Source organism: Idiotropiscis lumnitzeri, chromosome 10 (assembly GCF_059441095.1).
Source record: "Idiotropiscis lumnitzeri isolate Australia: NSW breed Sydney's pygmy pipehorse chromosome 10, RoL_Ilum_1.0, whole genome shotgun sequence".
Lineage (NCBI taxonomy): Eukaryota > Metazoa > Chordata > Actinopteri > Syngnathiformes > Syngnathidae > Idiotropiscis > Idiotropiscis lumnitzeri.
Window position 1 is genome coordinate 19,299,414 of NC_142400.1, and position 72,089 is coordinate 19,371,502.

General features: G+C 41.2%; 2 protein-coding genes across 3 annotated transcripts; one reads left to right on the forward strand and one right to left on the reverse strand.

The window, feature by feature from the left end:
- Positions 1 to 2,948: 2,948 nt before the first annotated feature.
- On the reverse strand, positions 2,949 to 43,408 carry LOC148329591 (teashirt homolog 1-like). Of its 2 annotated transcripts, none has more exons than XM_088306615.1 (3): positions 43,273 to 43,408; positions 40,773 to 41,321; positions 2,949 to 7,858 (listed from the first exon to the last, which is right to left on the reverse strand). In XM_088306615.1, the coding sequence occupies exons 2-3, from the start codon at positions 40,810 to 40,812 to the stop codon at positions 4,314 to 4,316; spliced, it is 3,585 nt and encodes a 1,194-aa protein (XP_088162741.1). In that variant the 5' UTR covers positions 40,813 to 41,321; positions 43,273 to 43,408; the 3' UTR covers positions 2,949 to 4,313. The 2 variants fall into 2 exon arrangements, with proteins under 2 accessions (XP_088162741.1, XP_088162739.1); XM_088306613.1 differs by lacking the exon at positions 43,273 to 43,408 and adding an exon at positions 41,516 to 42,479.
- On the forward strand, positions 42,266 to 46,073 carry LOC148329592 (prostaglandin reductase 3-like). The gene is made up of 2 exons (XM_088306616.1): positions 42,266 to 43,159; positions 44,966 to 46,073. Exons 1-2 carry the CDS (start codon positions 42,870 to 42,872, stop codon positions 45,894 to 45,896), a joined length of 1,221 nt encoding a protein of 406 aa, XP_088162742.1. The 5' UTR covers positions 42,266 to 42,869; the 3' UTR covers positions 45,897 to 46,073.
- The last annotated feature ends 26,016 nt before the right edge of the window (positions 46,074 to 72,089 follow it).

Genomic DNA, 72,089 nt, shown 5'->3' on the forward strand with positions numbered 1-72,089 from the left:
AAGCGGATAGTAAACAACTATGTTCAGAAGCTGTGAAGAGAGCGTGCTCAGCCATTCGACAAGCACAAAGAAACATCAAAAATAAAATGTTAAAGTTCGTCTTAAAAGATCTTACCTTAACTAGAATCCTGTGTTGCATTTTATCCAAAAGGTACTTGTTGACGTTATTGTGCAAAGCGTAAATTAAGCCATGACGACTTCTGTGGACTGTTTGTCTTCTTTGTGGGTTTAAGAGTGCATTAATCGACCAGGATTGTACCTTTGGCTAAAATGTACCGCAAGATTCTAATTAAGGTAAGGCAATTTTAGGATAGCAATTAAAACTTTTAATGTATTTATTAGCTAACGTGCCGCTGTGATCGTCAGCTGAGACTTGTAGGTCACATTCCTCTCACAGGATCGTTCTCTCCCCATTAACTGCGAAAAACGAGGGATGACTGGATACGGGACTGTAAATCAGGGTTGGGCAACTTAAATGATGGAGGGGGCCACAAAGTACGAGTGGGGGGCCACACACCGTAGGACCATGCACTTTCGAACCAGAATTTAAATATGGACAAAATATGTGCGCGTCTGTTTTTTTATTGAACCAATGTATCTTATATTTCATGCTCACTGCATTTATAAAAGATCTAGCTTTTGACAACCGAGTTTTGACAACCCGAAAATAACCACACACTAGGATTTTTTCCGGTGCAAAGGGCTCTTGTGCATGTAACAGATCATTAAAGAAAGGCAGAAAAATAAAACATAAAAATCACTGAATAGCAAACAAACATTAAGTGCAACAACTCATTTTGTGCATTTCTTCCACAAAAGTCAACAGACTTAAAATTTTAATATTTGGGTATTATGTTTAACTTGCATGTCATTCAAACTCTGCAAACAATTTGGCCTGCTTATGTTCATATTTAAAAATAAATAAATATATAAGTAAAAATTAATCAAGGGGCCATTTAGTGTGCGGGCGGGGCAGAATACGGCCAGCAAGGTCAGTTGACCATTCCTGCTATAAATGATATACTTAAGATGTCTGATTAATGATGAAGGTGAAGGATTTGGGATTTGAGGGATCCCCGGGGGAAATCTCTCACTCCTGACATGAGAAACTTGCACAGCTGTGCAAATTTTAGACTTTGTCTTAAAACTCACTTATTGAAACAGACTCATTCACTTATTTACTCTACATTGTTTCAGTATTTTTACACACTTTGTCCAACACATACGATGATGAGTTTTGTATTTGAATTTCAATATTGTTTGAATTTTTATTGAATTTTGAACAGCTACTTGTCCTGATTAGGCTGCTGACAATGGGTTACAACTGGTCGCCAGTCAATCACAGGGCACAAACTTACCTGTAGAGTCAAACAACCATTCACACCTATGGACAAATTAGAGTCTTAACCTGCACGTTTTTTGTAGCGTGGGAAGAAGGCAGAGGAAGCACTGCTGGACATGTAACCTCAACATTTCCAGCCTAAACCTCAAAACTGTGAGGCACGCATGCTAATCAATATGCCACAGTGCTTCACACAGTAAATAAAAGTGTCTCGGCCTATTTTGTATTACTTATTATTTTGTTGTTATTTTATCGTGACTTCTTGATGGGAAAATGAAGCTTCAAATTTGCTTCATGAATCATTTGTATTTTTTGACACCTCTTGGTGGTCCTCTCTGTTAAACATTGGATTGAAAGTACATTGACTTGCTATTTGTTTTCTTTAAAGCAACAATTCTGGATCATGACACAAATTTGAAGCTTTAGTTTCACTAATGTGCCTGTAAGCAGCTACGTAATACTAACCAAAGATGGAAGCAGTATCATAAAAAGCACTCAGAGAGCAGAAATACCATAGCTTAAATGTTTGTCACCGGTGAAGTTAACAACTTTGACTGTGACAATGATTTGTTCTGGAGGGATGAGTTGGGAATTTATCTTCTTTAAGCTCTTCAAAGCTTTCATAAACGCAACAAATTCCAACCTGACCAGAAATGCATGGCAATGGACGGCCATCCATCTCAGGAGATTTATGATATCCATATGTACCATACTGTAAACGTCCAACAATGGTTCTTATATATATATATATATATATATATATATATAAATAATATATATATATATAATATATATTTATTATATATATATATTATATATATATATATATATAGAGAGAGAGAGAGAGAGAGAGAGAGAGAGAGAGATTTTTATAGTTACCTTGTTTAGGTAGACCTGCTAGTTCTCAGCAATAGTTATGAACTTGTTAAATTCAATTTTAATTAACATTAATTGTAAATTTACTGCCAAATAAACAGTTTTACTCTATATGATCACATTTATAAGAATACCGATGGTACTTATACAGATTTCAAGTTGATATATCAAAAAACATGGCTTAAGTTGCACAAAAAACAACAAACGAAAAGAAACAGTAATTCTTTGGTGTCAACCCTAATCGCTACCTGTTTTTGATGTTTTGAATACCAAATGATTGTATCATTAAGTTTATTTAGTACAGTTCACGAGACACGTTATGTATCCTAATCCATTTGTTCAACAAAAAAAAAGTTCTCTGTGTAACATAAAGAGTATGTTTTTTAGTTGGTTTTGCATCATCAGTCAAGATGTTGACAGAGACACCCATCTGATCGGATCACAGGCTGAAGCACACTGCTGTCATTAATAAATCTAACAGTGGCTCTTCAGAGCAGACCCTCCAAAGGCCAGTCACAAGCCGAGCATGAGTTTCTGCAGCACAATCGCCACACTGACTGGCTTATCATTCCTGTCATCATCATTATTATAATTGTTGGTGGGATGATGCAGCTCTGTCATCAGTTATTTTTCTCTTAAATGTTAACAGAAAAGTAGATGTGTTGCACAACAAATTTGTGAAGAATTGAAAATGGAGGCAGTGAACAAATGTATTACACTGGGCTAAGACTGAATTTTGCTGTGATTGCTTTAATGTGCAGCAAAAGGGATGCTACAGAGCATTGTAATATACATTTGGAATTTGATGCACCATTATGACAAATGAATACACAACCACAAATGTATGACTGTTAACAACTGCTTTGGGGTTTATTTTACAACTGAGAAAGAAAAGAAACAATCTAACCGGCGCTAAAAATGTTTCTTTGTTGTTTTTACAACATTGTTCATAAAACATTGAAATGTATAGTCATTGTGCATCGCTTATTTATTTTCCACACCATTTCATGCATCAAATCGGATGCAAGTATAATTAAAATCATTTCTGTAAACCAAGCCAAAGAAGCTGAATTTGTTTTTTCTTAAAAAAAAAAAAAGAAAAAGAAACTTTGTAACTCTAAAGCATATATCTATGTACACAATGAGTCTTTTTTTGTTTTTGTTTTTTTAAATCATTTTAGTACATAAAATGACAATATAAAAATTAGAGAATGCACACGCCTTAAGATACAAAGACTGCAGAGTCATTTCAAATGATGAGATATGTCTTATGGGAGTACTGACATTTCACTGGTAATCATTTACAACTGTTCTCTCTACAGCTGAAAGCAACACCGGTAAAAAGAGGAAATTTGAGAAAACAAAACAAAACAATCATAGTAAGTAAATTCAACAATAGGTGATACTTCACGATAAGGTTTTTTTTTTATTTTAGTTTTTTTTAAGCAAACTTGCATAAAATGGCCACATTTGACTTACTGGAAGCAGCATCTGAGTCTTTCCAAATGTTCATATAATCTTTTTTAGTACAATAAAGCAGGCCATTCTTCTTCAAAACATTTCAATAACAGGAACCCATAATTATTATTCTTTTCATAAATGCAAAATTCAAAAGTCTAAGGTGCTACTTCAGTCTTTCGGGGTATCATTAATTATTTTTGGTGTGTACATTAAATTTTCTTCTTCATATCAAGTATAGCACAGATTTCCAATGCATTTTTACTTTTTATCATTGACAGTAGTTGTACTTTTGCCATGAGAATATTAAAATCATTTTGTTTCACCTTGATTCACTAAAATACATGCACAGATCAGACAAACAGCATATAAATATCTTAAGAAATGTGTAAAAAAAAAAATAAAAATAAAAAAAAATAACGAAATAAAATAAATTTGGCAAAAATAAAAACAAATCAACATGGTCCAGTCAGGCAATCAATACAACAGAAAATAAGTCTTTTTTTTTCCTTTTTTCTTTTTCTGTTGGCTCAGTTCGGCCCAGTGCAGTAACTGTGAACAATGTTGTTTTAGTGCAATGAAATTTTAGTCAGTTCCATACTGTAGCTGTCAACGTGGCTTCTCATTGACACCCTCCTTAAACTGACTCCATTTTGTCTAGTTTCTCTAGTTTCTCCAAAGCTGTAACAAACACCAGGTGGTCCTCGGGAGACTTGCCATGGGTTTTACTGAGGTGCAACTTGACTGCGTGTTTGCTGACGAATGTCCGATTGCAAAGTCTGCACTGGTACACAGAGCCAATGTCGTCCTCTGGCGTAGTCAAGGCTGACAGGGAACTGCCGAATGTCATTTTGTCCGTGATCACCTTTGAGGCAGCCTGCTGCTCCCGTAGGTGTTCAGCTGACAGTTTGGACAGGTCCTTCAAGCTGAATCCCAAGTGAGACTCCAGGTGGCCGATATAGGAGGAGGGAGTCCTGAACTGGGAAGCGCAGTCACCACAGAGGAACACAGGCTGGCACGAGTCCATGTTTTTAAGAAACTTGGTGCCACCAGTCCGTCTCAGCTGATACTTGACATTTGCTAGCCAGTGGGATATGGTTGTCATGGAGAGGCCAGTGAACTTACAGATGTGGACCCTTTCCTGAGGCCCCAGGTCAGTCATAGCGTAGCGGCCTTCTGGGGTCTCCCGTAAGCTGGAGGCAAACTGCGCCTGCAGAATAAGGAGGTGCTGGGGATTCCAGTTGGATTGCCTCCCTTTTCTCTTCTGCACTGGGGAGAGATCCTCAAGGGCGTCCTCAAATGCACTGCCATCGGCATCTGATTTCTCTGAGATAGAGGAGGGCGTTGACGATTTGGGAGTCAGTCTCCCGGTGAGGTTCTTTACCATATCAGAGATGTCCATTAGAGCGTTCTCTCTCAAAGGAGAGGAAACTGTCTCCGGCATGCTAATAATAGGTTTGTTACCATTTACAATATTGTTGACCAAACTACTGCTGTTATTATTGTTAGTATTACTGTTAGTACTAGACTTGCTTTTACTCAGGTCTATGGGTTGGTCATTGTTTTCATACAAAGGAAAGTGGTTGATGGGCTCAGAGGCTTTGCCCTGAGGTGTTGGGTTGAAGGCTGGCTTTTTATCCATCACGCTGTTACTGATTTTGTAAAGCATGGACAGTGGGTCTGCTGCTGGGCTCACCGCTTTGGAGGCCTTACCCAGGTGTGTGTTCATGATTGACTGGAGTGCACTGAGAGGATTGATAAAAGGACTTTCCGGTGAGTGATCAGTGATGATGCCGAGACTGTTGCCATTAGTCACCGGCGATTGGCAGGCCTCTGGGCCATTCTTTGAATTGTTGTTGAAGACATCCACCAGACTTTCTTTAGGCTCCTTCTTGCAGATAAGCTCGGATTCTGCACTGGCCGGGCTGGTACTTCTCATACCAGATGTTTTACCTGCAATTATGTCATTTGGAGAGGTCAGTTGCTCTCTCTGCTCCCTCAGTGCAGGAGAAGGGGACTTTACTAGCGAAGGAGGTCTGGCTCGCTCCATGCTCACCATCTTCTCCTCCTTTTCTTTCTTTACAGCGGCTGCTTTTCCTGTCACTTTCTCGACCAGCTCCTCCATGGCAGTGACATTGCTCCTGAGTGGAGTAGGAGAAGTCGGGCTCCGAGGCGAGTGGATGACAGAATTGGGGTCACCGACAAGCCCTCGAAGTCCACTGTTAAACATTGGCTGCATCTGGACACTCTGGATGGTGGGGGGCAGAACAGTAGTCGAGCTCTTTAAAGCACCTTGCAGCTGATAAGCTGCATGAATGCTCGGATATCCACCCCAAGTGGGAGTGCCTGTCTGAGCCTTGCTAATGGCGCTTGACACTGTGTTTTCAAGGGATTTAAGAATATCAAGACCACCTTTGGGAGTTTCTTCCAAATCTTCTTCTCGAAGATATTTATACGATGTGGTGTCAGTCTCAACTTTCTCACCCAAGTCGTCTCGCTCCTCCTTGATTTTTTTCTCCGCGTGCTCCACACTTTCAACTTTCTCATCCTCACTCACTTCCCTCTTTTCCTCTGAGCCTGAGGAGAGGGCAGGGGACACTGGCTGAGACTTAATACTTCCCGGTACAGGGAGTCTGGTGGTGGTAGGCGGCAGTGGGATAGACTGAATCTTCTCTTCCACCACAGGATCAAACACCAGTTGTTTCCCTTTCTTGGATGCAGAATTTGTGACCTTCAAAAAGTGACCTGTGACCATCATGTGAGCAGTTAGCTGTTGCAGCGTATCATGAGAGCTACCACACTCCATGCATTTGAGGATTTGAGCTTTTCGTGCTTCAAACTGCCATGTATAGCTGGCACCATTCTGGTAGCCATATCGGTTGTTTGCTGTTACATAGGGATTAGCTGCTAATTTTGCATCTTTGCTAATATCACCAAGTGATAAATTGCTTCCCCCACCACCAGTATGGATAGACTCAGGAGAGCAAGGGGAAATGATCGGATCTTGCATTGCTCGTTTTTTAGTGGCTGTGGGAACCAGTTTGGCGGCCAAGGCTGGCACTGGTTCTTTGAGAGGCACTTTCTGGTAATGCTTGGTCTTGATCATATGAACGCTGAGATCCTGCAGAGATTCAAACGAGTGGCCACAATACATGCACTTAAGCACCTTCTGAGCATCCTCTTTGCCTTCCATCTCCATCAGGGAGCGTTTGCGGGGTTTGGACCAGCGCTTTCCCTGATCCTCTTCTTTGTCCTTGTTGTCATCTCGATAGTGGCCAGTCTCATTCATATGAACTGTCAAACCAACCAGGGTGTCATACGCAGCGCTGCAGTCTTTACAACGGAATTTACTTGCACCTGTGAAGACGGAGCCATACAGCTTATTGTTTTGACGGTAGAGCTGCACTGTGCTGAAAAGGCTAGGCTCTGGTAAAAGATGGTAGGGGGTCTGCTGAAGAGTCTTTGCAAGTGCTGCCTGGTGCCAGTCATAGGCCACACCACTGCCGTTATTAGTCCCGCCACTGCTGCTCCCACTGCTGCTGGTTGCATTTTGGATGCTAACAGAGCTAGCTGCTGTGCCATTCGTGTTAACAGTTGTGGTGCCAGTGTGGCTGACGGTAGTGCTGGAGCCCCTGCCATTGTGATGACTGGTGACTATGTTGACCCCATTGCTCTTGTTTGTCGTCGTCGTCGTCGTCGTTGCTGTTGAAACCGGGGCAGAGGAGGCGGCTTCTGAGGTGATGAGGGAACTGTTTACACTGCCAGCTGCAGCAGACTTGGATTTCATGATATCCATTGTAATGCTGGACCAAGAGGAATCTGAAATGAGGTTTGCATAGACGGCTTTCATCTGAGCCAAGCTATCTTGGAAAGATAGGCCGTTGTTGGGTGAGAAGGGCATGGTTGTACCTTCCTTCTCGTGACCATCTCGCGAGGAGGTACTTTTGAAGTCTGTAAGTCTGTCACTGGCGTCACTAAGCGGGGACCCATAGCCAGCATCAGGGTTGGTGCCATTACTGAGAGGAGAGTCTCTGTAACTCAATGGTTGACCTCCTTCCACATCATCCTCTTCCTCGTTGCACAGAAATTCAGTGTCCTGGCCATCTAATGAGAGGCCGTCATCCTGGAGGTGCTCTTCCTCCTCTTGAGTGGACGCCTTAAGTTCATCTTCGGGCATGTACGCTGAAACACAGAAAGATGACAAAAAGCGGAGAAAATAAATTATATTAGCAAAGTGAAATTAAAGATTCACAGCATACTATCCCTAACAGAGACAAAAATTACACAAACCTCAGACTCAATGGAAAATGTGGCTCTTTTATTCTGACCAACTGCAATTGTACGTTTGGGTCTCCTTGTATGCATGCATGACTTTATATTTTACACACATGTGGTTCTAAAAGCGTGTGGTGAAAAAAGCCTCCGAGGGAACTATAAATCATTGCGCTTCTGACAGTTGTCCTTTTCCTACCCAACTCCCTATTCCTTCACACATGCCTCATGTTTCCTGGGAAATGACTGGCTGTTTGGCCTTGTTAGTCAGCTGCATGCTTGCATGTCCAACTCCCTTTTTTATTCTCTGTTTTTCTATTCTCTAAGCTTTATTGCCTCTCAATCATCCAGTCCGTGAAGTTCAACTCCTCAAATGTTAAGATTATGCAACTGATCTGGTGACAGAAAAAAGAACACTAATTGGAAGGTATTGCAGCTTTTCCTAACCCAGTCAACCAATGTGAAGGTCACTCCCATTTGAGATAATAAGCACAGAAACTGACAAAAATTTTTTATTTTGGAATAAGACTGCTAGTGATTGTTAAGAAGACACGTATGGGGTGGACAGACAGTGCATGGTAAAAATGAACAAATATCGAAGCACATAAAGTAGAGGGCAAGATGTGTGTGTGTTCGTGCATTCACTGTATAGGGAACACAGAGCAAGCAACCATAAGGAAGAACACCACATTAAGTGGTTTGCGGAAAATGTGAATGAAAATTAGACACGGGTAGCGAAGAACAAGTAAGCACGAGGTGTTGTGTTTTTTTTCTATGCGAGAAGGGGGGAGTAAGTAGAAATGGGAGAAAGAAAAAAAGAGAGGGTGAGAGAGGCAGGGAGACAGGAAAGACAGCCCCCTAGCTTCTTCCTTTATCTCCTTCCTGCATGGTGAGATGTGTGTCCTAGATGCCAGTATCAATCTTTCCTGATGAAACAGATGTGCTGTCAGCTTCAAACGGCACGCTAACCTGTCATATCATAATCTAAGTGGACATAATACCTGATATATATACACTGGCACCATTTACTGCTGCCTGAGAGGAGATGGGTGGATGAGGTGGGGGAAGTGAGCAGCTGCACCATGCACTGTGACTATGTGATGATGTGCATTTGAGCGCATCGGTTTGGGAATGCACGTTAGCCTGCACGCTCACCTTCACAATGCAGCGCATACTTAGCTGCTCTTACAGTGCAACCATAATATTGTCTATAAATCGAGAGTGTGCTGTGTGCTGCTGATACACCCTTCTCCAAATGAGCAACTTACCTCCCCCCCTCTCCCCACCTCAATGCCTGACAGGATTTCAGTGAAATGAGAGCACTACAGGAGAACCTGGCTGCGCTTCAATCCCACTGACAGACTGAGACCGAGACAGTTTCTAAAACTCCTGAAAATCCCTAACACAGCAGATTAGCATTATGTGATGTACTCTCTACAACACATCTGCAGAATGTCTCCTGTTAGGGTGTCTTCCTGCACCAACCGACTTCCAGAGCATGAGGATGTCAATGCATATCAGCCATTTAATATACAGTACGATACAACCGGCAGAATGGCTAGCCATTCTTCACGAGCCCCATTGTACAGTAGGAACAACCGAGCTGAGTCACTCACGTCTGCTGCACAACAAAAATAGCTAAAACCCCAATAGTTGGAAATACAGAAATCACATTGTCAGGAAGAGAAAGAGAGAAATACTGTATGTGGATGAGTGACAAAACACAGACTGCAATAAGGAGGGGCTTTGAGCGATGAGCAGGTCGCCAGGGAACCCTTTGACGATGCCTGTCAATCAATTTCTGCCCTGCCATGTTGTCATGGAAACAACAAAGAGGGAGCTATCAAAAGCACAGAGACAAAAGAGTGGCAGAGAGAGACATCTGTAAAAATCATAGGCAGTATCCAGATTGTTTTGCAAACCATAAATGTACATTAGTGATGAAACGCAGTTAAAGTTAGCCTGAAATAAATGATCTCCGCCTCGCCTTTGAAATGCTTGTCTGACAGGATGCTGAAATCTGAATTGGCAATGAGGAGGTAAAAATATTAAGAGCTACACATCAAACGTGTACACATCAATCAGTGCTACTTGAAGATGTGTGATTGTATCTTGCAATCTTATTAACCCCCTTCCCTTGCCCCTCTACACCACCAGCGTGGATTTTTGTCCTGGATCCACGTATTCAATGTCACCGCAATAGGAAGGGGCGGGCTACGGGTGGACTACGGGTGGGCTACGGCTGGCATCCCTGGCGGTTTGGGTTGCAGAGAGGGTGATGGCTGTGAGCAGGGCCATCTGCACGGGCACCAAAGCGCTTGTCACTTTTACTCTTGAACGTGCCGCGATCAAGGAGACAGGCGGCAGCGTGGCCAAGAGAGTGCCACGACTCACTGTCACAAAGTGCAGCGATCAAGCCCCGCCACCAGCCACTCTCGCAACAACGGCAAGATATTAGCATCTAAGTGTATCTCTCACCTACAGTGTTCAATGCATTTGGGTTGCACACTCTTAATAAAAAGTAAGATATTAAATATGTTAAGGACTAAAAAGGTTTAGGAGCCCCGCTGGATGTAATAAACTACCCATTGAAAAACACCACATGCTATAAAGCGATCACGTAGGCTCTCCTGTCTCATGTTACAAAAAAATGGACAAAAGGCTGAATGAGTGTGACTTTTCTCAACTGCCTGATTTGTACTCAAACTAAAAGGAAAGAAAATACTCCTCTTATGTACTGTTTATTTACAACATGATGTATCATGAATTTGTCATTGCAGTCTGTGCTCTGCATGTAAAAACTTCTTAAAGAGTAGACTAGGAAAGAGAGCATGCAGTCAAGCCGTTCAGAGAGGACAGAGACAGAAACTTGATTATATTTGGCAGTGAACACCCTTCATCCTGTGTCAATATAAAATTGGGCCTCACAGTGTGACAACATGGTTGACCTAAGCCGAGCGCATCTTTAAAACATTCTCCCCCATACACAGTGACTTTTTTATAACTTGATTTCTGTAAACGATACCAGATTGAATCCAACCAGAGTACACGTCTGCAATTTGGCAAGGAGTGGAGCGGCAACACATCACTCCTTTTCAAAACTTTGCTATCTCTTTCCCACCCATCCGTTTTTTCCTGCTCTCTCCCTTCTTTGCAGAGTCTGCTTGGTTGTTAAATCAATAACACTCTCTGTCAGGCTCACAGAGCTTCACCATTTGGCCGCTGTCAAAGCCAAACAAACCAGATAAGAAAGGCAGAAAGGCGATGAAACGAGAGTGAAAAGAAAGAGATGAAACCAGTCAGCCTCTCCTCACCAGCCCTTCTTCTATTTATTTGCACACATTTCTTTATTTATTTGATGTGCGTTTGAGAAGAGGGGGCAATCACAGCAGTCATTTGCAGCACTAATGTCCAATCACAGGCCCCTTCACTCATGTGATTTAGGCAGTGCAAGAGTGGGTTTGCGGAAAAGAAGGCTGGTGGAGGTGGTTGTTGTGTGGCGGGATGGGGGGGCTTGCGGGTCGGGGGCGTTTAGGCTGGCCCCTAATAGGAAACTGGCAGTCTTATTCCTTCCCCAGATTCTGTTTGTCACCCTGCTCTCCATTACGTGCCTCTCAACACTGATGGCTTTGGACAGGAGCTGATCAAAAAGCCATCGCTTGACCTACACGCTGTGGCAGAATGAGACGCATGTTGCACGGAGAGAATAGTGGGGTGAGGGTGAGAGGGAGATGAGATTAAAAAAAAAAAAAAAAAAAAAAGAGGAGGAGTTTTGCATGGCAGATAGAAGAGAGTGCAGCAGTGAGGAGGGTTGGAGGGGAGGGGTGATTGCTCTCGGACCGGGACAAGAGGGCTGTAAATAAAATGACATTATTATTTCCTCTGTCCCGTCATGTAGAAAAGCCAATTATGGTAATGCTGCTGCCGGCGTGTCAGGGGGAATGTTTGGATGTGCTTCCCGTGAAGCGGCCAACATGAGAGCCATGGCCTGCTGAGGAACACAGGCCTAATTTTGACAGGAGACTGCAAAGAAAAGGCAGAGGACAGAGAGAAGAGGACAGGGACATGGAGAACATAAAACTGTACCTGAGCTTTGTTATGTTTTGTACAATAAGAGATCATCAGGTGTGGCACGGTTAAGTATCCAATTTCACCTAATTGGTCCGAAAACAACTTCTTTATGTATCTTTATTTCTACATCTATGCCGGTGACATAATATAGAATTGCCAGACAGAACCATTAAATGCTCTTACATTAGCGGCAATTAACAGATCAACTTGTTCTCATTAGTACACCAGAAAGATTTCACATTGAGTCAGTATTTTTTTTAGGAACAAATTGAGACACAATCATCATTATTTCTTATTTATTTTTGTTTGTGCTGTGCATAACATTTTTTTTAATGTAAAATACAGGACTTAACCAGCTCATAAACCTTGGGAAATGCTGCCCTAAAGTGACAAATATTTGCAAAGCATTCAGGTGCTGCATGGCAAATACGCTGCAGGAGAATTTATGCTATGAGTTTTCAACAGCTATACATGACAATAAATTGTATAATGAAAATAATCAATGAGGTGCAAATGTGTCACATGCACTTATGGATATGATTGAGCTACACCAACCTCAGAGAAGCTCTCAAGATAAAGTTCAGGAGTTCAGAAGTTCTACTCTGTCACACCTGAACATTAGATGAGTTGAATTATGCAAAGATGTCAGGGAAAGAGCCGGATATTGAGGGTGAAGGCGATCATTTACTAATTCGCTCTCATCTGATTGTAATTGTCTCCTTTTGTCCCGTGCCTCCAGTGTGCCATAGGGGGGCTCACCTTCAAGTAACACCTCTGATACATTCCCCTTTGACTCCCAACACCCTCCTCTTTTTTGTTTAATACCATCAACCTCTTCCGCTCCCCCAGACGCGCTCACATGAGCCTCCCCCCAAGTGGAATAATGGGAGCATATGGCCTAGGCAGCACCTACAGGGCCTTAAATAACTGCTGCAGCATTCCAACTGGATGTACCAATTTATCTCTCACCCCTCTCGCCAGCCCATTTCAAAACACCTCTAGTCTGAGTTGAGCTCAGCAGATAGCAGCAGATGGGACATGTTATTCTGCAGGTACACATAAGGCTGCATAATGGACCTAAGCAGAAAGTGGTGTGTGAATGTGAATAAGCGCTGTGCAAATAGGATTATGGCAGAAATTCTGCATTACTTGCAGATATTTAGTCAAGCACCGGTAACAACCGTTTGCTAACAGAACCGTGTAAAAGTCTGTTTTAGAAAGCAAAGAAAAGCAGAAGTACAAAAATCTCCCTGGGTGGCTCGGGTTCAATGTCTTCACCAGCTGCCATAATCGTTCTATGGGAAAGTCCTCCATCAGCTACTTGCTCACCTTGAATAAAAGCATCATGCCTAAATGTATCCATTGGGGCTTAATGTTGGGAATATATGACTGTAGGTCAAGCAGAAAGGATCAGAGGTCAGACAGGTAGTCGGTGCAAAGCTTGTAGAGGTCACGCTCCCATGTAAATACATCAATATGTCCCACAGACACCCTTCCACCTGACCTCTAAAAAGTGAGCGATGGATTAACGAAAGCTCCGTCTTTGTACATATGATCGTGTGTGTGTATATATACAGGTGTGGAATCCGTGTCAGCCTGGTTAGTATGTGTGTGTATATGTTTATGCGTGAGTGTGAGTGCGCGGGAGAGAGAGCGAGTCAAGAGAAAAGAAGTGTGAAAGGTACTGCTGTTTTATTTATAGAGTAAGCACTATTTATACTCAACTCAAAGATCGGTTCAGAGAAGCAGCTTGTGGGCCATTGCCAAGATCACTCTCAATTACAGAGGGCGCATGCACACAAACACACGCACGAGCATGCACGCTAGGAGATGAATGACGAAAGATTATTTTTAATTTTTTTTGTAGTTGACTAAAATGTGATAAATGTTGATTAGCAAATGTCATTGATATCCAATCGGGAACCTTTATTTTTATTTTTTGCCACGGACCGGAAGACACATTTGAACGGACTGGCATTGTCACAAATAAAAATAAATTATAATAATAAAAATATGTCTTTTTCACAGGGCATTTTGTTGCTCCACTGAACGTTACTGTACACCAATGACATCAGACGGTAAACTTAAAAATCCACCGTAAATTGAATTATTGGAAGACAAGATACCAAAAACAAGATTAGACAATTCCAAGTTTTAAATGTTAATGCGGCATAGTGAAGATAAAACACTAACATGCACACAAAGGCGAGGCTGCAACTTACATTGGCTCTTTTTTTTTTACTCATAGAGTTCAGTTTTTTTTTTGTTTTTTTCAGCCCACACTGAGTGTTCTTCACGGAGTACAGGAGGGTTTAACATGCTGGGGATCAATACCGTGAACCAGCAGCAATCGATAGTAATTCATCTGTCTTTTTTTTTTTTTTTTTTACATGTTCATTCTCAGTCACGCTTGCTATGTACAGAACCACAGCAGCGCAATACGTAAATAAACACAAAGACATATCCATAACCGCAGAAAGGCAGTAACATACACCTGCAGTCTCTATGCGAACACAGGTTCAATAAAACCGTGAGGAATTTATTTATTTTTATTGAGCATATCAGCCCATCCTGGTCTTCTCTGCATAACAAGGCTTGTATAATTAAACCATAAATTTAAGGGCACGCCTTTAATTACCACGAACAATGTCAGAAGGTAGCAGAATACACAAATGGTTTGAAGTGAACTAAAAAAATATATAAAATAAAATAAACAAAGCAGTATGACAGACCAATGGAGATATTTGATTTGGTGGGCTTGTTGATGCACTTGAAAAGGAAGAATTTCTAAGTGTAAAGGGAGTATGATATGTATGTCCGCCCTCCTTCCTCCAACAAAGGTTTTGAGTAATGCAGGCTTTCTGTAAAGTGAAAGGAGGAATAACCAGTGTAAGCTTATCACTGGGAGCACGACTATGTGTAAATCTGTATATCTGCCTGAAGAAGGAGGGAGAATGTTTAAATGTGTGTTTAAGTATTTTTCTCTCTTATGGGTTAAACAGTCAGTGTGAATTTGTGTGTAGGTGCACAAATGGATAGATCTACGGGTGTGCGAGCATGCGTGCACACGGGCACATTTCAGGTCAATGTCAACATGCAGACCCGCTTCCCAGCAACTCAGCTAATTACGCAAGAGCCCCGAAGGCCACTTAGAACAGGTTAGCTAATTAACAAACAGACTGATTGCAGATTAATTGAGAGGTGTTCCTAATCTTCCCCCCCTAAACACAATGACAAATGCTAACTGGTGCTAATTAGGTCGGTATGGAAGAGCGGATGTTGTATTTACAGTTGTAGTGGCTCATATGACTCAGGTGCCTTTCAAATCCATCCATCCATTCTGTGTAGCCCTTATATGCACGTGACTAAACTCATTGGCACCCAATCGCACTTATAGTCACACCTAGGGACAATTTGGAGTATTCAATTCACCTTCCATGCATGTTTGTGGACTCTTGGTCAAAATCAAATCACCTGGAGAAAAATTCATGCATACAGGGGGGATCAAACTCAACACAGCAAGGGACAGAGACCGTATTTTATTCCACAACCTTACATCTGTAATAATAATAATAATAATTCAATAAAGTGAATTACAACCCAAAAACCTACTGGCTTGCATGCCTCTGACCTTTCTGTGTCTTATATGCCTGAGTTCATGCCTGCTTCCTTGTACTAGTATTGGTCATGAAACCTGAAACAGGTTCAACACAATGGACTGTGGCGGATTACTGCAGCAAATGGAAGCAATGGGTCCCTCAGGGGACCTGATCCAGCACCCATCTGAGGTGAGGGCTTCTTGTGGGAAATGCACAGTGCTTTATTTTCTCTCCCTCTTTCTCTCTCTCTGTCTCTTTCTCCCCCTCTACCCAAAAACAACTCCTTATTCATTTGGACACTTCATTAGGAACAATTGCACAACTGAAAGCAGTACAATACAACCAATAAACTGGTATTGCGTTGGTTATAGTTGGGAGCAATCATCTTCATGGCATGGGTGAACTCGAGACTATCCCAGCTGGCTTTCAATGAGAGGGGTGCACTATGGGCAATTTAGAGACTTCAATCAAGCTAACGTGCATATTTTGTCATTTGTTAGAAGGAGACTCAATACGCTGGTGCATGATGCAAACTCCACATAAGAAGGCCCAAGATGAGATTCCGACCTAGAACTTTCTAACTGTGGCAGGCAGGCTAATTGCATACTCCACGTGAATTTGTCTAAAAAGCAGAATCGACAGCTCATAGTTGGGGGTGGCCAGTGATTGTATAGCTTGTATTTCTTTGCTGGTCTCTTCAAATAAAAGTAGCAGAATTTCTTGTTTCCAGTTGCTCTTGCTCTGACTTGTAGCACATGCGTGGTGATATGCCAAACTGCAGTTGCTGTGCTGTTGCTCTCCGTTCTGGTTGGATCATGGTAGCCTATCAACAGTTAGTGTCATGTTTGTAACTGTGCTGTGATCTTTTATGAACCACATTGTATTGTTATTAAGACGTGAATTGTGTTCCGCCTTCTCAGCCCGATTGCACTTGAGAAAGAGAGCTTGGTTTGAGTGGGTTTCTATTTTCTGATATAAAGATTTTGATTTATTCATTCCGTGATTTCTATCGCTCAAGGGCACATAGACACAATAGTCACACACCTCTGTGTTTTTTTTTAAACTGCCCCCGCTAAATACACCCACTCATATTTCACCTTTCAACCTCTGGCCTCGATCATCACCTAGGTCGCCCTCCTTTTAATAATCTTCCCTTTTGTCTACGTATTCCTTTTTTCACAACCACCTGCACCTTTTTAAATCCTGCATCACCTGATCACACACACAAACAACGAATAAACCCTCAAGCATACCCAAATCTCATGGGACAAACACATTCATTAAGTGCACACACATGTACACTCACACACCATCCATGACAAGACAACAGCTAGCAGCAGCTGCTTCCATCTCCTAGCAACGGCCAGCCTGATACATGACCCAACGATGGATAATTACCGTAAATCACCACAGCTCACACACTAACAGGGAGGTAGAGGTAGGAGAGCCGGCGAAAGAATGGAAAACAAGGACATGGGAGGGAGGAGAGCAAAGAGGCGGGGTTGGGGGTGGGGGGATCCGAAATACTGGGCCTGGACTGCTCATGTGTGCACTAATGCACCTTGAATAGCTCAAATTCATTTGCTTTCTGAAGCGCACGCTCATTCCTTCTTTGGTGTGCAAATGGACTTTGTCATCAACAATATTAACACACACTCCAGCAAAGGGCAAAATAAATCCATGCATGACGACTATTGAAAATACATCACTGAGTTTCAATAGTGTGCAAAACACGGGGGGAAGCCCACCTGCAGCGGCAATGGGGGTATTATCACTGTAATCTGAAACTGTAGGCCACGCCTCCTACTGACGATTCAGCTCTTTCATAAGCAGGTGCCAATCAGACGGTGCTGAAGGGTGGGTCGTGATGACAAGAGAAAACAGCTCCATTGCTAAAAAATAAATTACCATGAACATGGTATAGTTTCATTTATCAGTTTAATTGATCTACATTTTACAAGACGTGTTTATTTGATACACTTCAAATTTCCTCTAATGTAACTGTATTTAATTAATCTAAACTGGAGCCTGCCATTTTCATTTTGCAAATAGGGCTCTATGTTGCAAACTTTAATTTAAAAATTGCCCATGTAAAAATGATTTTGTTTACTTCATTATCTTTGTCTTTCCTTCCTCCCTTCATCACTGTCGCTCCCTTTACTTTTCCCATCCCGTGCAAGTCTTGGCTTCCACAGACATTTGATCTGGCTGCCTTGTGATAGATTGACAGGTAATGAGGAGGTTGAAGGGGCGTCAAAGACAGGAGCAGGTGTTCAGCACAGTCTTTTTGGCCAGCGCTAAGCTGCCATGTCCTTCACTGCTACACCTCACTGCGCCACTCTGCTTCCTTGCTCACTTACTGAATTCTTCCTCTCCTTTCCTACCTTCTCATCCCTTCCACCATCCCCCTCTCCCTTCCTAAGCAAAGAGGACTATGCAATCCATCACACAATGACACGTTCGGACATGGACTGTCTTTATATGAAGGGAAAAGAGAACAGCGCTGTGGAAATAAATAGATAAATGAACACTGAGTCCCATGGCAAAGGGAAACTAGGACTTCGACTGGTTCATTCAAACTATTTCAAGGAGACGATGAGACTGATTTGTAGCATCAACTGTAGATGAAAAACTTTTTTTAATCTAAAGAAATGTCTGAAGACAAATGTGCAACAAGGTCAGCAAAGTTACATCCGTTTTCACTTTTGCATGTCACATGGTATATGTAGTGTAAATAGAGATGGGCACTTCGGCCTATTATGTCGATGCACACACATACAAAAAAAAAAAAAAAAAAGCCACAAGAGAGACTAATACCGTGGGAGAGAGGCTAACCGTAGAGGTTATCCTAATTCCTGCTTGGGCTTCCAGTCTTGGAGGCATACAACACAGTCAGCTTTCTTAACCGGCTAGGAGTATCTTGTCAGTGGATTGAATCGTCTACAACTGTTGAAGTGTCACCCAAGATAGCATTTCGCTGCTAACATAGCCACCGTCGGTCACCAGACTGATTGGCGATGTGTAAAGTTTTTTTTCAAGGAGGACGAATGAATGCTCCTCCTCTTTTCGGCTTGAAGCAAAAGTAAGTCACTTCCTCTCGCATGCAACATGCATGAGACAAGCGCCGCGGTGTAATATTTCACATTCGGTCTGAATTAGTGTATTGGTGGATTACACACACAAGAAAGGCTAGGTCTGTTTCTGTCAGTGAAATGGGCATCCGTGGGTACTTGACCCAGTTAGGGACAATTTAAGGGACGGACGAAAACCCACTTCCGTCCTTGCTTAGTCTATCCTTGTTAAAAAACTTCTCATCCCCTGTCCACAAATGTGTATGTGTCTGGTAAACAGTGGTGTTCCGTTTGATCGTCCAATGATCGTGATTGGCCAATTTCTGTGGAAAGGTGCGTGACCAGCATAGAGTATGTCTATCAGTGACTTTCGGTGTCAACCGTAGTTTGCTAGTTCCTGCAGCCAACTAGAGACCAGCCAGTGAGCAGTGTAGCCAAAGCAGTAACTGAATGATAATATATGAACTATATATTGAAATAATTTCCTGTTTTTGTATAATAAAGGATTGAAATGAATTAATCCCCAAAAATAATTGACAGATTAATCGCTAAACAGCCAGCAACACTAAATTTCAGATATTCCATGAGATCATTAACGGACAATCTCATTCAAGGGGTATCATATCTGAATTGGCATCATAAAACCCAAATTGGAATGCTTAATATCTCGTGATTAATAGTATAAAATAACTTTTTCCTCATTTTGAGGGGTATTAATTAAATTGTTGTTTGTAGTCTGCAGTGGTCTAGAACTGAAGGAGTTTTCTCACCTTGATTAGTCACATGAAGAGTTTAAAAATACTACAAACAGCTCGCTCTGATACTGACCATGATTCAGAGCACTTCTACATCAGTGCAAATTGCAAGGCATATTATACATATAGTATGTTCTCAAATATGTTTCTGACAGCATGAATCAAAATAGAGCATTAATATCTTTTTACCGTTACAACTTAGCACACAACTCTTGTATTGGATCTTAAGCAATTGTGTGTTGTCTCAGTTGCAGCTCCTCTACTACAGACCTGTTTCAGTCCTGCTGACTCTGCACTGCTGAGTGTCATAGCTCACCAACTAGGCATGCAGGTGGAGTACAGAAGAAGATTTAGTGAGAGCAGATTTCTGACAAGAATGAAAAGGAACGATAGATGCAAAGAAAAGGACAAACAAGGGAAAACGTGTTTTCAAAGCGTAATCTCATTCAGGTTTGCTGTTCTGTATTTCAAGGTGAAGTCAACACAAAACAATTCTTTGCAATAGTAAGTTGTGCCTTCACAGTGTGGAAATTGCATTCTGATTAATATTGTGTTTGTGGAATACAACTTCAAAAGTTGCTCATTGCAGGGTATCAACCAATCACGGCTCAACTGTTTTCTGATTGGTCTTTATCTGAGCCCTGACAAACTGGGATGTCATTTTCGGTTGCGAGTGAGTGGCAAAATGGCTGCCCTGAGAGGGACAAAAACTGGTGGATTTTGCTGCTTAACTCATTTTCCACAAAATAATATTAATCAGAATCTGTATTAATGAGTTTTGACTAGTGGGGCTGCTTAGAACATATGTTAAGATTTTTTTGTGGTTGACTTCCCTTTAACCACAGTAGCAAGAATATATCTTGAAGGCAGGAAAGGAGGAGCTTGTTCTGTTGTCAAAAGTGCAGAGACGGGAGAATTGAAAAAAAAAAAAGGTTTAGGCTTATAAATCTATCTCTCTGGTTTACAACCAACACTAAAGGGCAAGTCACCCTCCTAAATCAGCAGGCCAGAGGAGACACTAAGGCTCAAATGAGAAGCATTTGCATGTTTCTCCAAGCATTCCTGAGACGTGAACAAAGTAAGCAGTTATATCAACATTTTAGTTCAAACACTTCAGATAAATGAAGAATGTTGATTACACTCAACATGACTGATGCCATGGACTCACGGTCAAAAAGGACTTTTATAAAACAAAGTGTGAGTTTGTATACAAATACAGATTTGAATCAACCTTTTCCTTTTAATCTGGGTATCCACAAATGAATATAATGTTGAAATCCAGCACCTGGGCGGCTTTCTTTCTTATTCAGAGTTACATAAATGTTGCATCACCTGGACAGTCTTACAGGCACTTTAATTATTAAAAAGAAAGCCCGATAAGAGTGTGTAGAATTAAAGAGGAAGCCACCAAGCTTAAAACGAGCCTTCCCCGATTGTCAGCGTTCTCAAAAAGAACCTGCCATGTGAAAAAAAGTATAAAAAAAATGTCACAATCGCATTCAAACACACTTTGCCATCATTTAATAACTCTAATAGCCACACATATGTGCACAAACTTGCACGCGGACACACACACACACATACAGACTAAACACACAAACAGACACCCACATTTACGCACTTTTTAAGCCCTCGCTTGGCATCAGCTGTCACGCAACCTGTCTCAGAAAACTAAGCAGAGACAGACGCTGTCAACTTAGAGTGCCTCAAATGCCCACACTGAGAAAGGCAGAGGAGAAATCAGGCCTGTCTCCCGGTATAATTTGCACTAATCCTTCATGGGAGATAGTAAAGTCTATGGCATATCTGCCTAATAGCATCAGTCAGCGGCAGGTTCTAATCTCATATTTAGACCCGTTTCCATCACGGACTGACGACAAAAGCACCAGAACACAGTGTGATTACCTTCTTCTCCTTCTTTTACATTTCTGCTTGACTTGACTTCTGATAATGGTGGAGTTTTGGGAAAAAAATAGAAGCAAAACTTCATCTCTTAGTGGAGGTGGAAAGAAAGTCATTCCAGGAAACTATAAAACTCAGATGAGGTAGACTGAGGGAAAAGGAATAAAGTCGCTGGTTATGTACTGAAAGGGTAAACCTGCTGAAGGCAGCACACACACACGCACCGCCACCCCCCCCCTCCACACACACACACATGCATGCACACATTTACATTCACAAAAACACAGAGTATTTGCGTGCAACCGCCAACACAGCAACAGCCACACATACACACCTTTTCATAGCATTTACAACCTGTGGTGTTTGTCCTGCTCTGCTGGCTGCTTTACCACGTGCATTTGAATGTGGACTGGAGTGCATCCCTCTCTTTCAGACAGCACCATAAAAGAAGACACACACAATGAGGGCTCTTTTCAGTCGAGTGGGGCTGCCTGGGGGTAGGGAAGCACCTCCAAAACTGCCACAGTGCTTTAACTTGCGTCACAATGAGGTGCTAAGCCTTTCTGAATAATAAGAGATTACTCATAAAGATGACAAACAGAACAGAAACAAACTATACAAATGCCCTTTAGTAGTAGGTTTTTCCTACAACTGTGTGTGGGTGTGGATTTGGGGTTGTGTGTGTCTGCCGAAAGAAGGGAGACAAAAAGTAGGGGCAGTAGTGCAAGGATCCTAATGAAGCTATAAATCAGAGTCCGATGAGAACAGACTTTGAAGGGAGATCACATCACAGGAGATCAATGCAGACAGCCGTACACACACAAACAGACAGACCAGGATAAAGATGCCAGACGCAAACATATGCCAGAATTCCCAAGCGAGGTCGACTTACGGATGTACAAGTGAGTACGTGTGCATAAACGCAAGGAGACCAAAGCGCCCGCTGTCATCTCCAAGCTATTAAAGTGTATCCATGCTGTCCCACTAGAACCCACCCATGGGTTCACGAGTCCCACCTTTTTTGTTCAATCCAGCTCGTCTGAATCACATCGGCGGTGATGTATGGTGCCATAACTCTGATAGCCACAATCAATCTCTGCTTTAAAGACACATCCATCTTGTGAAATGCTGATGGTGGGTAGTGGGGTAGGAGAAGGAGAAGCAAGAGGAAAGGGGGTGCTGGTCTGACCTTATTGTGGGAGGGTGGGATGTGTTTGGGCTTCTTATAGGTCATGTGGGATCCACTGAGTGACGCCTGTCAGCTCCCATTTGGCTTCAAGAATGAATAAGACTCATGAAGATAAATGACAATGGTGTCTTCCAAAACCCAAACCGTTACACCGACATACACACATGAACATAAAATAAATTACTTTAGATCAAATTACCCGGACAAACTCATTGTAAAACATCTTCAGGGTTGAGTGGAAGTGGTTATAATTGCAAATACTGTCTCCGCCTTCAATTGTTTAAGGCCATTTCCAATAAAAAGCTACAATCAAATAAATTGAGTACAGTACATCGAGTTTTGCATTTTGCTGGCATCTGGCAGAATCGTATCTCCTAAATCATCGCTTGTCAGAAGATCCCAAAAACAGCATGTTTGTTCAAACATCATCATTGTATCGTCAATGAGAGCAAGCCATTTCACACACGTTACATTGGTCAATAATTTGTACAAATAACACCCACACGTGTGGACTGTCCAATGCTATAAATTTTTGAAAAAATATAGAACTGACCAAATTGTAACATGGGAGGTTTGGGCCTGATGCCAGCGTGTCTAGTTTCACTATTGAATACAACACTTAGCTTTGCTCTGGACCAAAAGCTTTTCTTGGCCATTGTACGGCTAAAACACTCAGCACTGGAACTCCCACACGACACACTACCTTGGGCTGTGTGTACAGAGGAGGGGGCGGGAAGGATTTAGTAGACTGAGAAGGGAGAGTTTAAAGGAATGAACTATTCATGACCTCGAGGAAGGGTCAACACTCTGTGATACTGCGGCCGAATATTCGCCTCAGTGACATATAACGGCTTTTAACCCCCATAGACAAAGAAGGGAAACATTTACACTGCCAGGAAGGTTCCCTTAATTTTCTTCATTTTGAGTTTCGCCCCTTTTTTGTTCCTCACCATGTCATGCTGCCCAAAGTTAGATTTTTCATTATTAGACAAAGACTCGAACAAGGTTTCTGAAGAAGCCCTTTGAAATTTCTGTCCTGTCGGCCAGGTATCAACAATTAAAATAATTAAAGTATGTTTAGAAGTTGTTTTATGATTTGTATAAAACTGACTAGGGATGGTCCGATCTTATCCATGATATCGAGTCCGATACCGGCCAAAATGACCGGTATCGGTAACAAATTCTTTTTATTAAAACCAGTCTGATCCAGTCCATAAGTGCATACTTGGCACAGGCGAGCGAGTGGCTACGTTTTCATTATACCGGAAGTACACCTAGTTCCTGTTTCTGTGTCTAAAAATCATGGGAAATGTAGTCCTACTTGTGTATTACTTTGGGCAGACAAACACAAGCCCAGCGTTTATGGCTTACATTTTTGATCTTAGAAGAATGTTCTAACAAGCGCAAGGTAAACGAAACAGCCAGCTTCCAATAGCTACCACGTTGCATAACGGAGGGTTTGTGCATTGACTTCTTTACAGCTGTTGAACTGTCAAACAAGATAGCTCAGCATTAACCACAGCAACAACCACCGGTTGTCTCGAGCAATGTTCAAACTTTTTATTTTCGGCACGTCCCCCTCAGCTCCACTCGACGTAGCTCCCGCAAGTTAAACAACGTACAAAAAAGAAGCAAGCCATGCGGTCTGCAAGCGACCCTACCTGATATTTCGTGTCTGGTCTGAATCTTGCATAATAGCCCAAATCTTACAAAAAAAAAAACATAGTATACAATTTGAAAAAAACTTATAGAGTGCGGCAATTGATATAAGCCAGAGTGCTGTGTGCATTTAGTCAGTTAGTAGAGGTTGGGACAGGGAAGGGTCAAAGTTGTGTGAGGGGTGTCATTCAAGATTCTGTGAGCGGAGGATAAAGTTTGAAGGTTGCGAAAGCAGACAGAGCTCTAATACGGTGTCCAAAAAATTTTTAGTTGACTTTATGAGTAGGCAAGTGATATTGCGCCTAATAAGGCTGTGCGCCTAATGGCCTGTAAAATACGGTAATAGAACGTCTGTGTGTTTTCCTTCTTTCTTTAGGGGACCAGAATAGTTGTTGTACAGTGAGCGTGGTGTTTTTAGATGTCAATATCAAGTAGGGCTGCCAAGATCAATCGACTAATCACGACAAGGTCGACGATCAAAGTAGTGGAGAAATTGTTTATTTATATATTTAATTATTTGCCGCTGTGTTTTTCTACCGAAAATTCCTCATCTTCTGCTTCTCCCGCAGGCTGTATGTATGTATATTATCAATATAATGATTTCTAAAAATTTTCAATAGTGAAAGCTCTAGGGTTCATTTAAATATGATATGTAATGTCTAATGTTATAAATGTTCATGAAAACTAATTTTACAACTCACCGTGAATCACAGATGATCACAGAAAACACCATTTGATATCTGTTATCAATCAGTTGCTACCATGTCTACTTTATGTAACATGGAATTATATTTTGCGCTTTCAGTTATGAGACATACAAAAATGCTCACTTGTGAATTTGTAATACACATTGCGCACACATGCAATTATATTGCATGGATTAAATAACGGATGTGTCAATGTCATCATCAAGGCAATCAATTTCCGCTTTCAATTATTTTGACGCATGCACAATGTATCCAGTTTACCATACTTCAGAGAACTTTCTTTGAAATATCTAATAAAATACAAATTACTATCAGGATAACACTTTCAATTTTTTTTTTGTCATGAATTGCATGTGGTATTGGAATAGCCTGTGACAGCTATTTCTGTAATTTTTTAACGCTGACCTGGTGACACGAAGAACCCGAAAGAAGGAAGTGTGTGACAGAGTTAAGAGAAGTGTGCAAGTGAACGAGGGGCGAAGACATAGAAGACAACTTCCCACAAGTTCATCAGTGTGCTGCTGAAGGATGGAATAAAGCCCTCCATTTTAATGGCCGTGACAATATTTTGTCTATTCTTCCACACCTTTGAAGTCACTGAACTAAGAGAAGCAAGAGAAGTTAAAGCAGGACAAAACGCATGATGGCCCATTGTGAGCTAACAAACTCACTTTATATATTATTTGATCAGGAAACTGAAATTAGTTATTTTCCTTTTTATATAATCATTTTGGAGAAACGGCAACTTGAAAAACGGCTACTTTTAAAGAGGAATAAGGCTGTGCCCCCCTCTGCTCTCCCTATGGTAGTCATTACAGGTACCGATTACAAACTCTCCATTGGAAATCATTGTCCTTTCATTGCTTATAACGTCCAAAAACGGTGATCAATTAGCACCAACATTCATGTGGACAGCCCTACCGATGACCACTTCAACATATCAAAAGGATTAACCTCTCTGTGGCTGATTTATATGACAATAAGGAACTGTGTGTACGTGAGCACACATACGTACTGCTTCTTTGCTGATTACGGTGAGGGCGCACTGCATATTTACAGAGACTGAACTGGAAATGAGTAGACATGCACATTTATTTGGATGAGGATTGGCCCCAGTTTTTCAACCTACAACACGCCGTCCAATTTGAAACATAACATACAAACATGATACATTCTAATGTGGACACACATGGTTCTAGAGTCGGCCTCATCGCTGGAATTTATTTTTTTCACCCTTGCTGGAACATTATGTTCGCTGAACATTGATGCTCCCGAAGCGGCCCCGTCTAAAAGCACATGCCGCTCCGTGATGCGGACCGTTCGATAAGACCACCTCCAGGATTCATTGAAGAGGGGTTTATCCGAAATTGACCCCAACCCGCGCCGCGACGCAAACTGCTTCATGAATTGGCTGCAAGTGGTGGTGGATACAAACGTGCATGAGTGGTAACAGCCAGGCATACCCGGCACCAAGTCGCCAGTAAGAAGCTAATTTTGTGGCGCTAACATCGTTGTGACCAAAAGCTAATTGCTGCCCTAATAGCACTGCTATTAATTTTTACACAACCGAAGAACGTCCTGTTGGGGGTGGGAGGTGTAAACATCTATTCCTGGCTATCTCCTCACACTTAACAAAATGTTAGCGTAGGTAAATGTCCGAAATATAACCAGTCTGGGTTTGTGTGCACTTTCTTGCTCTTGTCCGCTTCAGCCTGTGTAAGTGGAGAATCGATGGCCACGGTATTTTTTATTTTATGGAGGTGATCACATGAGCGCTTTGAAGTCAATAAATCCCAACTGTGCAGAACACTTTTATACTTTCACATGTTAAAATGTACAAGAGTAGTATTGTGCATTTGCCGTTTTATACAACAGAACTGACAATTCGACCAATATTACTTTGTCTGCTGAGACGTAGAAGCTGAAATCGGAAAAAAGGGACGTGCCAATTTGACGTAAATCTCATTACAAAAAACTAACTTAAATCACTCCAGAGTCTTTTAGGGGGGAGCATTTTAGTACTGATGTCATTTTATATGGAAACCTAATTGACAACCAACAAATCAAGGGAGCGTTTTGCTTTTGAAGGGTGATTTTGAAAAATTACGGTAAAGCCACTTCATAAGGGACAGTGGATGTAAAAAGTCTCCACACCATTGTTAAAAAAATGCCCAATATACATTATTTTCAAACTTCTCCCACCAGTGATTTCACCTATACGGTGCATTATTAAAGAATTAAAAGCATGAAAAAATTTAAAGAGGGGAAAGTAAAAATAAAGAACTTAATGATTGGACAAGTGTGCACATCATGTTCCAACTGGGGATGTGGCTGTGTTCTAATTCAACAAGTCATATTCAAACTTGTGTAGGACTCACACACTGCCACCATTAAAACTGCCTGTGGTTAACTTCAAATAAAGTTAGTTTGTAGTTTGTAGTCATCTTACAGTACAAGCCACAATCCTCTGAAAACATTTTGCACTGCCTATTTAAAATAATGTCCTGATTTTTTTTAATTGATTAATGGAAAAAAATAATGCACCGATATATTGCTCATCAAAATAATTGTTTGTTGTATACTTGGTTTTAAACTCATGTTGCATTCAACAACTTGTGTGCTAATGTGAAGCCTTCAAAAAATGTGTACACTTCTCCTGACTGCTCCCTCAAAACAATCACATACCTCTAATGCTGTGGAAGTTCTCCGTAAAACATGACTTAAGCTGTGAGATGTAACTACACCCGAACTTTATTTTGAGTTAATCAGAGGAACTTCAAATGGTGGCAGCTGTGTGCTCACTCTCAATTAACACAAGTTCAAATGTTATTGGTCAATTCAGAACACAGCCACAACCCCAGTTACGCATGAGGGTGTGCAGACTTGAGCAAACATATTTTATTTTTAGTTTTAGTTTTCCTCTCAAAATGACTTACAAAAATCTCTCTCTCTCACACACACACACGCACACGCACACTAAAATCTCTGTTGACCAATCTGCGACTGGTAAAACATTAAATGAGATTGGATGTCATGACGGGAAAACTACGGAGGAAGCCATTGCAGTCCAAGAACGCATTGCTATAGGTTGGAAGTTTGAAAAAGAGGACCAAGATATTCCAAAGTGCTAATGGCAAACTATCTGTGAAGAAATGAAAGCAAAGTTACGTTGTTTGGAAGCAACATGACATGCTCTATGTAGAAACAAACAAAAAAATAAAAAATGAAAAAATTCTCCTGACCTTTGTGTACGTTTGAGCCGCAACTACAGGAAACATATTGTTGTAGTTATTGCTGCAAAATAAGGCTCAACGAGTAATTAAATCAAAAGATTCAGGTACTGTACTTTTTTCACTGTGTCCCCTGATGTTTACATATTGTGTTCAATCAGAATATAGAACGTTGTTTTTTTTGTCTATTGTTGTCATTCAGATCAAATTTCAAGACCAATTTTCACAGAAACCCACGTAATTTACAATGTATTCACATTATGTGCTTTCCTTGCAACTATATGAACAGTATGCATGCAAATGTGAAACAAACAGCAACAAAGCAAGCATTTCCAGGATAGTAAACAAAAGGAAGGACATCGAGGTGAGATGCTTTCATGATTCTGGAACTGGCTCGGATGAAGTTAACCCTGGCTAGGACTGACAATGTGGATTGATGAAGGGTGCCAATGAAAGGTGAGCCGGTGATGGATGAGAGGAAGCTGGAAGAGGTGCAAATGCACGCTGCTAAGACATTAACTCAAAATGTTGTACAAAGCTGACCGTGACTGAACTGACATAACTTGCTATTGTCATAGTTAGCTGCAACGGGTGTTCCTGTATGCAAGATGTTTTGCAAGCTAATATTTTCTTTAACTGGCCATCCAGTGCTCGGTTTAATGCCCCTCCAGGCCTCCAACGGAGGCCCAACCAGCCAGGAAAGCAGTAAACTCCTTGTCAAATGACACTTTTGTGGCAAGTATGCAGAATGTCAATGTAAGCGAAGAATGCTATAAGGAGAGTGTAACCAGAAGGCAGCCAATAAAAACGTCTTCAAGCAGACGTGTTGAGTTAACCCCTACAATAAAGTGATGTGATGTGCTGTTGGGAGTAAATTAACAAATTGCTGCTGAAAAGTATACACTAGTTAGCCAAAGTTTAATTATTCTCACTTTGGGGTAGGACTGACGGGCAATTTCTTACATAATCATGAGGTCACACTGTAGTCACTGACTAACAATACACAGGTACACACCATTGTAGTGAATACAGAGTAGAAGAATACATAAGAGCGCCTTTTTTGGGGGGCACCAGGCAAAGTGAACTGGGAGGGTCGAGGTAGTCGGTGGGAAGGAGGGGGGGTGCAGCAAGAGAAAATGAGGAGAGTGAACGGCGGGGGCGGGCTGAGGGTGTAGAGATGAGGGAGGAAGGGAACAAGGGAGAGAGGGAGGGTTGAGTGTTGGAATGAACTCTCTCAGGCTTTGTGGTGCGCGTTTCCCAAGGCCCCCGCCTGGCCCCTTTGATAAATGACACATGTCATTCTGTCAGCTTGTGACACTGCAGCTGGGAGGCCCTGTGATGTATGGCTCTGCTGAAAAAGGAAATCAACTTTTTTCCCCCCCTCTCTCTCCTTATCCCAATGTCTGTCGGCCTCTCTCGTCCCTTCTCCCTCTGCTCTCTCCCTCCTCCCCTCAGCCCGGGCTGAGTGCATGGCCTTTTTATATGAGGATTTAGGTTTCCCCTGGTCGAGTGAGCTCCCACCTCTCTCTTCCTACAGCAATAGAGAGGCATGCACGAAGCCAGGTTGAAGCTAGTTCATTCTCACTGGCACACATGTGCATGAATTGATCTTATCATGCCATGCGAGGCTCAAACTTCAGGAAAGGGGTCAACATTGCATCTGAGTTTTGAACCCAGGATTTATGACTAAAACAGAGGAAGTAAACAAAGTTTCTTTTTCAGAAAAGAGGTGAATAGTAAAGGAGGGCGACAAGTGTTAGGGGGTTCAAAATTCCAGTTAAGCAGGATGACTAGTGTCTCCCACTGGGTCATCTGTCATCCATGTGTTTGACTGGAGGATGAGCGCATGCAGCTTAACTGTACATGCACACACACGCACGCACGCACACACAGTCCCACAGGAACTGGCAATGAACTTTGAAAAGTAAGCAACGCACACACACATGCAAGTATAAACATAAGCACTTGAAAAGCAAGAAGCCTGCGCCATCAATCTTCAAACGGTGAAAACGCTTATGATGTAGCGGTGTTATTTTGTATTGCAAAAGTATCTAGCCAATGAACCACTCCCAAGAGGCCAACCCTCAGCCGACCTCCTGGCGGACAGCCTATCACAGCAACCAACTGGCCCCTCCTCTGCAAGCACCGCCCACGCAATGGGTGGGCTTAAGTATAGTAAAAGCAATCTCTGTCTTTCCTCTTCTTGTGTGTAAACTTTCTGATTCAGTCTCTGATCAGACCCCCCCTTCTGACATGCATACGCGCACACAAACACACACACATTCCCTCTCAATGTGATTGGTGCTGTGTTGATTTAATAGCCAAAAAAGGAAATAAAAAATATGCATGAGTCAGGCATGACAGGGGTACATTTCGCAGTACGATACACACAAGACAACAATTTGGAGATGGACATGTATTGCCAAACAGGATGACTATCATTCACTCTGGCCCATCATCAGAATTGTTTGTGGAGTAGCGATAATTTTAAAAATCTTGTTAAAATAAAAGATAATAAAAGTTTTTTTATTTATACGTCCATCTGTTATGCTTAATCTACAACTTTGTCCTCCTAATTACAGTATACTGAACAAAACTAATTATTTTGTTTGCATATACATGAACACTTAATAAACTACTAACCTAGTCACCATGTAACCATGCATGCAAAATGTTAAGCCGTAAGCAAATAGGTGGCTGGACTTTTTGTGGTTTTCTAGCTGTTGGAATAGCCGATGATGATGAGGGCACAGTACAAAAATAATGTGCCGTACATTCTATACACATACATATAAAGTGAGCTGAGGAGGAGGAAGACACTGAGTCAAAAGAGATAGCAAACAAAACACTACAAGGAATTCACAGACTGTCCGGACTGCAGCCACCTGGAGGTCATGACCTGCTCACGACCCCATCAGATGTCTTCCCTGGCTGGGGTTGGGTTGTGTGCGTGGGGAGTGGCAAAACAAGGCATCATTAGGGCTGAGTGATGAGTGGTGCCGATGTCAGACGACTGCAGGGTAGAGCAATACCAACACTGCATTTATACATGCCAGAAGGCCCTCACAATGCTGTCGACAGCAGTGTGTTAGTGTGTGCGTGCATGTGCTTAGTGGAGAGGGGGTTTCACGACCACTGGTATGCAGCCTATGTTAACAGGCTGCCTCTGTGATCCACGGGATAGTGCCATACACATGAGGCCAACAAACACATTGATGGTCAGTGCCACAAGAAGAAGATTCCTACCATCAATATCCATCTAATCAGCACTGTGGCTTTTTTGTTGCTGTTGAGTAGTTTGATGATGTCTTACAATCACAGCTGGACAAAGAAGAAATGATACCAGTAGATGAAGGAAGTGACTTGGACAGCAAGCGGTTCTTTGTGAGGCCAAAGGCAGCCATGTAGGACCTGAAGGTCAGCTGATAAACAACACATTCACAAGCAAAAGTGCAGAGAATCCGAGAACTTGCTACATTGAGTCTCCCCCATTCCTTCGCTCCCGGTCGTGCACCTCAATTAATCACAGCAATCGTTACACTGTGGTAATACCAAAAACAATCTTGATGATCACAGGCACAAACAAAATTTCAAATTGCTATCATCCATCTCACCTGTCCCTACAGGATGAGGAGTGGGGTTCGAGGTGGATGAATGATCCGCTCATTGGTCTCCCTTTCTGTTTTCTAAAGGCCTAGCTAACACCATGATCGTGAGAAATTAACAGCAAGCAGCCAAATGGGTAAAGACGCCAAGGAGATGGAATCAATGCTAGGCATCTGCGGCAAGAGCTGCTATGTAAAACACTTGCCTTAAGTCAGCCGCATCCGGTTAATATTTAATCCCTCCATCCATCTCCACAAAGAGCATTTCCCTTTTAGCTTTTGCTGCCGTTTACTTTGATTACACACAAGCGTTTAGGGTGAGCGGGGGCAAAGCAAGAATGATAAGAGAGCATGCTTGCTAAGTGATTTGCATGGGGATGGGAATATTTTCAGGTCCGATAATCACTCCGAGCAGGCCATGGCCAGTTTCAGACAGAAGAGAAGATAAAGGCCGAAAGAAAGAAAAAAAAAATCTAAATGCTGAGTTTGGTTTGTGTTGAAGGAGCAGAAAAAAGTAATGCATCATAGTGTAACTCTAAAAACAGCCGGGCTTTCGCTGAGAGGGCTTCTTATTATAAAACATGAGACGCAATTTGAGCGGGAGTAGCAAAATAACAGCAATATTATCTTCTGTGTGGAAAATTGTTTCAAATGAATGAATGTAAATCCAAGACTCACAACATGAACATGCAAATCCATGTGTGTATTTCCAGAGAACCTTCTGTACTGGCGTCGTTTTTGCGCTGCCGTTTTTGCTTTTTGCCTCTACAAAGCGGCTTCATGCTTATTCTGTAATGGAACTGGAAAGTGCATTAATTACAGAACCCAACAGTATGAGCACTTTGCCAAAAGGTCAATATATTTTTTTAAATTCACTAAACATGTGATATGTTCTATAATTAGAAATTTGGAGTTTGACGGAAAGAGATACTCAAACAAACTAAGTTGTATCTGAAACCACTATATAGGGCCAACTATCTTCTATTCACTGCACTTTGATGAAGCATAACATCATAAAACCCTGTACCACAGCAGAAATAAAAGGTTGAAATTGTAGAACGGCATATGGACACTGTAGAACAATGGCGGCCATGTGTTAAACCAACATGGTGGGCAACTGGATTGAGGCGACCAACATCTTAGATACTCTGAAGCTGCAATTCAGAACTATTTAACACGTGTTTAACTGGACTAGCACTATGGAAATGAAGCTCTCGGTATGATGCAGCACAGTTCTAAATCCACTGTAAACTACAGCCATATGAATTGATATATGAATTTCTCTCAGACACGTTCAGTAAAACTCAGCATTAGTAAGTCTGGTAGATTTTTTAAATATATTGTTCTTGTGTTGGATCTCATTAAACTAGACAACCGATACATATTTATTTGCAGGACAATTCATTTTTTCAGTGTAACATTACTAAAATGAAGTGATCGTAATTGCACAAATGTTAATGTTTCAAAGAATAAATTAAACAAAAAATGTGTAAACTATTTATTGAGCACTGACATTTCAACAATACTCAATGCACACACAAGCAGCAGTACGTATTTTACAAACAAAACCAAATGATCAAAATATCACTCAGCATTAACTGCGCTTCAACATGGCCATATAATGACAGTAACAACACAGTGTGGCGTTTGTTATTCAACGATGGATAAAGTTGTTGTTAACACACACAGTTCTTGTCTGTGCATTAATGGGCATAATCTGGCAACGAAGCTTCACTTTAGGTTGCTGCCCTTGTTCCTTGCCATTGATAAGAATCTATTTACGCTAGTGACGATCAGGGTTAGTCATTAATTTCCGGGAAATGTCGGACGCATCTGCTAGCGTCCACTGCACATGCATGAGCGTGACAACACTGGATCGCGCCAGTGAAAAAACACCCCATCATGTATATTTTGTCAAACATTTAGCAATTACCTACCAAATGTTTTTGTTCATTTTCAACCTTTTTGAGCAATTTGACCTGTTTTTTTCCAAATATGAAAATGATTTCCATAACAAAATACGGATAATCTGTAACAGTTGGCAGCTCTGGATAGAGCAAATGATACAGGTCGTAATGTTGTGATGTTTGTCTCATGTCACTCTACGTGCCTGCATCTTTGCATTGATTTGGTTAATAAAAGAAGGAGAGGGCACATGGTCAAAAATGGCCAGTCTCAAACCTACGGAGACAGGCGACGACTTTCATGATCACGAGCATGCTGAGTTATCGATCAGCAAGCGGAGAGGAGTGCGGCTGCAGGGTCACTGACAAGGGTAAAATGTTACTTTTGTCGCACCTATGTCGACAGCTGGACGTGTGGGTGTGTGTGCGTGTGTGTGCGTGCAGGGGTGTATGGGGTGTGTGTGTGTGTGTGTGTGTGTGTGTGTGTGATAGCGTTTGTGCGTGTGGGTGCGTGTGGCATGTCAGAGGAGCTGGGATGAATGGAACTAAATGTGTGTCTGTGTGCATGTGCGTGTGCGTTTGTGAGGGGGGAAGAAAACAGTGGGAGTGGGGGCATTTGGCCTGCAATAATTCTTAATTGACACCTGTCAGGATAATGGCGGCAGCCACAGCTGTTGGGGGAGAATTTGTCCATCGTCTCATTCATCTGTCAGCTCTAATACCCATCCGAAAAGCTGAACCTCCACCCTTTTCCCTTCCTGCCAACCATAGAGCCTGATGTGATGCGTCTGGTGCCCACCTAAACTTGCATTAATTTTAAAAACAAAAAAAAAACAAAGAATAATCAATTTACACCCATATTGTATTTTGGAAAACGTGGAAGAGAGAGAGAGAGCATTGAAAAACAATTAACTCAGTTAAATCAGTTTTATTTACTTCCTGTGGCAGCTGACCTCTGCTCACTTTGCAGCCAAGGTCAGAGGAGGGTCACTGCCGCAAAGCCAAATTCAAATACCATATTAGCATCATGTCTTTGGCGTATCGTTCAACATGTGTATTTTATAGGAAAATAATTGTATACATGGACCAAAGATAGCTTTTAGAACGGTCTTCGATTCAAAATAAAAAAAATTCCCAGATTAATTCCAAGATTTTACTCAAGTATCTGTTACAATACAATATTCATAGAATATACATTGAAAATTGTAGCTAATAAATTAGATTAATTATGTGCTCAATTGTGAAAAAATTTGCAAATCATTTTTTAAAAATTGAAATCATTTGACAGCACTAATCTATAAAAATGTACACACACACACACACACACACTCCGAATGTTTTTGAGTGTCAGAAAGCTAGTGGTGATCTAGCGTGGCGAGGGGTGCGAGTGGAAAAACATGCAGAAGAGTGTAAAAGCCTAGTAATAAAAAAGGAAGTGGGAAGTACAGGGATAAAAGGAGAGATGAGAGGTGCATGAAAGAGGTGGTTGGAGAGAGCGAGCGAGAGTGCGAGTGAGAGTGAGAGTGAGAGAGAGAGAGAGAGGCATTAGATGATGCAGAGGCGGAGGAGCATGCAGGGTTTGGGTGTCCCTGGATAGGACTCTTGTGTAGTGGGCCTATCTTGTTTGTCTTGTTTGTTTGTTGGCATCAAAGCTCTGCCTCTCACTCCCCTCGCTTACTGATGTAATGAGTGGGTAAGCTACATGTTTTTTTTTTTTTTTGCTTGCACTGAGGAATTCAAATACTTATTAGACAAAATATTCTGTAATTGCTCATCTTTTATTGATAGAAGCAACATGTTAAATTTGGCTCTAGCAGTCTTGCGCATAGCCTCTTGAGGGGCCAAGCAGTGATCAAGAGAGCAAATGTACCCTGGCTACGAAAATGCAGTACTTTAGTTAAGAAAATTTTAGATGTCAATTTTTGCTCCTTAAATCTCGCATGACTTCTTCTCTCGAACGATTGCCCGCTTGTCTTCCTCGTGTTTTGAAATAACGTGCCAAAGGAAAACGTTTCGATAAATTTGCCCTTAAATTGCACATTTTCTCTCCTAAAGCAAATTCTAAAAAGTCAGTCTTAACAAAGCACTGATAATGACACGCGTGCAGCATTTATCCTCAGATTCAATGCAATCTTAATTCCACCAAAGCAAAATTTTAAAAAGACATCAGTTTTGCTGCTATTACATTGTAAAATTAACCACAAAAAAATATTCAGGAAGAAATTGTTTATCTATGGAAATCAGGAATAAGGGTGCCTAGTCAGTTCAGTCACAAAAGGCAGCTTTCTATTCGTTTTAGACATGATTTTCTCAGCCTTTTTTTGGATCCCATGACTCGTTGCTGTTTTTTTTTTTTTTTGCGCTGCAAGACAAGCAACAAAGCACATCTGGCCACTTTAATGATATGATTTTGCATTATACTAAGCCACTTCCATTATGACCTCCCACAGAGCCATGCCGCTCCACTTTAACCATTAGGTAGGGAGGTGTGTGTGCATGTGTAAAGTGCAGCAAGGACAACACAACCACCCGTGCTTGTGCCAGAGTGCCCTAAAGGTATGTCTGGTTAAGGACATCCTGAAACAAGGAGGGGTGTGCATTTTATTTCCTTGTGTATGGGAGAACACGATATTTAAAGCTCACTAATAGCTGCTATTAGTCACTAGTAATCAATACCAATGTTGCAGCAGTTTTACAGAACACTCATTTCGAATGCCGCACACTTGCGAGCACAGATGAGATGCACATCAACAGACCAACAGTCCTGGCGACGTGAAACTAAGTTATACGTTGTTTAACCTTTAAATGGCCCGAGTCCCTCATGCAAATTAATCAATTAGTTTATAAGATGGGCCAGGAGGAAAAATGGCTATTGATGAGGCCAATCAATGACACCCGCTAACAGAAACGCTGATCCAACTTGAGCATCGTCGACACACACACACACACATCCCCCCACACACGCACGCACACCCCGACTATGAGGGAATGTCCCGAACATACAAATACAACTTAAGCACGGAAATCAGATGAATTATCGTGGATCAATGGGTTTGTCGCTCCCCTTTTGATTTTGGGGAGTGAACAAATTTGTCGCAGGTGATGAATATGTGGAGCGACTCTCCTGAGGTTGTTTTTGTGCTCTGGTGGGGGAACGAAAAAAAGAGTGTGTGTGTGTGTGTGTGTTCTCTGAAAACAGGTCCTCCTGCAGAGGATGACTAACATGGTGTGGCTACCATTACACCCGTTCAAGTTATTCATTCCAGGAAAACTAACACCAGTCTGTGCGAAGATACACTCTCTCTAACACTGTTACGCTCTTGGAATGGATTAGTTTACACTCTCCATTTCGTAAGCAAACGATTTTTAACTTTGATTTTAGCACACTTAGCTTTTGAGTTGTGGAGTCATGGATACAACCTTACGCGACTTGTAAATTTTGTACGGCCAAAAAAAATAGAAATAAAAACACTTTCCTTTGCTAAAACACACTTTCAAATATAACTGAAAGAAAAAGGCACATTTTCTAAAAGGAACAAGCACAACTACAGATGACACACTCCTCAGGACAGTGGCGTAGACAGAAAAGGGGGTGGGGAGCACATAAATCTGGGCATACTGTTGATTTCAGGGGGAGAATATCGCATAACAGTATCATCAAGTAAGAGCACAAAGGTCGCTGTGTAATCTTAGCTACCCCGAGCATGCAAAATCATTAATCCCTGGGCACAGCGAGCCTCCAGCTGGGAATAAACTGGAGGCCTTCAGCAAGGCAGCGACAGAACTGAATCGCATTGCCGTCTTTTTTTTTTTTTTTACTTTCACACAGACAAAATGTTATGATGTGGTTGTGATTTAATCCCAGGAGCACGACATGCGCAAAAGTGTAAATGTGTCTACGGAATGCCTTTTTAAAAAGGGTTCACAGGAGCCTTATATATCAAAACGGTGAACATGGTCATTAATACAAAAATGAAAACTTCTGCAACAGTTGGTCATGCTACACCCGCTCACTTTTTTTTCCCCAAGGAAAACATCTCATTCCGCTTTTACTTACGAAAATGTAAACAAGAAGAAAGACGATGTGGTTCGCTGAAGCCGCATGAACTTGCTTATTACGAGGTTATAGGAGGGGTGGTGAGGTCTTACTAAAGGTCATTAACGGGCATTGTCTCCTGACGTGATTAGTCAGGTAGCAAAGTCCATTTGTCACCTGCACAGGCAAATTGAGTTGGTGCTGCACTCGGGGCTGTGGGGACTGTATAATATCAGCTTGATTACATCAAGGCAGCTGCGGACTTGACACCTTACTGAATTTGTCAGCATTAATCGTTAGGGCCTGTCACAAATCCATCAGCTGCACAGATAATTAGGGCTCTCTCTAATGAAGCCGATGGGTATAGCAACCTTACCCCCATCGCTCCCTCCTCTGAATGTACACGCGCACACACACACACCGTCTCCCTTTCTCACACACACACACACACACACACACACACCCACCCCCGCACCCCCCCGCACACACCCCCACACACACACGCACAGACACACCCACACACACGCGCATAGTCTCTCTTTCTCTGTTTCACACACTCGCGCGCACCCCCCCACACATGCGCACACACACACCCCCACACACACACACACACCCCCTCTCTTTCTCTCTCTCACACGCGCGCATACACACACACGTAATTACCATCATGAGCTACAGAAATTTAAAAAATTATAATCTGTCCCACCAACTCCACTTCACCCTTTTAAAGCAAGTGTTACCCTTAGTAAAAATCCAGCACCATTTTTTTTAGAAATTGTGTCTTCTCATCAATTAAGTCGTTCAATGATAAAAGTCCGTAAATGCGATAACACACGGAAGTAAGGAAATGAAGAAACGTTTTGTTCAATTGTCTCCAAACTTATTGATATAATTTTTGTTGAAAAATAATTTGCATATTTTTTTTTTTTCAAACAAAAAAAAAAAAACATAGTATCATCATTTTAGTGGCTATACAAAAATGTTGCGGGATTAGAAAAAAATTATCCGCTATTTTAGAATTTAACAAAATTGTTTTGCAGACATTTTGATTAGGGTAAGAAAAATATTAACTGCAAAACAAGGTGAACACTAGAGGAGTCCATAATTTACTCGTTTTTTTACTTGAGTGACATGACTAATGTACGCCATCACAAAAAACTAAGCACAGGTAATAAAATCGTTAAAAAAAAAAAATCAGACTTCAGAACTTTGGAGCACAATTAAGAGTTCTTCCATCGTTATCTAGACACCAATATTTGTTTTAGCTCAGATTATGTCTAAATTTAAACGTTCTCCTTGCTGTAATATGAGGTTGCCGCAGGTCACTATTTGCTCTCGTTGTAGCCTCGGGTTAGTCTGGCGCGTGCGTGTGCGTGTGTGTGTGTGTGTGTGTTGGGCACGCATGAGGGTGTGTGAATATTATGTTAGTAATTTGGTGTGATTTGGATCATGGCGTAGTGATCGGGTGATACTTTGTACGACTGCAGAGTTGACACGAGTATAGAAAACATCCTGTATGCCAAGTTGTGAAGGACCATTACAACCGATGATGACACTCAGTGGACAATGTGATGGATCAATGGGGTGTATGATGTGAGGGGGGGGGGGAGCGTTGGGAATGGAGGGGTCAAAGAGATGTCATGTTTTCATGCAGAGGGCTAATGAGAGTCACTCTGATTCCAACAAGGGTGACCTTTTCCAGAGGGTGTATTTTATTGAAACAACCAAATCTCCAACACGCACACATACACTCAGGAGTGGGGAGGTCTGCCTGAAAATCTAGATCTGAGTCTTTGCTTCACAGTCTGCGTTCAAATTCACATGAACACGGCGTTGCTAGAAAGGCAGACAGAAATAAGTCGACTGTGAGCACCGGTTGCGCGTCGTCTACTCCTCCACATCATCTCATCCTCCTCCTCCTCCTCAACATCACCAGCAGCAGCTCTACGCTTAAAAAGATAAAACCTGCAGAGTTCAAAGTCTTCAGCGGCTGGCCCTCCTCTTCGACCCGATTTGCACCTCATATTTCAAAATCTCTTTAAAATTCTGTAACTGTCTTTTGTTCACTCCAGTTGTTAATGCCTAACTTCAAAGAGTCCGCCTCATTAGCACAGAGGTAGAAACCCCTGTCACTCATTTACATTTGTTTAAAGGCTTCAGGGAGACGAGAGGGGGAAAGGGGGGAGTCCAGATCCAAACCACTAGAAGTCAATGGTGTCAGCCCTCTGCCAACACCTGGGTTTATCAGCTGGCCGCACAGTAAATATTAGACTCCCCTTCAGCACTGGATATCGATTACGATACTGCACTGAGTCTTGAAGAGGATATAAGCTTAATTTTGGATATGAATACAAAAAGAAAACCAACATTTTTTTGTGAGGGAAAATTTGTATCTCTGATGTGACGCGTTTGTTGAAATGCATTTTTACAATTGACCACTGCACTTGCACACCATTCTTTTTTAATTTTACTACGCTCCCTCAAAATCAATTTTCCAGTCGTAATTCTAAACTTTTTCTGATCCTTGCTGTGACAACAGATGTGTTGAGTTTTAAACCTGACAAAGCACGCCTGCTTTTACAGAGGGATTTATTGAAGTTCATCAGGAATGAACAGATCACAGACAGCCATGTGACAGGCGATCAATCACCAGTCAAATCAAGGATGGCAAACCTCTAATAAAATAACGAAAAAAAGAAAAGAAACGTCTCTCGCCATTTTCACACTTTCATTCCCATCCCACTCATCATTACTCACTCTTGAGCCTCAAAAGCTTCCTTTTATCCCCAAAAACGGAAACATTCTGTTCTATGTTTCATCCCTAAAACATCACTGCCAATAGATAACAATCGAAATGGATCAATGTACAGAAACGAGTGTTGTTTCTGCATTTATACACATATACCACAAGTGGAGGTAACATGATAAAATCAATGTAATTCAGGAGTTAAGTCATGAGACTGTAGCATGCAGCACAACCAAAATTACGCAATAATAAATAAATAGACTGCATGAGTGAATATAAAAGAAGTAGCCTGCAGTAATTTGGCTAGAGGGGTGATAAATGGTGGTGGAAAAGGGGCGGCTGTGTTATACCTGCTGATCGGCGCGGCTCTTGCTGCTTTCTCCTCGGCATAGTGACCGTCAGCCTCCACGGTGTTTCTCATGCAGAAATGACAAAAACTCAAGACTGTCACTGTTGAAGAATCATCCCTTTGTGGGTGGGAGAACGTTTTGATCTCGGAGCTGAAAATGTCAGTCTTCTTTTTCACACTGGCAGATATTTTTAGACGTAATAGTTGGATCGGCTCCAGCGACGTGGAGCTCAAAAATTACGAACGGATTGGAGCAGCTCGGGAGACCTTCATGTCCATCAAATATCATCGTCCTTCATTTCCCTCGTGGTCGGGTCGGAAAGGGGAGCAAAAAGCTCGAAACCCAAAGTTTACAGTTCACTTCGGCTTGATTTGAAGAAAAAAAAATCCCCAATCTTCAATGTCTTTGAATGGAGCGATAGTTTGCTGCACTTTTTTCACACGTAGGGGCTAAAACAATAAATAAACAAAACAAATAACTCCGAAGTGAACGCCACGCACACTTCTTGATACGAAAGGAGTTCCTTCAGTTTCTCCCGAAACCAGAACCCTAAAAGAGAGGAAGATAAAAGACACACAGGCATTAGATGGGTTAATGTCAGTTCCGTCACCACTACGCCACCTCAGCCCGCCCGGATCCAGCCTCACTCGTCCGGCGGAGACTTTTCCTCCCTCCCTTTCAACCCACTGTTTCAGCGTGAACAAAACAAACAAATCAACACAACGATCATCTTGCTCTCTTACCTACGCTCTACGAGTGGCGCAAATGATCATCTGGTTGCATCTCCAGGACAGAGTCGCATTTTGGGGGGGGGTGGCTGTTTGATGCGGTGAGAAGGAAAGAATCAATTGAGAAGCGAACAAGACGCATCCAAAGCTTTCGCCAACAACACACCACATCGACATGGACTACTAACACGTTTGTCTCTTAAAAGAACGAAGGGGGCAAACGAGGGAGGGGGCTACTCCGGCGACAGATTCGAGCTTTTTCCCCTCTCCTAAAAAAGTCCAAATTGAAACACGACGGATCGAGAAGCTGTTTCAGACAGTCTCAACTGATAGACAGACGCATCGAGTGGCTTTTCCTGCTACATTTTTACTCCTCCCCTTCTCCACGAGCGTCACCCCTGACAGAGGAGGCTACCTGTCAATCTTTTTAATTGTCTTGTCCCCTTACCCAACCAACTCTCTCTCTCGCCCTCGCCCTCGCTCTCTCTCTCTCGCTCGCTCTCCCTCCCTCTCTCTCCGTTTCTCTCTCGCTCTCCCTCCCTCTGCCCCGCTTTGCTGTAAAAAAGAAACCCGACAATAGCAGCCCACCAGATTCTCATGTAGCCATTAAAAGCACACAAACAAGAACCTTGGGGGAGATTGAAATATTACCACTACGTCCACGTCATACTTATAGAAAATTAAAGTACGACAGCGACAAAGCCTTAGTTGGCAGGTCAGTGAGTAAAATATGTCCCACGATTGACATTAAAACGTGGTTAAAATACTAACTCCCCCATCCGTCCAAAAAAGCGACCATCTGGCTATTCAATTAGCTATCCAAGCAACGGTTACAGGTGTACACTGCGAATGCAACATAGCTCTTTAAACACGTCGCTTGACATATACACGCGGCTTTTTCTCTTAGTTTATTTTAACATTATTCGACTGCTAAATGAGAGCACGCGAGTCAAGCTGTTGTTATTTTCCTGAGGTTGAAACGGAGGTGTGGACAGGAGGTGTAGGGAACCGAGGATTGATTTGTTTCACCTTACTAGGAAGTGAGTGTCGTGTCCGGGAAGAAGAGGAAAGGGGTGGGACTCCAGCGACGCCGACTAGCGTGTGTGGGTCGCTGTTGTGCTTCTCTTCTACGAGGCTTCGGCACAACCAAACGTTTTGTGTTAAATACTCCACGTGCGGACGGATACGCTTTGCGTATGCAAACGAGACTTGCGCTGCGCGGTACGGTCATGTTCGTGGTCGGTTCGAAGCAACATCACGGGCTCGTTTGACCGGGGCTGGGCCTTTATCGTGTAGGCGCGGGGGACGAGCCTCTAGCAGGCTAACGTCCCCTCAAGTTGCCCGTGAACTTTGACACATTACAGCGGCAATGTCCGGTCAGATGTGGGCGAAAAGTGCTCGGAAGGCGTTTTTGTTTTCACTCGTCAGTTCGAGACGAAGAGGCACCGACTCACTTTCTGGACTTCTTCCGGTTCCGAGGCGCCCCATCATCGACATGTCCTACTCGGCGCACTTCATTGATTTTAAAGGATCTTCAATAGCGAGCAGCATGAAAAAGGTGGTCGTAAACAAGCTGAGTTCCAATTTTAGAGAAGCCGCCTCGGTGCAAACTGTTCCCGTTCCGACACCCACAGACGCGGACTTGCTCGTAAGAAATCGGTAAGTTGACGTTTCTGCACGTTTTAAATACAGCCCACAATCGTGTTAGCTCACTATGTGTCTATTATTATGATGTGTTTACAAGTTGTAAATAAAAGCGGGGTTAGCCTTACTTGCCTCGTTTCAGCCATGTCCGCCAGAAGCTGCAATCATCCACATCACAAGATGGCAAAATACGTGAGGAATAAGAGCTGTACTGTAATTCCAAGTTCCGCCCTCTCCAGCATTTGTCTATCAATCCATCTCGGCATCCCCCCCTCTCTCTGTCTCTCTCTCTCTCCCTCCCTCTCTGTCTTCATGTTGGTCGACGTCACCAACCTGCAAACACAAAGTCATGGGGGGCCCACTGGTACCAGCAGATGTGATGATGGAGAAGATGCAGCACTGTCTTCACCTATTCGGAGGAGCAGAATACTGGTCACTGTGCCTCGAGACAATTAAACAAATGCATTTACATACAATCCAGTTACAAAGAGATTGTATTGTATTATATTGTATTAGGAATAAACATAGTTTTAAGTTATTAATCCATCTGAAAGCAATATTTTACCTTTGCTTTTTATTAGATATGCATGCTTGACCTGAGCCTTTATGTTAAATACGCCTTTCACAGTCCGCTTAGGTTTTATATTTTGGCATTTACGGCTCAATAAAATGTAGTTTTGCACCACTCTGTGTGAAGATCACATTATAGCCTACAGGATCAGGATTATTTGCTTGTAAATGAAGACCTTTGACCATCAGGTACTTTGCGGTTGTTGGTCGCGGCAATATCAACAACTCGGATGTTTTAATTTTAGCAGACGGAGTAAAGAGGAGTGAAAAGCACATTATTACTTTTTCCGTGAATGTTAATACACTGGTATCAGTGTTCACAAATATGAATCCAATAATATCATCACAAAAATATTAAGTCTATGGCTTGTATGAAAAGTATGTACAAGATATTAAAAAATATTTACGTATAAATTAAAAGGAAAATAATGGAAGTGCATCGTTTTTAGATTTTTTTATTTATTAAAAAAATACATTTTTGTCAGGATGATTGTCCAGAATTTATGCATTAAATTACATTTTGCAGTCCCAAAATTAACTGATTGCAAAACTGTGATGCCAACTTTTGCTTTTTAAATCAATATGAGGCAGTTAATTTTACTTTGAAATGTAGTGTTTTCATGTGCTGTCTGTTATAAGAAAAATATCAAATTATAGGTGAAGATAAGAACAGGATTCAATCTTTATAATTAAGCTTGTTTTTAAATTTATTAAAATATCAATATAACTGTATATGTAATTTATATGTGTCTTTAACGTCATCACTTTGCTATGTTTTGTTTCATCTGCAGTAATAGTTGTATTTTGTATTTGCAATCAAGTTCTTCATTTACTTTGACCCATCGCTAGTGTACAGATGCATTATATGGACATGGACAATTATGTGACAAAAATGCTGATCTATAAAACAGTAAGGACAGTTTATTTATTCACTTCTTCCACCTCACGTTTATTTCCATCGGGTTGCCGATAATGAAATGAGTCATCTTTCTGTGTGACTACTGTGTATTGTATGGTTTTCAAAGTGCAGCATGTTCTGGGTGTCTGAAGGCAATGAATCTTGATATAATGAATTGTGTTGTTTGATATAAGCATTTCCTGTCAGTAGAGTTTGCTGCACTTTTCAAGAGAAAAAAAAAAGCACATCTTGTCCAGAACAAACCTAGTGGCCATGTATCTCAGGTGGTGTTAACCGTTTCGTCTCTTCGTTCATCCCAAATGTATGTTTGTTTTTTTGCCACTGTCTTTCAGTTTTGTGGGGATCAACGCCTCTGATATTAATTATTCAGCAGGCCGTTACGACCCGGCGGTGCAACCTCCCTTCGACGCTGGTTTTGAGGGTATCGGTGAGGTTGTCGGCCTCGGCCTCAGCGCCAGCTCCCGCTACACTGTCGGGGACACTGTGGCCTACTTCAGCAGCGGCGCCTTTGCAGAGTACACTGTGGTTCCCGCCAAGGAAAGTGTGCCTGTCCCTTCGGCGAAGCCCGAGTTTCTCACCCTGCTGGTCAGCGGCGCTACCGCCTACATCGCCTTGAAGCGCCTGGGTGACCTGGCCAAAGGCGAGACTGTTCTGGTCACAGCAGCTGCGGGAGGAACGGGACAGTTTGCGGTGCAGTTTGCCAAACAGGCCGGCTGTCATGTAATCGGAACCTGCTCATCCAATGAGAAAGCGGCTTTCCTTAAATCTATCGGGTGCGACAGGCCAATTAACTACAAAGCGGAGGATTTGGCCAAGACCCTGAAGACAGAGTACCCAAAAGGCGTTGATGTGGTTTATGAATCAATCGGGGGCAGCACTTTAGAACTGGCAGTTAACTGTTTGGCTAAAAAAGGCCGTCTAATCGTCATTGGCTTCATCTCAGGTTACCAGTCGGCGTCAGGAATCCCAAAGTTCAGTGGGGCAACTTTACCTGTAAAGCTTCTCCAGAAGTCAGCAAGCGTTCGAGGTTTCTTCCTTCCTCACTTCATCGGCGACTACAGGGAAGCGCTTACTCGTATGATGCAGATGTTTGCCATGGGCAAACTTATGTGCAAGGTGGATTATGGGGATTTGGCCCAAGAGGGGAGGTTTGTTGGCCTGGAGTCAGTCTTCCGAGCTGTGGACTACATGTATGCAGGAAAGAACCTCGGCAAGGTTGTGGTCGAAGTGGTACCTCCCTCGAATTCGAGCAGTAAACTGTAAATGTTTTGCTCCAAAGAATTCTTCTTTCACTTTCAAATCATTGCAAATATGGCATGTAATGAGGTCAAATGGAAATGAATGGTGAGTTTGCCAAATTAACCGATCCGCTATGCAGAATGTTTGTGATACATACTCAGCTTTGCAACGACAAATAAAAAAGTGAGGTTTTACAGTTTACCGTGTTTGATTAATTTGAGGAGATTCACTTTCACTTTGCACAATCATCATTTAATATCAGAAAAAAAAATGTATTTAATCTTGCCTAAATGTATACATATCACCCCTATTACAGTTGCAGCTGTAAAATGATCACAGTGTTTAATGTGCATACTCGCTTTGACTCGTTTCAGACCAGATGCCTCACTCTGCTAGCTTTTAGCGCTCTCCAGCACTTCATCTACTATAAATGTTTTATGGACTTCATTGTTTGTCTTTTAGGGGCTTACGTGGATATGTCAAAATTGAATACTGCTCCAGGTGTGCCTGATATTTTATTGCCTGTGTGTAGCTGACAGAAACACGATCTAAACAATCAATCTTTGCCTTCACATGCCCGAAAGCTGCACATAATTAAAAAAATGTGTCCACTTAACTAGCAGTCAGACTTAAAATTGCTGTTTGTACTGCTAAAAGAAAAATGGGGAAAATGTTTTAGTAAGTTACTGTGTCTTACTTTGCCCTTTGACATATATTGTCATTCCTGTGCTTTGTAGCACTAAGCCATTCAAACATTCCTGGGGGTAACTAATTCTGTATAAAAGCTGCATGTTTTCAAATTTAATTAGGTTGCACCTGGAGAGTTTTAAAAAGCCCCCCAAAGTTTTCCAGCCTGAAAAAAAACAACGCTTTAAATAAAAGGAAATAAATCCTGGCAGAGATGGCTGTAGCCTTAATATACGGTGGGCATGTTATTTCCTCATCCAGGTGGCTGCTCACAGTACAACCCAGTGTGATATACTTTACAGGTGTGACACACCATGCACGGTGGGTAACTTCAGCAGATGGGACAGGAAATCACAAACACATCCAGCCAAATTTGCTTCGACTCTTGTGGTAATTTCAAATTAGGAATTGCTATTGCAGTTTCCTGAAGGCCAAAGAGCACTTACGAACAATTATCAATTCAAAGTTGTCCTTTTTTCACTGGGGTAAAGTGTATAATTAAGGTGAACATGAAACGGGGTAAGTTGATCAGAAGCACAAACAGGTGATCATTTAATTATCACAATCACCTCTGTAACACCCCTGTTGCTTCATCTTTATGGAATTAAAAAAAAAAGCAACACAAAAGGTGAGAGGGGAGATGATGCACATGGATGTTTCGATAAATTTAGCATGCTTGACTACTGTTTGCATCTATGTTGCATGGCAATGAGGAGGCCAGGTTTAGCATCTCTTCAATTAACAGGAGAAGCCTTGTCTCAGCGTCCTCCAGGGCCCACCTGTACCTCGGCTGATTAGTGAGCAGTCACAGCCCCAATTAGAGAACACAGGAACTTGGAGAGACAACACTCTTTATTTAATTGGATTGTGTTGCACTCAGAGGCTTCTTACCGGCTACATAGGGAAGCAACCTGGAACTGTTGGGAGTAAACAAGACATTAAAGACTGCAAAAGTCTTTTCAAGGGACTTTTTGTACAATGCTACAACTGTATTTATTGCTTCTAAGAGTTAACTGAATTCTCGTTTATAAATATTACACCTCCGGGTATGATAGTTAATGAAACCTAAGGAACTAACCAAAATAAAAATTGAAAAAAACGTTTTCAATCAATAAAAAAAAAACAAGAAACTAACAAACTACATTTACACTTTTTCACAATTCACTATAATTATAGTAAAAAACTTTTAGTTTTCGTCTTTGTTAATATCATACATGAGCTTTCACGGTTGGTTTTAAATGTGTTTATTTTGGTATTACAGTACTGTAGCGGCTGTACAGAAGATGGTTGAACAGTCTATGAGAATTGTATTTCACTTCATTACACAATACTTAGTGGCCCTAACAATAGTGTTATTTTTATCTTGCACTTGATTCTCTTTCTCTATCTCGCTCTCTCTCTCAAATTAATACAAATAAAAACAAAGTGTTTTCTAAAATATACAAACTATCAAACCCCCTCTAAAAACTAACCTAATAACTGTAATTAGAAATGTAAACAAATAAAAACAATTCTGTCTTTGCAAAGTTCATTCTGTCAAAAAGCTGGAATAACGTTTAATAGTACTCCTGTAGTTTGCTTTAGTGAAGTGCTTCACTTGTTGACTCTCATACAGTTGTCAGTTGACTGAGTGGGAATATCGCTTGCGTTCGGCCGAAACCTGTCACAATTTGGTAAATGTAATATTTCTTTCACAAATCTCTTATTTGGTCCGTCCGTGTGAGTCTTATTTTCCAGATGATTGATCACGCTAAAGCGTTGATGGTGGCTTGCTCTCTTCAATGTTTCAGTGTAAATGGTTAAGCAAATACCGCTTGAAAAGTAATGGTTTTAGAGGATTCTGCCCAACACCAGCGGTATAAATTGACTCTCACATAATGTCCCTGTGACTGATCGTTGACCATTCCAGGATGTAGTCCACCTTTTGCCCCAAAGTTAGTTGGGATAGGCCCCAGCTCCCAACGACTGTGGACAGCCTAAGCAATATAGAAAGTGGATTAGATGGATGAACTTTTCCAGTATTGTAGAACTGCACTGCATCATACTGGTGTACTGTATGTTTCATTTTTTGTAGAAGAACAAGGGAACACAAGTAGAAACACTCTACACTAGTGTAATCTACACGAACATAAATGTTTGATTAACCCAATCGTGGAGTTTATCGCAGAAAATATTTGATATACGTCTTTAAAAAATCGAATAATCTACATAATGTTTCCTGTGAGTGAATAACTGAATCATCCATTGAACAGCATTTATGTTTTCTAGAAGCAACTTAGTTGTATCTAAAATGTGTCATACAAGACAGATTAATAAATTATTTATTAGCGCTGTCAAGCAATTACATTTTTTAACTAATCAATTGAAAAAAATCCATTATTAATTGCGATTAATTGCATTTTTTGTGAAGCTTTTAACAGGTATTTACTTGAAAAATATCTTGTGATTAATGTAAAATCACCAAATATGAAGTGTATTTTAAATCAAAGACTTTTCTAATAGCTGTCTTTGATTCTTGAATAGAATCTAAATAAGAGTCATTTTTACAGGAATTTTTCTTAGAAACAATTCTCAATTCGTATTTAGTACATTTAGTTATGAGCACCAGATTCCAACAGTGTTGGTTTGCAAGGCCCAGTGGTAACTTAAGCAGGGTGTTTTGTTGTGCGATAAAGTTCTCAAGATGTACAGCTAATATGATACAGTGTTGGAATTTGGATTTGCAATATATGCAAATTAATTTTTGAAGTAAATAAAACTGAGTTAAACTATTTAGTCGGGTGAATTTTTTTTAAAAATGAATGGTGAATTAACGCTTTAATTTTGAAAGCCCTAAAATTTACCCCATAGGTTGATATTGTCCAAAAACAAGCTCTTCACTATTTTTATTACTTTAACTTGAAGGTTTCTGCTGTCTGTAACATGTGGCGCGAAACAAAGACATCATCGCTGTTGTGTGGACCGCCAGATGCCTAAGGGACACAGTTGGGCTGGCTGTTGGCGCTGCCAGACAGTCCAGTTTCTTTCCTCGCAAGTCAGTCAGACACCCTCAACTCCCCAACTCCCACAGCCCCCGTCACTCCTGCCTCTGTCTAATTACCAAACCTAAAACCCCACTCAACTAATTAGCCACAGCAGACCCAGGAACTGTGAGTAAAGGTAAAGAGATGGCTTCATTCAGCAGTGTGCCTGCGTGTGCATGCACGTGTGTGACAGAGACAAGAAGGGAGACAAAATAGAATATTTCAGCCGCCTTTCGCCAGCCCATTTCTACAGCCAATTAAAGTCATTTATTAAACTCTGCAAAAGCTGTTGAGTTGTGCATGACAGAGTGATTGCGAATGTGTTTATTGAGGCTATGTACGTACTCACCATACAAACACTCTCTTACCCACTCTGTTTTCCTTCTCCTCCATGCACTTCCACATGTCTGAGAGCAAATGGCAATATGTCTGTTCCTCTGTCCGTCATTAGCTCCAGAATGCAGCGGGATATAAATTATTATATGTGGCAGCACCACTTGTGTAAGTCTTAATGAAGGGGTGACATAATGTTATTAATCAAGTCCCTCTGATTAATTGCAATGACGGTGTCATCCATAAACTTGTCTCACTGATTGAGGAGTTAAGTGCCGGACACTGTCAGTGATTGGGGTGTTTGATAGGATGGCAGGGGCAGACAGGTGTTGCTAGGGCTTGGTGCCATTTGACTGAGAAGAAACGAAAAATAAAACACAAAGCAAAAAAAAAAAATGAAACGACACAAATTGTTCCTGGGAAAACTAGCAGCCTTCTCACAAGTGACAGTTCTGAGATACAATTATCAGCGTACTATGCTTAATGATTCATCATTGAGGATGTTCACTAAGGGATGGCGTTGCATGTGAGGGTCTGACATGTAACAACATAGGGCCTCGCTGATTAATTGAATTTATGTGAAGAATTATTCAGATTCTAAAAGCCTTTTATCGTGCAAAGTATTAATTATAAAAATGGTTACATTTGCCAAGCATGGATTGAGTTGAGAGGTTATAATTTGACAATATTCCATTCCCATGACTCACAGGACTGAGTTATGAAGTTAACAGGATAACACAAAAACGGTGTAACTGTGATTGCAGAGAGCAGAGCGGACGTTACATGTAAAAGGAAGATTCTCTATAATTTTGGTGCCGAGCCAGCTAAACTACTGACTAATTTATTGACTTTGTAAGTTCAATTTCTATCACTATGGCCAAAATTACAACGTGCACCGTACCACTCTGCCACTCATTTGAAGTAGCTTGTTAGCTCTTTATGAACACAGACCCAATTTGATGCTCATCATTTGATTGGGCGGTGCTGTGAACAAGTCGTTAGCACATCTGCCTCATTTCTGAGGTGAGGGTTTGAATCTGGCCTTCCTGACTGGAGTTTGCTTGATTTCCCCATGCTTGTTTGGGTTTTCTTTGGCTTCCATCCGCATTTCCAAAAGACATTTCTTAGGTTAACTGAAGACTCTAAATCAATTGCCCTCAATAGGCGGCCCCTTGGCCACATCCGGCCCCCCAGCTGCCTCTTTGTGGCCCCCAAACTGTTAAGGCCTTTTCACGTGATACTTCGTCATCAACCAATTCTTTAATTGTTTAACTGTTACCATGACACAACGGTGCAGCGCCATGCAGAGGAGTTGGGCTGCACACAAAGTAAGCGTAGTGAAGAATAAGTGCAATGTGTGAGCCCCTTTATTCCTTCACTGTGATTTGAATAGGTCGGCACGTGTATACTAGTACTTGTGTCCATGCAACACAACTTGTTTAAGGTCCCAGTAGAGTAAAAAAGGAGTGATGAGGAATTCCAATTTGAAACTGCATTATGAATATAGGGATGGGAATTTTGAAGAAACATTTACATGTAAGAACAGCAAAAATAAATGAACTGAAATCATACACTGCAAATCTGCTGGTATTAATTCAACACTATAGGGTTTTAATTTTAACACTGGCAAAGTTACATATAGAAACTTGTCCTCACTACCAAGTAACATTTACCAAACCAGTTAAACTGTTAACATGTTAAATATTCAACACCCATTAGTGTGTTACAGCAACAAAATGTATTGTTGACAGTGTGGTAATAATGACGCTATTGGGTGTTTAGAAGTGAGGGGTGGGGGTTACCCCATGCCTCACTACCTTGAGTAAAGCACATTACGTGATTTTAATTACATTTTTTTTTATTATTCATTTTTATTAAATCCATTTCAGACAGCTTATACGAAACAGCAGTAGGCCACTAAGATATATAATGCAGACATTAACTTTCCACACAAACACTTAAATGCAATTAAATTTCTTCAAGGATATACACTAGTCTTTTCATGTCATCTTATTTATGTATTACTTTGTACATTTTGAAGAATATACATATATTGATTGTTGCGCAGCTGACAAATGACTCATTAGAGTGAATGGAGTCAGCTGCCCTACTCACCAGTCCAAAAAAAAGTCACATGCAACTCGGCACTCACGCTGCCACACCTGCTTCAACTTAAACGTGATGTTACACAAAATACAACGCCTGGCTAATCTGTTTTAAAAAACATGAAATAGAAAACTCAAGTGGAAACTAAGTTATGATGCTAAGTAATTTTTCACGTGAAAGTTTTGCTAACCTGAGGTAAATTAATTCTATCTTGCAAGCAAGGCGGAAAATGATGCTGGAGAAAATTGTTTGTACTACAACCAGTCAACTTCAATTATTACGAAAGGGTGCGATTCACATTTTAAATAGACACCAATAAGGGTCAAATCTAGGGGACCCATTTTAATAACCTATTGTGTTACATCATGGACAACAAGCTATTTTATAACCGAGTGGTGTTAATGCAACACCAACATTCTGTATTTTTAACACTGTCTCTGAACATTTAACGCTAGCTTATTCGCAGGGTATCAAGTTGCAAGCAAGATTGCTGTCAAATCTATGAACAACAACAAAAAGCAATAGCGAGCTCACATAGTGGCGTGGATTTTGGGTCAGTGCAAGAAGCTAAATACTAAAAGAATAAATAACTGCAGTGATGGACACACTTTTGTTTGAAGAGAAACAAAAACAGGAAGTGATAGGTAAAATTAGGCAAAGCCCCTCTCAGGTTTTTTTCTATTGAGTACAATATATATCAAATTGTATTGTATCTTATTTCATTTCCCATTTTTCTTATGGCTTTGAATGCAAAGGACATTTCATTTTTAATTTTACAGCGTTATTGCATGTGGCCTCACAGGGAACTTTGACACCTAAAAATAAAATCTTAGTGGCCCCTTTAAGATTTGTACGTGGGTAACCCTTCTCTGAATTATCCATAGGTGAGAATGTGAGTGTGAGTGCTTGTCTCTGTCCCCTGTGATCAGCTGGCTACCAGTTCAGTGTGTAACCGCTGTAAGAATAGTATTGTTAGTTAGAGTTGATGTTGTTTAGGGCACGGATTGGAGTGGGACAACGGGCAAGAGGATGTGACATTTTCTCAATGTATCGGGACTAAAGTAACATACTGTACTGGATTGTTATGAAGTTAATGAAAGTGAAGTAAACAAGTGAATGCTTTTATTGTCCATTCTGTAGGGGATGAGAGAATGGAACAGAGTGAAACAACCACTTCTCATCCAAAGTTTGCTGATTGGCTCAATATCAACCATTACGAGGCCAAGAAGTACAGAAAATACATACCGATGGATTACTGGTTTGAGACAACATCTCGCAGTGTGTGCGCAACACAAAACAATTTACATGTTGGTTATATAACACGAAATGGCAGGCCATCCAAGGGGAGCCAAAAATATATTTGATAGCTTTAACAAAACATATCAGTAAGCAGGACAAAGGTAATTTGCAGCTTTGATGAATGTCAAATTATTAAAAAATTCAATTAAAATGATATCAAACTATGCAGTAGTTATTGATAGGACAAAGGGGTTTGTATTTGTAGACTATGGCTTTCACTTTGGCAATTATTTAAGATCTTTACAGGCAATGATCATGACAATATTAAGTATAGTGGCTGTAAATACAGTAAAGTAAATTAAATGTGGAAACAGACTTCAAATAAAAATGCACTGTTTGTCCGAACCTCTTAATCTGAAAAAAAAAAAAGAAAACCAAGGATGGGAGGGTGGTCAAGTGCAAAGGCATTTTCACAACACTGGTTTAACAATATCATCCAACTGGTAAATGAATCATATACGTAGCACCAATACAGTGTGATAAAAACTTGCTTTTAGTGTCTGTGCAGCCTGCAAAAAGATACAAACAAACAATTCAATTCGACAGATGAAATCGCACACCACATTCATCATTTTCACACCTTTATTAACCCTTTGTTAACCCTTGCGGCAGCCCCTGGTGGGGGCGGGGGGCGGCATTCTGCGTCGCTAACTGCATCTGTGGAGATGTAGATATGTATTAAGGTGAGTGGTAAGGACACTCTTCACCGTTGTTACGATTAATGACGGAATCCTCATTGTTGCCTTGCTGACCAGCCCTAGAGTTCCATTGGCCGGATAAAGAGGAAATGAGAGACGGTGCTGGAAGAAGAGAGAAATATGAGCATCCTGTCGACAGGATAACGGACAGGTCCTCAGCCGATCCCCTAGGTCCCCCTGTCCTCATTCTTTACTGGCCGAGAAGGCTAGCCAGACAGCGTTCTCTGCGGCCAAGGACACAAGGGTGTCAGCTACGCGTCTGGGTAACATCGTTCATCAGGCCGCATCGGTAATGGGTATCTCTCTGTGACAGTGGTCATCAAGACACAAACGCAAAAGGGCTCATAAACATTACATGACAGATGGCTGGGTGGACAGCTTTGGACACAGGAGGTGGGGGATGGATGGAGAGTGAGAGATAAAAGTGTGATAGTGAGAGAGAGAGAGGCAGAAGGACAGAGGTGGAAGAGAAATATCAGTCTTATGAAAAGTCTCAAGTGCTGGATGCTTTATGAATGCTCTTGCCCAGTGTCAGCTGGGAAAGGATGAACGAAAAGTCACAAAGGAAACACTTTGTGTCCGTTGGCCAGCAAAGCGAGTACAGTTAGCCATAAATCATTATAAAATGCAAGAAGAAATCAACGAGGCCTTAATGAGAGTATTCAGTCTTTGTCAAATGTTAATGTTTGTGCATTGTGTTTGTGTCGTACAGTAAATTGCATGTGCACGATGGTGCTGCTCTTTTACTGCAAGGCAAATTTCAGATCTTGTATCTGACCATTATCTATCTGTTTGTATGTCTGTCTATCTATCTTTCGATGTATTTTCTTATTAAACACGATATCCTTTCGGGGACGCAGGGTAGATCCGTCTCCAAATTGTCCCTGGGATCGCGGCCTCGCAACACATACACTGATGGCCACAGCATTAGACCACAGTCTAAAATCAAAATCAAAATTCAAAACTGTAGCTCTCTCAAAAATAGTGTTTTGTTTTGACTAACATTGCCACAGTGGTATTAATTTAATATAATTTTCTACTGGTGCAGTTCGCATTACTTGAGTGCACTGTATTGTATGAGAAGTTGTTCTCATATTTTACGCTCACCTCGCTACAAAACCCCAATTCCAATGAAATTAGGTGTTGTGTAAAAAATACAGGACTCAACATAATTCAGCCTACAGTATATTCAATTGAATACACTACTAAAACATGATGCTCAGTGTTCAAACTAAACAAAACTTTTTTTTTTTTTAACAAATATCCTCTCATTTTAAATTTGACTCTCGCAACACATTCCCAAAAAAGTCTGGGACAAGGGCAACAAAAGAATGGGAACATTGAGAAATGCTCAAAACCCCATTGTACAGGTGAACAGATTAATTGGGAACCAGATGAGCGTCACGATTTGGGATACAAGTAGCATCCCCGAAATCTCGAAAGGACAGGACAAGATTCCCCACTTTGTTGAACAACTGCATGACCAAGAACAATATTTACTAACGTACAATTATAAGGAATTAGGGCATTTCGTCATCTATGGTCTTTAATATCAAAAATAAAAATCTCGGCACGTAAACAGCGAGGCCAAAAACCAATAATGACTATTCATGCCCTTTAATCCTGCAGGTAACGCTAAATTAAAATTTGTCATCATTGTGTTAAGGATCCTGTCACGTAGGCTGAGGAATACTTCTGAAAACCTTTTCAGTTAACAGGGATTGTTGCTACATCTTACAAATGTAAAAGGTTAAAACTCTACCATACATATCAAAAGACATACAGTATATCAACAAACATCTGTTCTCTGGGCCCGAGCTCATCTAAGATGAACTGATGCTGTGGTCTGATGAGTCCACAGTGCGACACAGATCATGCCATGGGTAACTTGCACATCTGTGAAGCCACTATTAATACTAAAAGGTACGTACAAGAGCAAGATTTATGCCATCCAACGTCTTTTTCAGGAATGTCCCAGTTTATTTAAACAAAACAATTTCAAGCCACATTCTCTATGTCTTACAACAGCGCGACTTTGTAGTAGCAGTATTAAAAGTACTAGACTGTCCTGCCTGCAGTCCAGGTCTGTTTCCCTTTTGAAAATGTGTGGTGAGTTATGAAGTGCAAAACATGATATCAGAGACCCACGGATGTTGAGCAACTGAAGTTACATGGACAAAGCTTCAACAATCCGTATCCTCAGATATCAAATCCTAATTGAGTGTTGTTAAAAGGAAAGGTGATTCAACACAGTGGCAAACATGTCCCTTTGGCAACTTTTTTGGATCGTGTCGCAGGCATTAAATTCAAAATGAGTAAATATTTGAAAAAATAGAAAAAAAACAATCAAGTTGATCAATTTCTTGTCTTTGTTTTGTATTCAATTGAACATATGTTGAAAAGGATTTGTAGAGCTTTCTATTCTGTTTTTATTTACATTTTACACAATGCCCCAACATCACTTGGGGTTTGTGACAGAGTTTACCAAACAGTTCCACACTACCGAAAATGACATGCGCAATGATAATCATGCTGGTTCTCAAACGGAGTTGATCACAGCTCAGCATAAATTGGTGATTGTTTGGCACAGCAGTTGTTGTAAATACTGTCATTACAATACATTTGGCCATATGGTGTAATAGAAACACTGTATGTACTTTATCCTCAAATGGCGTCTGTATGCAGTGCTGGCGAGAGTTAAGCCCACCAATATGAAACTGGTTTCAAGCAGAGAAAGAAAAAAAAACTTGTGGAGAGCGAAACAAGCCTACAGCGCTGATATGTCAGAGGATTTCATCAAACACATCACTGGCACGACTCCGTCTTTGAAGAGTTTGACGGATAAAGCGTTGGAGGAGTTGGCCTGAGGAGGATCCTGTTGTAAATAAATTGTTGTCTATGCAGTTTGAAGCACAGTGAAAGTAAAGAAATAATTATAGAGGTGGCGACAATGACAAAATGTGAGAAACAGGTTGTGTGAAAATGAGGTGAGGGTGTCAAGGCCCATCATAGGAGTGACTGTAGAACCTGTCATAGGTCCCATCGGAACAAAGGCAATTGTTGTGTTAGCAACACCTTTGCCAACTGCTGATGTTTACTTTGTAGGTTCTCATTTATCTTAAATCAAGTCCCAAATGTGAGGTATAATTGTCAAAGCTCAGCAAAATGACTTTTCTTGCTTTCCAGTGATGCCGGCGGCATCTTCCTTTGTTTAGTTGAAATAACCTTGCCAAGTACTAATCGTCATCCATCCTTTTTGTACCTGCATAGAAAATGGAAATTAGAATATCCATCACACGTGCCAAATGTCAGCATGACTGATGGTTTAGTCAAAGGATCCCCTTTGCCTTGTACCCCGTGTCAGTGTTTCAGAGTGAGAAGTGAACATTATCTCGCGCCATGATCTGATTTAGTCTGCACATTTCCATCGAGGAGAGCATTTGGAGTGGATGATGCACAATGTCTGCGAGGAGCCTGCCAGCAGAAGCTTTATGGAAATCTAATATCATGAGCTTTTTTTGCTATGTTGGACTTGTTATTCAAAGAGTGGGCAGTCGACATGTTTGATATAAGACAATGTAACGAGGCAGAATCTCATATTTTTGAAGTGTTTCTGTCAAAATGGTCTAAAGGATGATGGGAAAATCTGTGCAAACAGGTTTTGAGTGGGGTGTGCTAAGACTAAAATACCAACTGTTCTCAGGAAAAAAAATCTTTGGTAAATAACAGGAAACGACCCTTGAGAAGGCGATATGAATGCCAGAGAGCACAGACGCGAGACTGTCTATTAAAACAAGTATTTAAACACAAAAATAAATAAAAAGATTCATCGCAAACAGATGAACCGAATAAAATAGAAGCATCAAGCCAATGTTGGGCTTTTATCAAAACACACTGCCTGGAAAGGATATGGTGGTGCAGCTGTGCACTCAAGATGTTCATTTAAGTGGGAAATATTCATTACAATTGTCAATGCAAACACAGCCACAAAAAGCCCATGTTGGTTTAAGAGTGTCCCTCCTCGCTCTCTGTGTGTTTATGTGTGTGCGCATTTTGACGAGGTAGAGACAGGAGCCCTAACGCTGCAGGATGGAGAAAGGTGAACAGGAAACAGAAGGTACCCATGGAGGAGGTATATGACATCTGTCAGGATCCAGGGTGGGTGGGGGATGCAGCACAACCCCCACCCAGCCCCTCTGTCGGCCGTGGGTCACCCATCGCCTCTGTAGTCGCTGAAGTTGTCACAATACCGTGACACTTCTTTGGCAATGGCGGGAGAGAACCGTCAGGACAGCCACAGACATCCAAGGCACGCACATATTTTGGAGTACACGTATCCAAGGGGAGCGGGTGGGGGCCATTTTGTATATGCTGTTTATTTTCTTCTCTGCGCAGAAATGTCAGCGTCCCCCTCCTCTCTTCATGGCCTTGGATGGAGGGAGGTCAGCTGACACAACAAGGTCGACAAACAAACAAACAAACAAACAGAAGGAATTAAAACAGAGAAAAAGAGGGCAGAGAAAACATGGCAGTGTGTTGTTATAAGTGTGAGGTTGATGACATGTAGCAGCCATTACTCTCAGTTGTGTCCTCTGCCCCCCATTGGCTGCTACAACACCGCCTGGCGAGGTTGCCAATGTCACGTCAACTCGTGCATCCACAAGGAAGATTTCACCACAGTGATCGCCTCATTGTTTCTTTCAGTTTGCCTTGTTGTCTTTGTTCAAGGTGGCCTTAAATCTTGATTTACTATCTTTAGCTCACTCACCTAAAGTCAGTTCCGTTTTTACTAGGAACTGTGAGGAGACCCAAATAGCGGATCATTACGGTTATTTTACAACAGAATCGTTTGTTATTGCATGACAACCTTTAAAGTTGAACACCCGTGCGGTCTTGTAATTTGTCCAGCGCCAGACAGCAGTAAGCCTAACAAGACCTCCGTCCGTGTAGGCCAGAATCAAAGGATTAAGTCTGTCTGAACTCAGGCTGAGGTGTTCACTCAAGAGAAAAAAAATGGGAATCACCTTCCTTGTTTGTCAGTAAAATGATGAGACCCAGCCATTTGAATTTATTGGGCAGTTCTAGTGTGTCAGAAATGGTGAAGCAAATTTCTGCATTTCTGTAATGTATCAAACATGTTTATGTATCAAAATCTATGGAGTGCTTCCTCTGCACGCTCCAGCTCGAAAAAGCTCATACATTTTTGGTGTAACAATAATAAATGGCTTTGACTAATTGCTTTACATTTATTAGTGCAAATTATTTCTTCAGCAGAACTGGGACAAAACTGCTAACGGTCAACCGATGAACTGATAAATGAATAGTAAAACTGTTTCAAATGGCATTTTTTATTAGTCCCGTATTTCGGGTCTCTAAGAGTGGATGTTGTCTTTCCGCTTCCCTTTTCTGGTGTATACTGCTCAAGCAAGCAAATGGAGAAAGAAGACAGAGCTAAATGTAGAGGAAAACAAAGACGACATCACACGTATATGTTGCAGTGATACGAAACAGCTGCAGATCGCCTAGGTGACAGCAAAAAATGTTCACCTTCAAAGACGAAAAACTGATTGCAAATTAATTTGGGTTGTGGCAGCTAAAATATTTATTTACATGATAAAACTTGTAACTAATGCTTTTGGTGCTTGTACTGTATGATTATTGGTGGATTTATGTTACCTCTATAATGATAATCATTTTGGGCACTCAAATTTTAAAGAGAAATTTTCTGACTGTTTCATCTGCACATCATAATAAGTCTTTCTAGCTATCAGAGAAGTGTTTGTGGTGACTTGAATTGATTTGAGCTCCTGCAAGCTTCTGTCTCGCACATCTGTATGCGGAGTGTGCCATTTAAAACCAAAAGAAAAGCATGTTTCTTTTGTTTATTCTTTGCATTGTCTTTTCCTTTCCGAATGGAATTTTGACATTGGAGATGACAGGCGTCTGTGGGGTGGTGGAGGCGGAGGAGATGGTAAGAAAACAATCTTTGACTGCCTGTGGGTGAAGGCAGACTCCTCCAGGCAAGGCGGCCTTCAGCGTTTAGCTGGGGGCGCAGTATCAAAATCACAGCCACTGCTGTACCCCTAAGGCACTAATCTCAACCAGTTACCGTCAAGTGCTGCTGCTTCTTCATATAATCCTTCATTTCCCCCCTTTCCCTCTGCTCTTTCCATCTCCACCAGCCTTCCACTGTTGCAGACGCAATCCACAGAGGTGAGAGGATAAATGACAGCTTGAGCAGGCGCAGAGGAAAGCAGACATCTTGAAGCTGCTAGCAGTATTTCTTTACTTTGACCAATTGGACCAAAGTAGATCTCAGATTTTTGACCCTGCGACGTGGCCATCTTTTAGTTGGCAAGGTATTGTGTTGTTGATCACGACAGAATTGCAAATTTAGGAAATGTTAACGTTGGATCTTTCAATGAGTGGGGAAAACTGTACATGTAAAGAGCTTTAAAATTAACTGATTCAATGTCTGTGTGCATTTGCACGTTTAGATTTCATTTGAATGCAAATCCTCTTTCAAAGTTTTGGTTCTTGGTTCCAGCCTTTTTGTGTGGGGTTTGTATGTTCTCCCCGTGTATGCCCGAATTCCAAAAGCATGCATGTGATGTTCATTGAATCGTCCAAAGGTGTGAATGTTTGTTTGTGTCGATGTGCCCTGCTGTTGGCGGACCACCAGTTCAAGGTAAACCCTGCTTCTGTTGCCGGTCCTTCCCGAAGGAATGAGCTTTTACTAAATGTTAGGCAAGACCTATCTCTGTCCACTTTTAAAACACGTTTGAAGACACATTTTTATTATTAAGCTTTTGACTCAACATGAGACTGTCACTGTTTTGCTGTTCTTCTGGTCTCTACTGTATATGTGTTTATGTGTTTTAGTTTGTGTTCAAATTTCCTGCTAATTAATTTTTATTTGATTTATCATTTAATTTTGTCGCGGTTCGGTGAACCGAGTGTGGGGAAAGGAGGACCCAAGAGCGACTGGAGTGGTAGGAACAGGGTTTATTGAATGAGGAGGCGGCGAGGTAAGCCGAGCCAAGAGCGCGGCTGCGGGAGCGAGGATCGGCGGGCAGGCGTCGAAACGACGAGCACCGGGAGTCGCTGGCGGGCTGGCGGAGGAGCGGCGGGAGCGGCACGGAAGAGGCAGATGAGCGGCGTGTCGGGGGGAGCGCTGGCGAGACGAACGCCGGTCAGGAACTCGGGAACGGGTGCGGGAAGCTCGGGTCCGGACGGGCTCGGGTCGGCTGGAGGGGGAACAAGAAGGCACGGAGGTCAGACAAGCACGGGGGGCTACAGGATCAGGCGAACAGACAGCGTGTCGGGACATGGGCCAGTACCACGTAAAGTGACAGGACAATCCGGCGTCTGGCTCCTGGCGCGGCTGGATCTTATGCTGGCGGTGATTGCCGCTGACGAGCGGCAGGTGCGCAGGAGCCGACGCCCACTTTCTCCGGAGGTGTGCCTGGCTGGGAACGTCGCGAACCTGCAAGCAATCACACACGCCAGGCCCCCCTCCCAAACCCGAACCGCCACAAATTTATTACACAATGGAAAGTTCTTTGTAACAGCTCCAGCTGTTGTGAAATGTTGTGTATCAATAAAGTTGTCTTGTATTGTATTGTATAGTCTCCAATTTACCAGTGACCCTAACGTGGATAAAAAAATGGAGTTGAAAGTGTTTTCCACATATTTCATTCGTTTTAGCGCAATACTTAATGATCACCAGTTTACATGGCTAAATTTAGACTGCTTACATAGAAACTTACATTAAAACTATTATATTTTTCATATTGAGTCAAGCAGTATTTAATTGGACAAATGATTTCTTCAATAATGTTCTCTTATAGTTAATATATTTTCACTCAACAATTTTTTTCAAATAACTGATCTATCACCTTTTCATGTTAAATGCATTCAAGTTCCTGTAAAGTGAAAATAAAAATGTCATATCATTTTGACACACTCAGGGTAGGAGTGTTGTTAACAAGTCTGCCAAATTTGAATGAATGCAAAAATCACCAACTATAAAAAACGATGCTGTCCTGGACAGTGTGGATGGCCTACAGTATGCGTGTGACCCTCATGAGGATAAGCAGTTTGGGAAAAGGATAGATGGATGCTTTATAGCATGAAAAATCAAGACATTTTCTCAGTGATCAGATGCTGTGTGTGTGTCTGCCTAATGCATTGAAAACACAGCCCTGTCAACTTTCAACTGTCAATCAAATACATTTGCATGTCTTAAATGATGGAGGGGGCGACAAATTGTCATTGGTTCCAATGGGGATGCACATATGACCGCCCACTTCCAAACCAGATGTATGACAAACATAATTTTAAAGGACCCAAAAAAATTACGTATGCCTGTTTTCTTTTTTTAAGCAGGAAGTGTTACAGAAGCGTAACATTATATATTTTAATACTCAAATCCATAAAGATCCACTTCCCAATTACAATAGCGTATAGAGGTGCAGTGTATGATTCTGGGCTCCGACCTTCCTGTGTGGAGTTTGCATGTTCTCCCCGTTACAGCATGTTTTTTTTCTGGGTTCTCAGGTTCCCTCCCTCATTCCAAAAACATGTATGATAGGTTATTGGAACACTCTAATTTAGTCCCAGGTGTGAGTGTGAGCTCGAGTGGTTCTTCGTCTTTGTTTTTGTTTTTGTTTTTTTGCTTTTCATTGAATTTTCATCTGTTCATTTTGCCTGGCTTGTTGTTTTCTAATGTTGATGGCCCATTTGTGATATGGGCAGTGGCTGAGAGCATCTTGTTTGTGATTTTCCTCCTCCTGTATTTTATGATGCTGGTCAGTTTTGATTGGGTGGGGGCGGGCTTATTTTGAAGGTTTCCCAACCCAATCAGCTGTTTTCTTGACACGTCACATCGACCTGTGACAGCTCTGACGAAGGCTGAAACTGGCAGCCTCTTAACTCTCTTAACTCTTAACTGGAAAAAGAAATCCTGAAAAAAAGACATGAGAAAAGCTACAAAATTGCACAATTTGCATGCCCTATTTTTATCTTCAGGCACTCCAACAACCGTTGGCCTTAATTGAGCAATACATTGGCTCACAAAAACACAATAACAACAGCAAAGAACAGTTAATGGGACAATTAACAATGCAGTACCACAGTGACAAGTAACTTCTTGAAATACCGTCACTCTCCGAAGATTGCTGGACAGATGCATTTTCATTGTGAAGCGCATTGCTATGGTTCGAATTATGAATGTGTGTGGTTTGCAAAAAAAAAAAAAAAAAACTAAAGTATGGTTTAAATAGTTTTATTACTCAAAAGATGGTTGGAAAAGTTTGCTTTACACAAGGTCTTTAATAATTTGAATATCAAAAGAAAGAAGTGGGTGAAAATTATCGGGCACCATCGTTATGAGGCTGCCTTAAACATCCTGTCAAAGACTGGGAGCGTTTCCGATTTGCCTTCAAAAGTGGGATGGCCTGCCTTGACACTATTTGTACACAGGCCGAGAAAAACCCACAAGTCTTGATGCAGACTGTAGGTGAAGGCTGGTATATGTCTGTTTGTGAGTGAGTGGGCCGGAGATGGAGGGGGTGGGGCTACGATTGGAGGGATTCAGGGGAAGAGAGGAAATGGAAGGATTAGATGAAACCTTTCAGTGCGTGTCATCATCCCTGACATTCTGTAGGGCTTGACCTTAACAGAGCAGCATCGTGTCAGAGACAGGGGCTCATCACTGACTGGGAACACACACATACACGCAGGAAACAAGAAAGAGAAAAAGCGAAGTCTTCAGAGAACCCCAACATGCACACGCCCACACAAACGCAAAAGGAATAAAACAAAGCATGCGAGATGGGTCTTCTTTGGTGTTCAATTAAAACTCAAGTTTGATCTATTTAGCTAATCAGAATCACAATCCGTGCATACACTCAGTGTTCAGGATCTGTTACAAAAGATACTTCAGAAGCTGGGATTGAATGAGAAGTTCATTCTTAAGACTTTTGGATCATATTCCTTTTCACAGATTAAGTTGACGATTAGTTGTGTGATCGTAGTTTGTTCTTTGAAAAATTGGGTAGTTATAGTGCTGAATTTGCACAAGCAGTTTTGTTTTATTTTTACAAACCATTTCTCATGCATTGTCTCAGTAAAATGGTAAATTTTCAGACAGATACAAGAATTCCAAAAAGGTTTGTGCAAAATTTTCTAGAATGCTGGCAAATGGGCCAAAGAAGAAGCACTACCATATTTTGGCGAGGATCTGAACAAATGTACAAGAACAAAGATTTATTTTTACCATTCGAGTAATCATAGGGATCAATGGAACAGTTCTTCTTGTAGAAGAAAAATGAGTAACAGTTTATAATGAGTACACACTCATAAGCATTAGCAATTTCAGCATTTGCAAATACTGAAGTCATCATTCATAAAGCATGCTTCTGACATGAATAAAAATTTGCATATTGTATATAAATAGGTTATTATAAAGTGTTACTCATCATTATTTTGCATGGGACCACCTGATACTTTCTTTTTCTGATTTCCAACTACAGTATACACTGAATGATTTTGCAGATTTTAATGTGATTAAAAATCTCAGCATTGGATTTGTTCTGTCTGTAACATGCCAAATGAAAACATTTTGAATTATGACATTTTAATAAGGTATTTACTAACTATATTCAAATTATTATTCATATCAGATACATGCTTTGTAAGCCCCTCTATTGTTTTGGAGTTTATCATTTTGTGTGTACACTCTGAGCTCATGTAGGTGGAAGGATCCTCACATTGCTGGTTAAATGTCCAATCCCAAATCAGCATTGTCCAATTTATATCATTTCAAGTTTGGTGTGCAAGGTTGGTAAGGTTGATACAGTGGTCCGTAAATTCCAATTATTAAAATGTTAACTATCGGCCTCACAAATGTTCCCAGTACTGTATGTCATGTTCTAACTTGACAGAACCTTACATAAAGTCACACTATGAAACATAAAAAAAAAAAAAATCCTTCATAATCCTCCCACTTATATATAGTGTGGTAATAAGGCAGGCGACAAATTTTATCGCCCACTCTTTCTCATTGGTATCCTCCTTATTCTTTGGACAGATTTAGTGTCGACCACCACACTGATACTCCTAAAATATGGTTGACCTTTGAGGGTTGAGGATGGTTTAGAGCACAATTGTTCCTTCTCTCTGCTGTTTGGACAGCCTGCTCCTCTTGGACTTTTAACACATGCCAGTCTCCTTAAATGCTCCCAGTCACTTTATTAAAAAATGTAAATGTAACACCATTACATTTTTTGATTTAGCCCATAACGAAGGGGCTTGGACTCATTTTTATTTTCATTGAGTAGTTAACTTTGGGAGAGAAGATCAATGGTTTATATTATTCCCCTCTCTTTTTTGATTCATTTGAGAAATTCTACAGTCCGCTTTCTGGTTGTCAATCCATCTTTTTGTCTTAACAGAATGCATTGACATTCTGTTAAATTTCTGGGTACATTTCGACCTGCAAGTTAAAAATATTCCCTATATCCGTACATGTCACAAAAAAAAAGCTGCATGAAACTTGCTTGAGATTTGCATATTTTTGACCCTATCGTGCTATGTGTTCTAATGTTGCTCAGGCCTCCATCAAAGTAGGGACCCCTGTGGTTCCCGTGGGCCCCTGAGCTCAGGCACTGTTGCTCTGCTTCAGCTTTCTCTCCTCTGTGAGGCCTTGCACAGTAATGAGAAACAAAATTTCAAGAAACCCTGAATCAAACAACAAAACTCCTCTCTTAGATTGACATCCAGCCTGTGCTCTGTCAGCCTTGCTCGTTTTCTCCTTCTGTGTATCAAAAACAAAGATTGTTTTAATAGAGCAGTTCAAAACAATGTGGCTAGCTTTTGTGCAATGCAACATCTTTCTCTTCTTCTCGTGACACATCATCAAGGTATAGGCGCACACACACATGCACACACACACACAATCTCTCTCTCTCTCTCTCTTTCTCTCTCTCTCTCTCTCTCTCTATCTCTCTGGCATTCATCCCAAAGGATCTGTATCCAGACACATACGGACTGATAAATCGCAACTTAAATGGACCGAATGCAACATAAATGTGAAAAAATATAGATTTGTAGCCAAACTTCCTGTTGATCCTGGGGGGCACATTCTACATTTTGTCAGATACTAAAGAAATTCAAAAATAGTCTCACATTTGTTTTTTCAGCCTCCAAGGCAACAAAGATCATCCATGAAAGAATGAGAGAAGGTTGCAGGCAAATGCAGCTCCACTGAAATGACATAAAAATGTCCTCTATTACAACTAATGTCTGTTGACTTTATCCTTGGACCTGACTTTACTGTCAATTCCAAATATTGACATTGGATTAACTGCAACAACCTTCCATAACCAACATTTTTGGCAGCTTAGTTTGCTTTACAATATTCATAGAAATCTACTAAAATGGTAATTTTCTAATTGAGTTTTTCAATAGTTTTGCATAACGACAAAAAAAAGCTGTCTAAGAGATTCTAACGCAAAAAGAAATGTCTGTAATATGAATTCCAGCCAGTAGTTGGCAATCTCACCGTCAAGCAACAATGCCTATGCACATCAACTTTACTTAAGTGCAGTGGTGGTCGGCGAGTTTTGGACCTGGGCCTTTAGTGGGTATTTAGTGACTTAATCCACCTTTTAAACACGCCATCATGTCACAAAATAATGTGCAAAAAAACGCTATACAATAAAACGGATTTGTTCACACTGCAGTGTGTTACTAAACTGTTCTAATTATTAGTAAATCAAAAAACAGTTACCTTTATCTTCCAATACTTCACCTCAACAACTCCAATCATCTACAGTACAATAAACTATTTCACAATCACTTTTTATCAATATAGAAACTTTAACTAAATAAATAAATAATAATAATAATAAGAGTCAAAGTCCACACTCCAGGTAATGAAGGTGTTGGACAAAATATGTGTGTGGCAATGTATCAAAGCTGAAATCTGATTAGACAAAAAAAATTAAAACAACAACAATATAGTAGCAGTGTTGAGCAAGGTACAGCCAACTATGGATTCAAACACAATTTCACCGACTTGATGACAACTGCTGAGCTGGTTAGCGTGATGGCCTCACAGTGCAGAGGTCGTGGGTTTGATTCCTCCGGGCACTGTGGTTTCTTCCCACATTCCAAAAACATGCATGGCAGGTTGATTGGACACTCTAAATTGCCCCTAGGTATGAGTGTGAGCGTGGATGGTTGTCCGTCTATGTGTGCCTAGCAATTGGCTGGCAACCAGTTCAGGGTGTACTACTGCACCGAAGACAGCTGGGATACGCTCCAGCACACTATGACCTTTGTGAGGAGAAGCAGTTCAGATGGCGGCACGGTGGTCGACTGGTTAGCACGATGGCCTCACAGTGAGACACAGCATCGGTTGTGGGTTCAAGCCGGTAGGTCGATTGAACACTCGAAATTGCCCATAGGTATGAGTGTGAGTGCGGATGGTTGTTCGTCTCTGTGTGCCCTGCAATTGGCTGGCAACCAGTTCAGGTTGTCCCCCGCCTACTACCCGAAGATAGCTGGGATAGGCTCCAGCAACGCCTGCGACACTAGTGAGGAGAAGCGGTACAGAAGATGGATGGATGGATGGATATATGGTTAATTTGAGAAACCTGTAAATTTATCATGAATTATGCTGCAAAATGTTCTACATCTTGTACAAACCGTTGTTTCATGACATATTTAGCCTCACCCAAGGAACAGTTAATTGCTAACACCTGTGCCCTGAAAGGAAGGAAATCCCTCCCACCCCCAAACACATGCACAGGGGTGGTGCACAAATTATTTCTGCTACTGAACAAGGACACAATGTTTTTATTTTACCCCTCACTTTGTGGGAATTGAAAACATTTCAACTCCAGAACAATCACCTCAGACTAATACAAGATTGTTTTGTCACTTTGGTGGACAAATGAAGTTTAACTCATCATGACTCAAGTAGTTTTACTCTCACCCTTCCGCTCTCCTCTGAATGTTCTCCAACTCTCTGACCACGGTGCGTCCTTCATTCCTCATTCTTCCCACTAGATTATTTTGATTATTTCTGTCATCACATATTTCTTGCCATTGTGTGTTTAGGTGGTAATATGTTTCCCTGTCCCACATCCAATTTGCTTGGCGTCAATGGGTTTCAGTGTAGCCTTACAAAGAAAAAAAAAAGAAGGGGAGGGGCTTTTGGTCAACTGAGGCTAACTGACTCTCCTCAGGTGATAATTGGCTGCTGATGCAACATGCAGCCCCATGTAATTAATATGTGTAAATGTGTGTGTGCGCGTGGGCGTGCGGGTGTGTGGGGGTGTGTGTGTGTGTTTGTGTATTGTAGAATAAAGTAAATAGCACATGCTCACGTCTACGCACATGATGCAATACACAATCCTAAGGTGTCACTTTACCTCTTGATTGACCTTTATGTTATGAATGATTATGTATTGGTTAGCCAAAAAAGAGAGGGCATGGTGCATTTGATGCAGGGTTAAATAAAGTGCAGCAAACCGATAAACAATTAACTTTATTAAATACATTATTTCACTAATAATCTAAATGTGCAAGGCAGCGTTATTCATATTACACAGTTCATACACAAACAAACTCAATGTGGGCCGCCACACAACCAAAAACACAACACCTAAAACCATTTACAAACAGAACAGCTGAAGACATCCAAAGGCAAAGCAAAGACAACAGAAGCATCTGATAAAAATTACTGAAAGAAGGAACATTGACATATATTTTCAAACAGAATTTTTAAAGACCTTTAAAAGCAAAGGGGAAAAAGAGAAGATTTATGAAATGACTAAAATGCCTAAAATGTTTTTTTATTGTCAGGAAAATGATTTGAGGTTGCATTTTCGATTTGATCAATCTGCTTTGGTGAAATCAATACAAAAGGAAGGAATTCGAAGACACCTCCTGATCATGACCAGTATGGCCACGCCCCTCGCAACACCAGGAACTGATCACAACTTGTCCATTCAGTCAATGGAATTAGGCCACTAATAATAATAAAACATAAATCAAAATAACAGGAACAACCGTCCCCAAAATGTACGTGAACATTTCTACTTAGGCTCACTTCAACTTCTGAAAACATCACAACACGATTAGCCTTTCCATGGCTGATTTAAAAGAAAATGAACAGCTTACGTGCAGTTTCTGACGCCTTGTCTGTTTTCTTTAATAGGTCATCATGATACGCAAACACAATACATTCCAAAAGGCTTTTCGTAAGGTTCCTTGTTCATAGGTCGTTACATATTCTAATTGCATAAACATGGGATTGAGTAACTTTTTTCACCAATGCCACTCAGGGATATGCCTACATCACTCATCCAAAAATGGCACATCCTGTGCGGCCATACTTGGCTGAGAAGTCGGCCTCCTTGCTGGAGCTTTGGTGCTCTGAATTGTTCAAAGTCTGTCCATCCATCCGTCCATCCATCCATTTTCTGCACTCCAGTTCCTCACTTTGGTCGTGTGCCTGCTGGATTTTTCCAACTTTGTATTGTCACCAACGCACGACAAACGGGATCATTCTGAAGCTTGCTATATGACATTGACACTGCCCCTAAAAGGAGGCCCACACCGCAAGGCAGAACGCTACCAGGGGTTGTTGTTGATTAGGTGTTTTTCCGATATTGACGCCAAATGGCACTGCACCATTGACGGCAGCAAAAGATGGCGAACACAAATGTACTCAACGGCGCACAGCCACATGTCTGGACACAAAATGTCAGTGTCGAAAATTGTCCGAAAACTGTAACCAGTCGCCACCTTTTGTGCGCAATTATGCTCTTGTCCGCTTCAGCCTGTATAAGTAAACTGGCCCAGTGTTTTTCATTCTGTGGGGATAAACTTCGTTTTTGCTCATGTTTGATTCAAAATATTGTGCAGAACGCTTTTAGATTTTGAAAGGTTGAAGTGGACAAAAGTAGCAATGTGAATTTTGAATATTGGTGGTGATCAGTGGTCGTTTCAGACAACAGAACTGACGAAGCAAGCAATATTATAATGCATGTTTGCTTTGGTAAGTAATTGACCGAATTTGTAAAACTCTGTGCCCTACTGGGTTTATATTGAGTTAGCATTCCTTTAATCTATTCAGGACCCACAGCATTCAGACCAGTAGACCATCTTAAAATATATTCTTCAACCAACTGGGAGCTATTGTAAAGCCTTTAGGACTGGAGTCATATGTTCTGATGGCTTGGATCTAGTCAGAACATGAACTGCAGCATAGAATGAGCTGTAACTGATGCTCTTTGGAGGGAGTCCAGTCAGAAGAACATTGCAATAATGAAGTCTACTAGCCTTGATAAGTATCTCCTGGTCTGCTTGGAGCATGCAATTGTAACCCTGGTTAACATAGCCTCATAAAATAAGAGCCTGTTATTAAAAACAGTCATTAAGAAAATGTTCATTGTAGATGCGTAAAAAGGGATGATAGCAAATATTGGCATTCTGAAACATTTGACCCAAGAGTAGCATGTTGTATACAGAATTAGCAAAAGGATTCCAAGGACTGACCTGTGATAAGATCAGATTCAAATCAACTTGCAATTGTCTCAAAGTAACTCTTTTCCTCCAAGTAGAACCTGTACCATTTTACGACTGTTGCATTTAATCCTACCCAAGTTTCCAACCTGTTCAATGGTACATTATGATCACCTGTACCAAACACTTGATCTAATAAGACAAGCACCAACACCTTCCCTGCATCATCATTCAGTCTTTTATCATTTAATACTTTATTAAGAGCTGTTTCTGTACTGTGATGATGACAGAAACACAACTTAATACAATACAATAAAATACAACTTTATTTATATAGCGCATTTCACAACAGCTGGAACAAATTCATCAGAGTACCATGTGAGTTACAAAAACTGCAGAGTTGATTAAAAAACACTTTCTTGGCAATCTTGATTAAGAATGAGATGGTTCTATAATCTGCTAGCGAGGAAGCATACGGTATCCTCTTTTTCAAAGTGTTTTGACAGCAGCTAATTTCAGGAGTTTAAGCCTCTATCTCGGTGAGCGGCGAAGATTTGTAAGCGTGTACACACGTAGTGAATGTTGCTTTTCCTCAAGGCTTGTTCAATGTTGCAAACAGTTGAAAATACGTTAGCCAGACATTCCCAAACAGTTTTAATGGTAACTGTTTTTGTCAGCAAATTTTTAACATGTTAAAAATTTCTTTGCGACAGAAAAACAGTTTGAGACCATTAAAATGTTTGCCGAATGTCTTTGTGACCATTTGTGACCTTGAACAAACCCTGATGAAAAAACATTCACTCGGTGCGTACACGCTTGCAAACCTTCGCAGCTTAGTGAAATACGGCCTTTAGTGAATTAGTTGATGAGTCGATTCAACTACTCCGCATCAAAGTTTACTCATCTGCAACTATCACATCGTGGAGCAAAAAAATGCCCCACTGGCAAGGCGACACAGTCATCACACATCTGTAATAATTTGACAATACGAAAAAAAAAAATGCTCGTAGATTATAATAATAGACAGCCTCGCTATCTCTGGCTGTTGCAATAGCTGATAGTCTAGAAATCTTCATGCCAGTGAGACTACATTACTGCGAAGTGAAGCTCCATCCTTGTCACCACAATATTAAGTCCATTAAGGCGTGAGCAACAACTGTGTGATAACGTGAATTTTATTCATCCAACCATTATCACGATTCATGACACTTAAAGGGAAACTTGATTGACGTTAACGTTGCCACTTATATAATAGGTTTGCATGTTGGCAAACAGAAAATACACCCCCTGAAAGACTCTGTAGTTATTTAAGGTTTATTTTTCTGATGAGATTTACGACAAAATGCCACGCCCCATTTTGGAGCTCGACTTGTTTTTTTTTTTTCTGTCCTAGCTGTCTACGTCACAGCAGGGAGGCAAGTGTGGTAATATTGATTGTTTTTAGTTCTGTTATCAAAAACGGGGACCAATCACCACCAAAATACAAGTGAACATTACTACTCTTGTCCACAAGTATAAAAGCAGTCTGAACA

Coding starts and splice junctions, on each gene's coding strand:
- LOC148329591 (XM_088306615.1), bottom strand. CDS start 40,812: ATGCCGAGGAGAAAGCAGCAAGAGCCGCGCCGATCAGCAG. Junction 7,859..40,772: donor AGAGCCGCGCCGATCAGCAG/GTATAACACAGC, acceptor TCTGTGTTTCAG/CGTACATGCCCGAAGATGAA.
- LOC148329592 (XM_088306616.1), top strand. CDS start 42,870: ATGTCCGGTCAGATGTGGGCGAAAAGTGCTCGGAAGGCGTTTTTGTTT. Junction 43,160..44,965: donor GACTTGCTCGTAAGAAATCG/GTAAGTTGACGT, acceptor ACTGTCTTTCAG/TTTTGTGGGGATCAACGCCT.